At 40.8% G+C, this 61,978-nt stretch overlaps 3 protein-coding genes across 5 annotated transcripts; all 3 read left to right on the forward strand.

Annotated features, from left to right (window-relative positions):
- The first annotated feature begins 10,542 nt into the window (after window positions 1-10,542).
- Window positions 10,543-25,494, forward strand: LOC106583311 (purine nucleoside phosphorylase). The gene is made up of 6 exons (XM_014167357.2): window positions 10,543-10,698; window positions 11,658-11,821; window positions 17,532-17,635; window positions 23,541-23,716; window positions 23,941-24,131; window positions 24,424-25,494. The coding sequence occupies exons 1-6, from the start codon at window positions 10,676-10,678 to the stop codon at window positions 24,639-24,641; spliced, it is 876 nt and encodes a 291-aa protein (XP_014022832.1). The 5' UTR covers window positions 10,543-10,675; the 3' UTR covers window positions 24,642-25,494.
- A 233-nt stretch (window positions 25,495-25,727) lies between these two features.
- Window positions 25,728-32,264, forward strand: cssa22h20orf96 (chromosome ssa22 C20orf96 homolog). 3 transcript variants are annotated; one of them, XM_045705014.1, is made up of 11 exons: window positions 25,728-25,972; window positions 26,200-26,380; window positions 26,557-26,693; window positions 27,127-27,285; window positions 28,895-28,994; window positions 29,343-29,500; window positions 29,592-29,693; window positions 30,045-30,131; window positions 30,334-30,452; window positions 31,400-31,482; window positions 31,975-32,264. In XM_045705014.1, the coding sequence occupies exons 1-11, from the start codon at window positions 25,916-25,918 to the stop codon at window positions 31,995-31,997; spliced, it is 1,206 nt and encodes a 401-aa protein (XP_045560970.1). In that variant the 5' UTR covers window positions 25,728-25,915; the 3' UTR covers window positions 31,998-32,264.
- A 2,955-nt stretch (window positions 32,265-35,219) lies between these two features.
- Window positions 35,220-46,926, forward strand: LOC100194737 (GTP-binding protein GEM; the record flags this gene model as incomplete). The annotated part of the gene is given in 5 exon segments (NM_001139766.1): window positions 35,220-35,339; window positions 36,153-36,511; window positions 43,180-43,262; window positions 44,696-44,903; window positions 45,678-46,926. Coding segments are annotated over 4 exon segments (903 nt in total). The 3' UTR covers window positions 45,956-46,926.
- Between the last annotated feature and the right edge of the window lie 15,052 nt (window positions 46,927-61,978).

Below are 61,978 nucleotides of genomic sequence, written 5' to 3' on the forward strand. Positions count from 1 at the left end.
GCCCAACAGGAGCTGCCGAAGGAGAAACTACTCAAACAGCAGGAGGAGAAACTTCCCAAAGGAGAGAAGAGGGAGACGTTCCAAGGGCCGAAGGGCAAGGGACTTTTCCCACAATTGGCTTCTCGACACTCACCCGGTCCCCTTGATGAACAATTTGAATAGGGAAAAAAAGAAAGGAACCTGCCAAACAACCGGGTAGGACAAACAAGGTTAGCATTCCAGTCCCACCTCAGATCATAACGGAAACAGGAGAACAAAGATCGGTCGCAATATACAGGGTAAAACCCCTACCTGATGTCGCATACTGTGGATGGACTCATCATCAGACAAAGGGAGAAGTGATTTGGGATCCGAAAGGATGTGACTTAACAATAACCAAAGAAGAAAATGAATGGGTGCTCAGCATAAATAACATTGAACCCGTTGAAGGAGAAGAATTTATAGTTGAACTGGCATGTACAGGACTGACTGAAGGGAGCAGTTCAACCACCATGAAAATCGAATTCACACCGGCACCCAATCTAGAGGTGCTTACAACGACTAGAACCACGACGACTGTGGCAGCTGCTGTAAGCACCACAGTGGTCACCACCAGAGTACCAACTACTACTCTGGGTGAGAAATCCACTATACCTGCAACGAAACCAAAAGCATCAGAAACAGGAGGGTTCTTTACTGACATTTGGAACTTGTTGACAAAACCCAACAGTCCACCTCAAGAGGACGACGCGGCTGAAACAGCAAGTATGTTAGAACCAGAACCGCTCAAGGACAAAACATTGGAAGAAGCGGTAAAGAATGATTGGTATAAATGGGCTAGGTATACGGCGGACAGACATAGAATGGACAATTGTATCTTGTGCAGCAAATCACCTTTGTCTGAAGTGTTAATAGTACCTGAACCTGCATCATTTGACAGTTGTGCTAATTGGAAAAATGCTAATTGCAATCCGGGACAGTACCATATTCCTTTGTGTGACATTGAATGCAGAATGGCCTTGGGTAGTACTAGGGTTAAAACTATGTTAAATGAGACTGTACTGGCTAATAAGGAATGTGCTGCATACAACATTAAAACTGATTTAACCTGTTAGGGCTAGGGGGCAGTATTTGCACGGCTGGATAAAAAAATGTACCCGATTTAATCTGGTTACTAATCCTACCCAGTAACTAGAATATGCATATACTTATTATATATTGATAGAAAACACCCTAAAGTTTCTAAAACTGTTTGAATGGTGTCTGTGAGTATAACAGAACTCATTTGGCAGGCAAAACCCTGAGACAGATTCTGACAGGAAGTGGATACCTGATGTGTTGTATTTTAAACCTATGCCATTGAAAAACACAGGGGCTGAGGAATATTTTGGCACTTCCTATTGCTTCCACTAGATGTCACCAGCCTTTACAAAGTGTTTTGAGTCTTTTACTGTGAGATCTGACCGAACAAGAGCCATGGAACGATGATGGCCCATTAGACACCTGGCGCGCTAGGTCATGCTGGGTACCCTCGTTCCAATACGTTTTAAAAGATTTTGCATTCGTCCGCCTTGAATTTTATTCATGTTCTGGTTAAAAAAGGCCCTAATGATTTATGCTATACAACGTTTGACATGTTTGAACGAACGTAAATATATTTTTTCCCCTCGTTCATGAAGTGAAGTCCGGCGGGCTTAGATCATGTGCTAACAAGACGGAGATTTTTGGACATAAATGATGAGCTTTTTTGAACAAAACTACATTCGTTATGGACCTGTGATACCTGGAAGTGACATCTGATGAAGAGAATCAAAGGTAATGGATTATTTACATAGTATTTTCGATTTTAGATCTCCCCAACATGGCGGCTAGTCTGTATCGCAACGCGTATTTTTCTAGGCGCAGTGCTCAGATTATTGCAAAGTGTGATTTCCCAGTAAGGTTATTTTTAAATCTGGCAAGTTGATTGCGTTCAAGAGATGTAAATCTATAATTCTTTAAATGACAATATAATATTTTACCAATGTTTTCTAATTTTAATTATTTAATTTGTGGTGCTGACTTGAATGCCGGTTATTGGAGGGAAACGATTTCCTGAACATCAACGCCACAGTAAAACGCTGTTTTTGGATATAAATATGAACTTGATAGAACTAAAAATGCATGCATTGTCTAACATAATGTCCTAGGAGTGTCATCTGTTGGAGATTGTAAAAGGTTAGTGCATAATTTTAGCTGATTTTATGGTTTTGGTGACGCCTGTCTTTGAATTGGCACAACATTACACACAACTCTTGTAAATGTACTGTCCTAACATACTCTAAATTTATGCTTTCGCCGTAAAACCTTTTTGAAATCGGAAAACGTGGTTAGATTAAGGAGATGTTTATCTTTCAAAGGGTGTAAAATAGTTGTATGTTTGAAAAATTTGAATTTTGACATTTATTTGGATTCAAATTTGCCGCTCTTGAAATGCACCTGCTGTTGATGGAGCGCACCACGGGTGGGACGCTTGCGTCCCACCTAGCCCATAGAGGTTAACTAGACCTCAGATAGACAAAAGTACTGTGGTTAAGGGAAAATATGAATGTTTCTATAACTATGGTATTGGTGGGATTAACGTAGGAAACACAACTGTTAAATGTGACACTATCTGGGTGTTAGAGATTGCGGGGATTCGCAAATTTGATGAGAAAGGATTAATTACCAATAGGAGGGGTTCGTGTGGCCACATCACTCAGGTTGCACCATCTCTTACTATGTTAAAAACCCAAGATAGAGGTATTGCTGATAGCTTTTGGATGTGTGGGAAAAACAAACTTCTGAATGTTCTTCCTGAAGAATGGACTGGATTATGTGCTTTAGTCAGAGCAGTCCAACAGGTTACCATCATCAAAACACCACAGGAGGAGCATGTTAAAACTAGAACTAGGAGGGAGTATGAATCCGATCCTAGAGTGTACCTTGATTCAATTGGATAACCCAGGGGTGTGCCCAACGAGTTTAAGGCCAGAGATGAGATTAAATCTGGATTTGAATCTATATTTTTGTGGGTAACACCCAATAAGAACTTAGAGTGGATTAATTATATATACTATAACCAACAAAGATTTATTAATTATACTGACTCTGCCTTGACAGCCTTAGGAGAACAGGTAAAGGCCACAAGCCAGATGACATGGCAGAATAGGGAAGCTCTCAACTGGCTATTGGCAGAGAAGGGGGGAGTTTGTGTAATGTATGGAGATGCTTGTTGTACTTTTATTCCCAACAACACTGCACCTAATGGAACATTTTCCCTAGCTATGAATAAACTTAAAGGGTTAAGAGCAGAAGTAAAGGCGAATGCTGGGTTTGATTCTCATGCCTGGGATTGGTTGGACCTGGCTTTGGGAAAATGGGGTGCTATGTTTACTAGGCTGGCCATTATGATGGGTGGAGGTCTAGTGGCATTGGGCATTGTATTTTGCTGTGTGGTGCCTTTGGTTAAATCACTTGTGGTCAAAACCACTGTTAAACAGATGTCAGTACATGGAGCAGACCCTAGACATAAGAGGGGGTCAAGAAAGAAGTTTAAGGAACATATACTGGATCCACCTCTCATAATCAATCCTGTCCCTGGTAACCCTGGACATTATACGGACAAGTATGGAAAACCTTGCAATGCTGTTGGAGGACCCCTTGATTGCCCTTTTGGTAATCCTAACTGTCGTCATGGGGTAATGCTTGGGGGAGGTTATGAGTGCCATGATTGGCGTCCTGGTGGGTTTCCTGTGTATGCCAAAGACCCCGATTCGGATGAGATAGTGCTTGTCCATATACACAAAAAATGTCTGCAACCCAGGCGTTGCAAGTGGTGCTCCCAAGAGGACAATGATGGACATTACCATCATCCTGAACCCTTATTCTGTGCAATGTGCCAAAGAGAGGATTGCCCTATATGTGGAAATGAGGAATGTGCCCCTATGATGTAAATTCTGGTATGACTTTGAACAAACCTTAAGTGTATGTTGTATTTTATGTTTGTTTTATGGTTTTCATACATATATAAATACATTTATATATGCATTTTCTTTTAAATTCAAGCCAGTTTTGCCTTCCTAAAATGAGGATAATTTATTACAAGCTAGGTAACAGAAGGTATTCCGGTTACAAGTGTCTACGGACCATGCCCTTAATCTTCTAGCAGTAATGAGTGATACATGCTTAATTTCTGTTAGAGAGGGGTCCGCGAGGGAGAATCGTGTTAGAGTGTCTCAATTTGGAATGTTGTCTGTAACTTTTATTTTTGCTCACTTTTTGCTCCCCGGAAGTTTGCGGGGGGTATGCTAGTTCTGAACGTCACATGCTAATGTAAAAAGCTGTTTTTTGATATAAATATGAACTTGATTGAACAAAACATGCATGTATTGTATAACATAATGTCCTAGGTGTGTCATCTGATGAAGAGCATCAAAGGTTAGTGCTGCATTTAGCTGTCTTCTGGGTTTTTGTGACATTATATGCTAGCTTGAAAAATGGGTGTCTGATTATTTCTGGCTTGGTACTCTGCTGACATAATCTAATGTTTTGCTTTCGCTGTAAAGCCTTTTTGAAATCGGACAGTGTGGTTAGATAAAGGAGAGTCTTGTCTTTAAAATGCTGTGAAATAGTCATATGTTTGAAAAATTGAAGTTTTTCTATTTTTGAGGAATTTGTAATTCGCGCCACGCCTATCATTGGATATTGGAGCAGGTGTTCCGCTAGCGGAACGTCTAGATGTAAGAGGTTAAATGTACATTGAGAGCTAACATTAATAATATGAATGTTGATCTCTCCTGGCTCAAAGTAGAGGAAACACTGACTTAATCATTACTTGTATTTGTGAGAAGTATTGACATGTTGAATGCACCGAGCTGTCTGTTTATACTACTAGCGCACAGCTCATACACCGATGCATACTGCACAAGACATGCCACCAGAGGTCTATTCACAGTCCCCAAGTCCAGAACAGACTATGGGAGGTGCATGGTACTTTATAGAGCCATGACTACATGGAACTCTTTTTCACATCAAGTAACTCATGCAAGCAGTAAAAACAGATTGAAAAAAACTGATAAAAATACTCATTATGCAACAGTGGGGACTGTGAAGAGACACACACACAGGCACAGACACACGCATACACACATGATAACATACGCACTATACATACACGTACACATGGATTTTGTGTTGTAGATATGTGGTAGTAGAGTAGTGGCCTGAGTGTTGTGAAATGTAATGTAATGTTTTTTTATTCTATATAACTGCCTTAATTTTGCTGGACACCTTGGCAGCAGCTAATGAGGATCCATAATAAATACAAATACAAATATATCTGTGGAAGGGTATCAAGCTATTTCTAGAATGTTGAAAGTTTCCAAAAGCACAGTGGTCTCCATCACTGGGAAAGGTTAAAAAAAATTGAACTACCCAGACTCTGCCTAGAGCTGGCCGTCCGACCCAACTGAGCAACTAGGCAAGAAGTACCTTGACCAGGGAGGTGACCAAGAACTCAATGACCACTCTGACAGAACTACAGAGTTCCTTGGCTGAGATCGGAGAACCTGCAAGAAAAAAAACAGTCTCTACAGCACTTCACCAGACAAGTGTCATGACGTTGGCCTCTTGTGGTACAGGGAGGACAGTTGACCCCCTCCCTTTTGCACCACCACCCAACCTACCTTCCCCCCAATCCACCCTGTGTGTAAAGGGTTGTAAAAACTCTAAAATTCCAGGAGAGTCTCTGGCCACATGGCCCATAGAGAGACACAGGAAATTCTTCCAACTCATAGAATTGGAGAGCCAAGCGACATTTTGTGTTCTGGAGAAGGTATGGAAGATTGGTGAAGAATCCAGCTACGAACTGATCCGCTTGGTACAATTTCGTGATACTCAGAAGAGACAATATAGCCATATTACCATAAAACTGTTTATATGATAGACTCAGCTTGAGAATTGCATCATAATGGGTGTATGGAATGTATTAATAAGGATAAAGCTTTTATAATACATTGAGATGCGATGTACTGATGTAATGTGATAGAATTGTATTTCTGTAACCAAATCTAACTCAGTCATAGGCACGCCCCAGGGACACATACAGGACCAGGCGTCATTTGACAAACCTGTTCGATGGGCACTATAAAACACCCCCTGATTTACATTTCCACAGACCAGGCCTACACTCTATGGCCAATAGGTTTTACCATCCAATTCCTCTACTGAAAGTGAACCATACCACATGGTTAACTTTTAGACTATTGATACCGACAGAATAAGAACAAGTCTTTGATATTAATTATTAGTCTGCAGCTAAGTAAATTATATCATTGAACGTGAAGACCAACGAAACAACCATTCGATGACGACATTAATGAATGTCGCTTTGAAAGATCCATTCTAACCGAGAGAGAGACTCTCCATCAGAACTACTCTCCAACAAGAATCAGAACGACACACTGAGCGTAAATATATATTGATTGCAATTGTTCCCGAATGAGTGAGCCTTCAATTGTCAATTGTTAATATTGATGAACTCTGTGTGCCACAGCTGACCTTTTATGATCCATTGTTCAAAAGGCCGACCTGCCTGTTTAGCCCACAAGGGCACATTCCTCTACCAATCCTTTGTGACAATAATTACTGTTTGTATGTTTTCTGTTAATTACTTAGTGTAGTAAATAAATGATTTTAAGACAATTGATGTATGGATGATTTTAGTAAAGACTGGGTTCGTGCAGATACAACAATTTACGACGTTTGGAATGAGACTGGACTCGAGGTAAAATACACCATTTAAACCAGAAGATAATCGGCCTATACTATAATAGGATATAATATTATAGTACAGGAAAGTTATATTAGGAAAATTATAGCTTTGTAATCTGAATATTCTCCTTGGTGCCCCGATCTCCTAGTTAATTACAATTAAACGATTCATCAGTTTAATCGCGTGATAATAATTACAGGGAGCTACTTGATAAACATATCTTCAGTTTAATGGTACCCCCAAAGACACGACACAAGTGAACAGACAGAAGCCACTCCTGAGGAAAAGGCACACGACAGCACGCCTGGAGTTAGCAAAAAGGCATGTGAAAATCTCTGAGAGCATAAGGCAAATGATTCTGTGGTCTGATGAGACAAAAATGTTACTATTTGCACTGAACGCAAAGCTCTATGTCTGGAGTAAACCAAGCACAGCTCATCACCCGTCTAACACCATCCCTACCATGAAGCATGGTGGTGGCTGATGCATCATGCTATGGGGATGCTTTTCAGTGGCAGGGACTGGGAGACTGGTAAGGACAGAGGGAACAATGAATGGAGCCAAATGCAGGTAAATCCTTGATCAGAATCTGCTTCAGAGTGCAAATGAACTTAGACTGGGGCGAAGCCAAATCCCAGACTTCAATCCCATTGAAAATCTGTGGAAAGACTTAAAGATTGGTGTTCACTACCGCTCCCCATCTAACTTAACAGAGCTTGAGAAAATGCTGCCAAACATACCCTCATAAAACTGACTATCCTACCGATCCTTGACTTCGGCGATGTCATTTACAAAATAGCCTCCAACACTCTCCTCAGCAAACTGGATGTAGTCTATCACAGTGCCATCCGTTTTGTCACCAAAGCCCCATATACCACCCACCACTGCGACCTGTATGCTCTCGTTGGCTGGCCCTCACTACATATCAGTCGCCAAACCCACTGGCTCCAGGTCATCTATAAGTCTTTGCTAGGTAAAGCCCCGCCTTATCTCAGCTCACTGGTCACCATAGCAACACCCACCCATAGCATGCGCTCCAGTAGGTATATTTCACTGGTCATCCCCAAAGCCAACACTTCCTTTGGCTGCCTTTCTTTCCAGTTCTCTGCAGCCAATGACAGGAACGAATTGCAAAAAATAACTGAAGCTGGAGTCATATCTCCCTCTCTAACTTTAAGCATCAGCTGTCAGAGCAGTTTACCAATCACTGTACCTGTACACAGCCAATCTGTAAATAGCACACCCAACTACCTCATCCCCATATTGCTATTTATCCTCTTGCTCTTTTGCAACCCTGTATCTCTACTTGCACATCATCATCTGCAAATCTTTCCTCCAGTGTTAATGCTAAATTGTAATTATTTCGGCTCTATAGCCTATTTATTGCCTTACCTCCCTACTCTTCTACATTTGCACACACTGTACATAGATTTTTCTATTGTGTTATTGACTGTACGTTTGCTTATGTGTAACTCTGTGTTGTTGTTTTTGTCGCACTGCTTTGCTTTATCTTGGCCAGGTTGCAGTTGTAAATGAGAACTTGTTCTCAACTGGCCTCCCTGGTTAAATAAAGGTGAAAAAAATAAATAATAATAATAATAATAATTTAAACAGAACTGTAACGTTCGTTGTTATGGGTAGACCAAGGCGCAGCGTGAGTTGGGTTCATCATAATTTTATTTAAGGTGAACCAGAAAAAAACAATAAACAACACAACGAAGAAAAGTCTTGCAGGCTTCTAACAGCTATACAAAAACAAGATCCCACAAAACCCCAGTGGGAAAAGGCTGCCTAAATATGATCCCCAATCAGAGACAACCAAAAACAGCTGCCTCTGATTGGGAACCATATCAGGCCAACATAGAAATGGAACATAGTAATACAAAATCTAGAATGCCCACCCAAATCACACCCTGACCTAACCAAAATAGAGAAATAAAAGGGTCAGGGCATGACAAGAACGGGAGAAAATCCTAAAATCCAGATGTGCAAAGCTAATACAGACATACACAAGATGACTCAAAGCCGCCAAATGTGCTTCTACAAATGATTGACTCATTGGTGTGAATACTTATGTAAATTAGATATTTCTGTATTTCATTTTGAATCATTTGCAAAAATGTCCACAAAGATGTTTTCACTTTGTCATTATGGGGTATTGTGTGTAAATGGGTGAGAGAACAAAATCTGTTTAGTCAATTTTGAATTCAGGCTGTAACACAAAATATGTAATAAGTCAAGGGGTATAAATACTTTCTGGAGGCACTGTATCATACAGTGAGCTATACAACAGCTTCTTAACGTGGGTCTTCTGTACGCAGTTTTATGATGGTGGCGTAACTAACCGTGAACTAGGCTAATTGCTACAGAGCCGGCTGGTGGACCTTCAAAAATACTTCTATAGGTCTTTCTAACTTTGGCTGGTCCACTATAATATTGTCACGAGAATTTTCATCCCAATGTTATTAACTCAAAACTCACTACATGCTTTGACCAATTCCCTGGGGGTTGTAAGGCCCCGGTTAATAGAAGAATTCGACAAAGTCCCAGAAGTCTGCAAAAGGTTAGTTCTTTATTCAGAGAGCTCTGAATATCATACAATGTACACAGCCTTTTATACCTAACATTTGGTCATACCATATGTCATACTCCTTACAAATGCCCCTCCTCTTCTTTAACACTGTCAATGCTTATTTACAAGTCTTCTCCATCGCATACATTGCTTATCATATCCTGCCCCATGTTACATAATCTACTGTAAGCCCAATGGTTTCTCCCCTCCCTGGGTGGGGAGACCTCTTTCCTGTTATTAGTTTCACAGTGGTCACAAGTTGTCTGCTGTCTGTTAACAGTTTCCCTTTTCCTTGAATGTCTTACTTACATTGCTAAATCATTAAGCTTAAACTTTTCCTACACACACACTGTCACGTCCTGACCAGTAGAGGGAGTATCTGTTTTTGAATTTTGGTCAGGACGTGGCAGAGGGTATTTGTTTTTGTATGGTTTAGGTTGAGTGTGAATATTGTAGGGGTGTTTGATTTATTATTTCCGGGTTTTGGTTTATGTTCTGTTTTGTTTTTCTAGGTTCATTCTAGTTCTTTGTATTTCTATGTCTAGGTAATTGGGTGTTGGACTCTCAATTGGAGGCAGGTGTTTTTAGTTGCCTCTGATTGAGAGTCCTATATATAGGTATGTGTTTTGTTTGTAGTTTGTGGGTAGCTGTATTTCGCACTGCTGTGAGTATTAGCATGTGAAACTGGCGTTCTTTGTTTTCCTGTGTTCACATTTACTTAATAAAATAAAATGATGAACATGCAACCCGCTGCGCCTTGGTTCTCTCTACCCAACGACACCCGTTACACACACACATTAGTACATTCACCTTATAATCACTCGGTTATACATTTTCAGGGTGAAATCATTTAGTCAAACCTTTAATCATATAATTTCCATTACAAATATATGATTAGGAGGGGAACAGAAAACGTGCTCAGCATCACCATCATTACCCAACTTAACTCAGAATTACATTGGGCTTGACCAAAAACTGTGCCAAAGGGATTATACAGGAGGCGTAGCCAAACAAAGTAACTCAGTGTGGAGCTCCAATACAATTTGTTGCAAGCACACAAACCACTGACACACCTCTCTACTAGAGTCTTATTTATTAATGCTATTGGACGTGGAAGTGTTGTAACCAATCAGGGACCATATGACTACTCTGGAACCGGCAGAGTCTATTTAACTGGAGCCAGAGATACTGTCTTCATTCACACACCACTGTGTCCATAGGGTACTGTCTAGATCTACAGTACAACTACATCATAACAGATACAACATCAACCTCAGGCTTTATTTTTGCTATTTCAAGACCTACTGTATATCAACCACATAACCTTCAAAATGCACAGAAAAGATCAGATCTGGTAAGTCATTGCATTTTCCTTTACTGGTTTTTGGGTGAGTTTTCCGATGTGTATATTTTTTATAGGATTCAACCTGGACACCAGTGAAGTGCCAGCTGTTTTTGTGTGAAATCAAGTTGCCCTCATTACTTGAATGTTAGTAGAAGATTATCTGTCTTTAATGGATTTGTTTTGTTAGTAATTTGATTTACTTTTTTGTACAGAGTAATAATATTCATGTTGTTTCATGCTGTCTTTAGTCTTCTAGTTTTATGCTTTTGCCACATTTTATTGACAACTTTCAGTTATTAGACATACAGTACTGAGGATGTAAAGAGAGACACAGTCTTTTGTATGGATTTTGTTTCTCGTTCTGCTTAGACAGATGAATACCTTTTTATGGCAATGAGTTGGATTGCGTGATTCAAGATTCCTGTAAGGCAACCCTCATGGTCTGGCAGACAGACCATGACAACAGGACATCTCACTTATACTGAAGGTGTATCTGAGTATATACTATACCATGGTTGGGTTCAATTTGAAATTAAGTCAGTCAATTCAGGAAGTACATTTAAATTCCAATTCAAAAACTGAAATTAAATTCTCAATAAATTGAAAAAGAGAAGCTATTTGTTCCAAAAGCTTTTCCATTTTTCAATTTCAATTGACCCTAACCCTGTGCTACACACCCATAATGTATGATAAGTAAAATCACATGTAGTCTGGGACGCAAGCTATTCCAGTTCATGCTAATTCACTATAGAACATACAAGACCTGTCTTAAAATATGTCAGATTCTGTGTGGGAACTAAATTGTTACTGAGGGGACCATGTTAATAATAATAATTATTATTATTTATGCCATTTAGCAGACCCTTTATCCAAGCGACTTACAGTATTGCCCATGACAGGATAGTTATTGTTCCCAGCTCCCACTCTATACAGTCTAAGTCAGTGTTATCCTCTTCTTGTTCCTTTAGTCATGATGACTACCAGAAGACAGCCAGCTGGCTCCTGTCCCAGACGCAGCACAGGCCCAAAGTGGCCATCATCTGTGGCTCCGGACTGGGCATGCTGGCTGATGCTCTCAAGTGCCAGGACTCCGTTCCTTACTCCGACATCCCTGGGTTCCCACAGAGCACAGGTGAGAAAAAAAATGTAATATGAAGAAAGAAAGAAAGAAAGAAAGAAAGAAAGAAAGAAAGAAAGAAAGAAAGAAAGAAAGAAAGAAAGAAAGAAAGAAAGAAAGAAAGAAAGAAAGAAAGAAAGAAAGAAAGAAAGAAAGAAAGAAAGAGAGAAAGAGAGAGATATGGGGAGTGGGAATGTTCACATGGCAGAAGTTTGTGTAACATACACTGGTTGTTACAATAAGATAGACAACAATGATCAACATAATATGCCTAACACACCACAATGGCCATTGTCATGAAGTTGGCCTGTGGGTAAGGTTTATGACCCCCCCATAAATACCTTTCTCCCTTCCCTCTCTCTCTGACTCTACTAAAGGAATCTTGAATAGCCTTTGTTAAACATAGAGAGTCTGGGAACATTAACCTCCCTGGGCAAAGTGGGACGCTTAGTCAACAGCCAGTGGAATCGCGTGGCGCGAAATACAAAAACCTCATAAATGCTATAACTTCAATTTCTCAAACATATGACTATTTTACACCATTTTAAAGACAAGACTCTCGTTAATCAAAAAGGCTTTACAGAGAAAGCAAAACATTAGATTATGTCAGGAGAGTACCCTGCCAAAAATAATCACACAGCCATTTTCAAAGCATGCAAATATGTCACAAAAACCAAAACCACAGCTAAATGCAGCACTAACCTTTGATGATCTTCATCAGATGACACTCCTAGGACATTATGTTATACAATACATGCATGTTTTGTTCAATCAAGTTCATATTTATATCAAAAACCAGCTTTTTACATTAGCATGTGTCGTGTCTTTGGCTATGCCGGATTAAGTGATATGACATGCTAACTTATAAAATGATTTCTCTGTAATTAATATTACCTGATTAAGCTAATCATGTAAATGTAATTAACTAGAAAGTCGGGGCACCACGGAAGAACGTTTATAGAGCTGTTATCTTCCGAATAAACTTTTAAAATACTTTGTAATATTTTACATCGATAGCAGTCAATATTAACCCTTGTCTTATTTTCAGTCTCATAATGAAAGTTGTAAATTCTTGGCTATCTTCACGAACCCTGGCTAACAAGTTGAATCAGCAATACAAAATTGGGTTTAATTATTTATTTACTAAATACCTAACTAATCACACAGAATTACAAATACACAGAATACAATGATGTCATACAGAAAACGTCCCGGTAGACGGAACAGATATGATGGCTGGTTACACAAAGGAAAGGGGGTTGGGCTTGAATGAAAGAGCGGGAAGATTTAGGAACAGAGAAACAGCAGCTATGCTATCGTAAATACATTATCTTATGCATTCTAAATTACCGCCCATTTGGAAAAGGAAAATGCAATAAATATTTACTCTGAGCTGCGCTTCGGTAGATTGGTCGTAGATGCTGGCCGGGTTGGCCAACAGACCTTCCTGTCCTCGCAAGAATGTCTCTGGTGGTAAATTGGATACGTGGTGGTATCTTCGTCCGTCTGTTAGACTGGATCCGTCGTCCGTCCTTTCCTAGCCCACGTTACAGCGGCCGCTGCTAACTCAACGGCTAGGAAGTAGCACTTCTGTAGTGAATAAGCTCAAAGTTCATACCAGTTCATACCAGAGCTCACGCCGAGGTTGGCTTAGTTCTGTCCTTGACATGTGTGTCCTTCTAACGTAGAGGCTGCAGACCTCCCGTACTGGAACCACTGGTTATCTTTTCGTCAAAGGCTTATATAGTGGAGAGGGGGAGGGAGGTGTTTCATCGTTTATAACCCCTGTCTCTTCACAGGGTTGGGCCACTGATCGAGCAGGGCACTTTCCTTATGAAAACCCAAATCTCTCATTCGGAAGCTAAAATTACATTTAATCTCCTAACAAACATTTTCAATATCAAACATTTCAATTGCATAACAATTCCATGTGACTCTGATAACTAGAGGGCATATACTTTCTCAGGTACAGTTTATGTCGTCATCAGTCATAATGTCTCAGATGACAACCGAACTGACATACATACTCATTACGTTCCCAAGCATATTTCCAACTGGTTTTATTAACCTGTTTAGGATAGGGGGCAGTATTGACACGGCTGGATAAAAAACATACCCGATTTAATCTGGTTACCACTCCTACCCAGTAACTAGAATATGCATATACTTATTACATATGGATAGAAAACACCCTAAATTTTCTAAAACTGTTTGAATGGTGTCTGTGAGTATAACAGAACTCAAATGGCAGGTCAAAACCTGAGAGATTCCTTTACAGGAAGTGGCCTGTCTGACCATTTCTTGAACTTGTTTTCCATCTCTATCATTTACTAAGGATCTCTGCTCTAACGTGACACTTCCCACGTCGTCCATAGGCGCTCAGAGCCCGGGAAAAAACAGAATGTCGTCATTCCAGCCCCAGGCTGAAACACATTATCGCCTTTCTCAAGTGGCCGATCAAGGGACACTGGCTTATGCGCGTGACCCCGACCGCCCCCGCCTTTGGGATTTTTTTCCTCTGTTTGCCGAAAAGGAGATTCCCTGTCGGAATATTATCGCTTTTCTACGAGAAAAATGTCGTAAAAATTGATTTTAAACAGCGGTTGACATGCTTCGAAGTACGGTAATGGAATACTTAGAATTTTATTGTCACGAATTGCGCCATGCGCACGACACTTCTTTACTATTTCGGATAGTGTCTGGAACGCATCGAACAAAACGCCGCTATTCGGATATAACGATGGATTATTTTGGACCAAACCAACATTTGTTATTGAAGTAGCAGTCCTGGGTGTGTATTCTGACGAAGACAACAAAAGGTAATCAAACTTTTATAATAGTAAATATGATTATGGTGAGTGCTAAACTTGCCGGGTGTCTAAATAAGCGAGCCCGTGATGCCTGGGCTATGTACTTAGAATATTGCAAAATGTGCTTTCACCAAAAAGCTATTTTAAAATCGGACATATCGAGTGCATAGAGGAGGTCTGTATCTATAATTCTTAAAATAATTGTTATGCTTTTTGTGAACGTTTATCGTGAGTAATTTAGTAAAATGTTAGCGAATTCCCCGGAAGTTTGCGGGGGGTATGCTAGTTCTGAACGTCACATGCTAATGTAAAAAGCTGGTTTTTGATATAAATATGAACTTGATTGAACAAAACATGCATGTATTGTATAACATAATGTCCTAGGGTTGTCATCTGATGAAGATCATCAAAGGTGAGTGCTGCATTTAGCTGTCTTCTGGGTTTTGGTGACATTATATGCTGGCTTGAAAAATGGGTGTCTGATTATTTCTGGCTTGGTACTCTGCTGACATAATCTAATGTTTTGCTTTCATTGTAAAGCCTTTTTGAAATCGGACAGTGTGGTTATATTAACGAGAGTCTTGTCTTTAAATGGCTGTATAATAGTCATATGTTTGAGAAATTGAAGTAATAGGATTTTTAAGGTTTTGAAAATCGCGCCACAGGATAGCAGTGGCTGTTACGTAGGTGGGACGAATTCGTCCCGCCTAGCCTAGAGAGGTTAACAAAATATGTGGTACCTTTCCCCATTTGTTTGATGTTCCCAGACTCTCTATATTTAACACAGGCTATTCAAGTCCTTCAGTAGATTCAGAGAGGGGAAGGGAGAAAGGTATTTATGGGGGGGGGTCATAAACCTTACCCACAGGCCAACGTCATGACACATGTGATGTTCAGAACTAGTATACCCACCACAAACTTCCGGTGAATTTACTTAATTACTCACGATTAACGTTCACAAAATACATAACAATTATTTTAAGAATTATAAATACAGAATTCCTTTATGCAATCGCGGTGTCCGATTTTAAAATAGCTTTTCGGCGAAAGCACATTTTGCAATATTCTGAGTAGATAGCCCGGCCATCACGGCTAGCTAATTTGACACCCACCAAGTTTGGCCCTCACCAAACTCAGATTTACTATAAGAAAAATTGGATTACCTTTGCTGTCAGAATGCACTCCCAGGACTTCTACTTCAACAACAAATGTTGTTTTGGTTTGAAATAATCCATAGTTATATCCAAATACCTCCGTTTTGTTTGTGCGTTCAGGAAACTATTCGAAAGGTGACGCGCGAGCGCATTTCGTGACAAAAAATGTCAAAATATTCCATTACTGTACTTCGAAGCATGTTGTGCAAATTAAATGTTTGAATATGAAACTATTTGTGATAAGATTAAATGTAATTTTAGCTTCCAAATGAGAGAATTGGGTTTCATAAGGTTAGAGCCCTGCTCAATCAGTGGCCCGCCCCTGTGAAGAGACATTGGTTATAAACTATGAAACGCACCCTTCTCTCCCTCCACTATATAAGCCCTTGACGAAAATGTAACCTCCTGTTCCGAGGACGATAGGACGACGGGCCATACGTTAAAAGGGACTAACTTGTCAACTACAGAACTAAGCCAACCTCAGCGTGAGCGTTGGTTGTGAATGGTATGAACTTTGAACTCTTATTCACTAAAGAAGTGAGACCTCCTAGCCGTTGAGTTAGCAACAGCAGCTGTAAACGTGGGCTAGGAAAGGACGGACGACGTATCCAGTCTAACACACAACAAAGATACTACAACGTATCCAATTTACCACCAGAGACATTTTTCCGAGGACAGGAAGATCTCTGTTGGCCAGCATCTACGACCAACCCATCGAAGCGCAGCTCAGAGTAAATATTTATTGCATTTTCCTCATTCTGTGTATATGTAATTCTGTGTGATTAGTTAGGTATTTAGTAAATAAATAATTAAACCCAATGTTGTATTGCTGATTCAACTTGTTAGCCAGGGTTCATGAAGACAAGCAAGAATGTACAACTTTCAGATGAGACTGAAATAAGGTGACGATTAATATTGACTGCTATTGATGTAAAATATTACTAGGTCTTTCAGAGTTTATTCGGAAGATAACAGCTCTATAAACACTCTTTTGTGGTGCCCCGACTTTCTAGTTAATTACATTTACATGATTAGCTCAATCAGTGTCACGTCCTGACCATAGTAAGTGGTTATTTTCTATGGTAGAGTAGGTCAGGGCGTGACAGGGGGTGTTTGTCTATGTTTTGTATTTCTATGTTCAGTTTCTAGTTTTGTATTTCTATGTTGGTTTTGTTTGGTATGATCTCCAATTAGAGGCAGCTCGTCATCATATCTCTAATTGGAGGTCATATTTAAGCTGATGTTTGTCCCACCTGTTTTTGTGGGTGATTATTTGTGAGTAGTGTTTGTTTCTCCTCTGCGTCATGGTTTGTTGTTTTGTAAATTTCAGTTATTTGATGTATTGCACAGTTTCACGGATTAAATAAATATGTGGAACGAAACACACGCTGCACTTTGGTCCGCACCTTTTGACAGCCGTGACAATCAGGTAATATTAATTACAGAGAAAGGATTTTATAGAATAGCATGTCATATCACTTAATCCGGCATAGCCAAAGACACGACACCATGATGACATTAACTTGGAATCTTTGTTATGAAAATAGAACAGTCAGCTTTAAACATAGTGAACAAGTTTAACGGCGATGTTAAATATGTGATTTTGGACTGTTGTTGATGTGTGTGTGTGTGTGTGTGTGTGTGTGTGTGTGTGTGTGTGTGTGTGTGTGTGTGTGTGTGTGTGTGTGTGTGTGTGTGTGTGTGTGTGTGTGTGTGTGTGCGCATGCGTGTGCATGTGTGTGTGTGTGTGTGGCTTCACAGTGCAAGGACATGCTGGCAGACTGGTGTTTGGGGAACTAAAAGGAAAGACGTGTGTTTGCATGCAGGGCCGTTTCCATATGTATGAGGGACACTCACTCTGTAAGGTCAGTACCATATCACAGCGATCAGTATCGAGAAACAATGAGTGTTAACGCACATCCCAATTGGCACAAATAGCTGAAAAATAACAGCTGTTACTGTCCACTCAGGGAGCAAATATTACTACCAAGACACACACCATATTTGGAACTTCCTCATTCCTCATCAACCCTCACCCTTCCCCTGGTCATCTCTCAATCATGCACTAATCAAGCGTTGCCCCTCCTCCTCAGTGTGTGTATGTGTATATACACTGCTCAAAAAAATAAAGGGAACACTAAAATAACACATCCTAGACCTGAAAGAATGAAATAATCTTATTAAATACGTTTTTTCTTTACATAGTTGAATGTGCTGACAACAAAATCACACAAAAATAATCAATGGAAATCCAATTTATCAACCCATGGAGGTCTGGATTTGGAGTCACATTCAAAATTAAAGTGGAAAACCACACTACAGGCTGATCCAACTTTGATGTAATGTCCTTAAAACAAGTCAAAATGAGGCTCAGTAGTGTGTGTGGCCTCCACGTGCCTGTATGACCTCCCTACAACGCCTGGGCATGCTCCTGATGAGGTGGCGGATGGTCTCCTGAGGGATCTCCTCCCAGACCTGGACTAAAGCATCCGCCAACTCCTGGACAGTCTGTGGTGCAACGTGGTGTTGGTGGATGGAGCGAGACATGATGTCCCAGATGTGCTCAATTGGATTCAGGTCTGGGGAACGGGCGGGCCAGTCCATAGCATCAATGCCTTCCTCTTGCAGGAACTGCTGACACACTCCAGCCACATGAGGTCTAGCATTGTCTTGCATTAGGAGGAACCCAGGGCCAACCGCACCAGCATATGGTCTCACAAGGGGTCTGAGGATCTCATCTCTGTACCTAATGGTAGTCCGGCTACCTCTGGCGAGCACATGGAGGGCTGTGCAGCCCCCCAAAGAAATGCCACCCCACACCATGACTGACCCACCGCCAAACCGGTCATGCTGGAGGATGTTGCAGGTAGCAGAACGTTCTCCACGGCGTCTCCAGATTCTGTCACGTCTGTCACATGTGCTCAGTGTGAACCTGCTTTCATCTGTGAAGAGCACAGGGCGCCAGTGGCGAATTTGCCAATCTTGGTGTTCTCTTGCAAATGCCAAACGTCCTGCACGGTGTTGGGCTGTAAGCACAACCCCCACCTGTGGACGTCAGGCCCTCATACCACCCTCATGGAGTCTGTTTCTGACCGTTTGAGCAGACACATGCACATTTGTGGTCTGCTGGAGGTCATTTTGCAGGGATCTGGCAGTGCTCCTCCTGCTCCTCCTTGCACAAAGGCGGAGGTAGCGGTCCTGCTGCTGGGTTGTTGCCTTCCTACGGCCTCCTCCACGTCTCCTGATGTACTGGCCTGTCTCCTGGTAGCGCCTCCATGCTCTGGACACTACGCTGACAGACACAGCAAACCTTCTTGCCACAGCTCGCATTGATGTGCCATCCTGGATGAGCTGCACTACGTGAGCCACTTGTGTGGGTTGTAGACTCCGTCTCATGCTACCACTAGAGTGAAAGCACCGCCAGCATTCAAAAGTGACCAAAACATCAGCCAGGAAAGCATAGGAACTGAGAAGTGGTCTGTGGTCTTCACCTGCAGAACCACTCCTTTATTGGGGGTGTCTTGCTTATTGCCTATAATTTCCACCTGTTGTCTATTCCATTTGCACAACAGCATGTGAAATGTATTGTCAATCAGTGTTGCTTCCTAAGTGGACAGTTTGATTTCACAGAAGTGTGATTGACTTGGAGTTACATTGTGTTGTTTAAGTGTTCCCTTTATTTTTTTGAGCAGTGTGTATATGTATATATATATATATATATATATATATATATATATATATATATATATATATACACTTTTCTACATTGTAGATTAATAGTGAAGACTTCAAATCTATGAAATAACATGTATGGAATCATGTAGTAACCAAAAAAGTGCTAAACAAATGAAAATATATTTTATATTTGAGATTCTTCAAAGTAGCCATCCTTGCCTTGATGACAACTTTGCACACTCTTGGCATTCTCTCAACTAGCTTCACCTGGAATGCTTTTCCAACAGTTTTGAAGGATTCCCCAAATATGCTGAGCACTTGTTGGCTGCTCTTCCTTCAGTAAAAATAAAGAAAACCCTTGAATGAATAGGTGTGTTCAAACTTTTGACTGGTACTGAACAAAAATATAAACGCAACATACAACAATTTCAAAGATTTGACTGAGTTACAGTTCATATAAGGAAATCAGTCAATTGAATTAAATTCATTAGGCCTTAATCTATGGATTTCATCTGACTGAGAATACAGATATGCATCTGTTGGTCACAGATACCTTAAAAAAAAGTAGGGGCATGGATCAGAAAACCAGTCAGTATCTGATGTGACCACCATTTGCCTGATACAGCGTGACACATCTCCTTCACAAAGAGTTGATCAGGCTATTGATTGTGGCCTGTGGAATGTTGTCCCACTCCTTTTCAATGGGTGTGCGCAGTTGCTGGATATTGTCGGGAACTGGAACACGCTGTCGTACACGTCCATCCAGAACATCCCAAACATGCTCAATGGGTGACATGTCTGGTGAGGATGCAGGCCATGGAAGAACTGGGACATTTTCATCTTCCAATAATTGTGTACAGATCCTTGCGACATGGGGCTGTGCATTATCATGCTGAAACATGAAGTGATGGCGATGGATGAATGGCACGACAATCGGCCTCAGGATCTCGTTACGGTATGTCTGCGCATTCAAATTGCAATCGATAAAATGCAATTGTGCTCATTGTCCGTAGCTTATGCCTGCCCATACCATAACACTACCACCACCATGGGGCACTCTGTTCACAACGGTAACATCAGCAAACTGCTCACCAACACGACGCCATTGAAACCGGGATTCATCCATAAAGAGCACACATAAGCCATCGAAGGTGAGTATTTGCCGACAGAAGTCGGTTACGATTCCAAACTGCAGTCAGATCAAGACCCTGGCGAGGACTACAAGCATGCAGATGAGCTTCCCTGAGATGGCCTTTGACAGTTTGTACCAAAAAATGTTGGTTGTGCAAACCCAGTTTCATCAGCTGTCCAGCTGTTCCCAGATGAACCCCGCAGGTTGAAGAAGCCAAATATGGTGGTCCTGGGCTGGAGTGGTTACATGTGATCTGCGGTTGTGAGGCCAAATTCTTTAAAACGATGTTGGAGGCGGCTTATGGTAAAGAAAATGAACATTAAATCATCTGGCAGCAGCTCTGGTGGTCATTCCTGCACCAATTGCACACTCCCTCAAAACTTGAGACATCTGTGGCATTGTATTGTGTGACAAAACAGAACATTTTAGAGTGGCTTTTTATTCTCCCCAGCACAAGGTCCACCTGTGTCATGATCATGCTGTTCAATCAGCTTCTTGATATGCCACACCTGTCAGGTGGATGGATTATCTTGTCAAAGGAGAAATGCTCACTAACAGGGATGTAAACAAATTTGTGTGTCTGGAAAATTTCAGAGGTATTTTATTTCAGCTCATGAAATAACACTTTACATATTGCATTTATATTTTTGTTCAGTAGATGTTATATAGATAATGGTGTGTATAGACAGTATGGACAATATATGAACAGAAAAGGTGTGTACAACAGTAGTTATATAGGGTAAGCCATGACTAGAATACAGTACATACAGATAAAGTGGGTAAAACAGTATGTAAACATTCAAGTGACCAGTGTTCAAGGACTCTGTGTATATAGGGCAGCAATCTCTACGGTGCAGGGTAGAGTACCGGGTGGTAACCGGCTAGTAACAGTGACTAAGGTTCAGGGCAGGGTACTGGATGGAGGCCGGCTAGTGATGACTGTTTAACAGTCTGATGGCCTGAAGAATCTGTCAGTCTCTCGGTCTCAGCTGTCTCCACCTTCTAGATGGTAGCAGGCTGAACAGGCCGTGGCTCAGGTCCTTGATGATCTTCTTGGCCTTCCTGTGACACTGGGGACTGTAGATGTCCTGGAGGGCAGGCACTGTGCCCCCGGTGATGTGTTGGGCTGACCTCACCACCCTCTGGAGAGCCCTGCGGTTGCGGGCGGTGCAATTGCCGTACTAGGCGGTGATACAGCCCAACAGAATGCTTTCGATGGTGAGGGTCTTAGGTGCCAAGCCAAATTTCTTCAGCCTCCTGAGGTTGAAGAGGCGCTGTTGCGTGTGGAAGGACCATTTCAGGTCCTCAGTGATGTGCACGCAGAGGAACTTGAATCTTTTTTCCCTCTCCACTGCATCCATGTCGATGTGGATGAGGGTATACTCTCTCTGCTGTCTCCTGTAGTCCACAATCACCTCCTCGTTGACAACCAAGGGAGAGGTTATTTTACTTGCACCATTCACCTCAGCCCTGTAGGCTGTCTCGTCGTTGTTGGTAATCAGGCCTACCACTGTCGTGTCGTCAGCAAACTTGATGATTGAGTTGGAGACGTGCTATGCAGTCATGGATGAACAGAGAGTACAAGAGGGAGCTGAGCACGCACCCTGTGGGTCCACCGTGTTGAGGATCAGCGTGGCAGAGCAGTGGTTGTTGACTACCTTCATCAACCTGGGGTTGGCCCGTCAGTTGCACAGGGCGGGTTCAGATCTAGGGCACTGAGCTTGGAGGGCACTATGTGCAACTGGGTTTTTGACAGGACTTTACATGCTTATTCGATGCTAGCTACATGCTTTGTTATTGTGGACATCATGCATTTAGCTAGCTTGCTAATGTCGAGTAACAGTAGATCTGATGCCCCTGCCAATGTGAAAAATCATTGTAATGTAGCCTACAGCTGAATGAGCCAAAAACTTAGTCAAGTGCAGTTTTGACCATACTATACAGGCTTGTTAACATGCCTGTTAGTATTTTATGGGTTTTCAGTCTCAAATTGGTAGATTTAGTTTATTCACTTCTTGATCAGAGTCTTGATTGAAAAGCCATGAGCAAAGTCGTCTCACGGAAGCTCTACCATTGTTTCAATATGGCTGCGACCACATCTCTCTCAACTTGTGTGAGGCGCTCGAAAAACGTATAATATTCTAAAAGCATTTTCATAACATCACGTTCAACAAGGTAACCTAACATTGACATGTAGAACAATGTTGTTGGTTGATTTGAGTGTTTCAGTTCCACTTAAAATTCCACCCCTTTTTTTTTTCTTGAGGAGGAATGTTAGTGGAGGATTGACATAGTTCCTAATATGTATGCTCTATTGCTGGCCTTTAAATGGTATGATTCTAGAGCATTATTATAGAAAAAAACGAATACAGGGGGAAATACACTCACTCACAATTTAATATTAATATTTTAAGATTATAAGCATGACGTTTCATCCCACCAGGCCTTTATCAGGACCTTGAAAGGCTATGAGAAACAGTAGAACTTCACACTTTTCCACAGCCACAGTTCTGCATTTGTTCATTAGATGAACAAACCTGCATGATGTTGACATGCTCTGCTCTCATGCATGTCAACATAATGTATTACTACTGTAGAGCATTGCTAGGCTATTCCTGACTCTGTTCAGATTGAGATTGTAGATAAGCAATTCCTCCTTTAGGATAGTTAACTGAGTCCATGGTTATGTCCTAAATTGCACCCTATTCCCTACATAGTGTACTACTTTGGCCAGCGCCCATAGAGTGGTGCACTATAAGTAGTGCACTATTTGGGAATAGGGTACCATTTGAGATGCACCTGTGGTGGCAGAATTTGGGGTGAGCTGTTGTAACATCTCAAGGGATATGTTCTGTGTTGTGTTGCAACTTGTTTTGGGTTAACCCTATAATTTTCTCTCTCTCCTTGTCTCTTTCTTTCTCTCTTGCTCTTGCTCTCTTTCTTTCGCTCTTTCTCTCTCTCAGACTACCTTTCCTGTGCGGGTATTTAAGCTCTTGGGGGTGGAGACCCTGATTGTGACCAATGCAGCAGGCTCACTGGCAGACAGCTACCAGGTTGGGGACATCATGATCATCAAAGATCACATCAACTTCCCCGGCCTGGCTGGGCTCAATCCCCTCAGTGGACCCAATGATGACAAGTGAGTGAGATCTTCTAGTCTAGGTCAGTGGTTCCCACTTTATAATGGGTCCTACTAACTAATTACCACAAACAACCTCAAAATACCAGGAACGACATCTAAGAGCCTTTGGTGCTGTGTAACCCTTTAGTGCTGTGGTTCAGTAGCCTACATGCTTCATTAGCCACAATTCTCTTGTTTGAACATATTTGAACAACACATTCATATTGTTTTGTGTTGACCAGGTTTGGTCCCCGGTTCCCTCCCATGTCTGGTGTGTATGACAAGAACCTGCGGAAAATAGCCTTTGACCTCTGTAAGAGCATGGACGTCTCTCAATTTGTCCAGGAGGGGGTTTACTGTATGGTGGGAGGGCCCAACTTCGAGACCATCGCAGAGGCCAGACTTCTTCACAGACTAGGGGTGGACGCTGTGGGTAAGAGAACTAGTACTTGTTCACTTCCAGATAGATTAAAGATTCTAGCATGGTCCCAGATCTGTTTTTGTTCTCTTGCTAACAGTGCCTGCTAGATAGATTTGTCTATTGAAGTGGTTGGTGATTGTTGCCATGATAAGATATAATTTTAGGGCAACATTTTATAAGACATCTGAGATATGCTTTGTGCATTAGACTTATATTACTTCATAAACATGTATGTCCCCACTCTAATGCATTCTAGTATGTAGGAGTAGCAGTAGGTGTTTTATCTTCTCTCTTCTCCTCATAGGAATGAGCACAGCACCAGAGGTGGTGGTAGCCACACAATGTGGCATGAGGGTGTTTGGCCTCTCTCTCATCACAAACAAGGTGGTCAAGAGCTATGACGACACTGAGTCAGTCAACCACGAAGCTGTTCTGGAGGTCAGCAAACTGCGCTCGCAAATGCTGCAGACGCTGGTCACCGAGCTGGTCAGCCGGATGTACATCAACAACAACGCGGTCTGAACTGAAGAGACCAAGACGAGATGAGACATTCAAACCTGTCAACTTGTCAAGATGAAAACATTCAACATTCCACAGCGACCCGACCAATGTTACATCTGAAATGGCACAGTATTCCCAATTCAGTGCACTACTTTTGACCAGAGCCCATGGCACCCTATTTCCTATAAGTAGTACACTATAGGGTGCCATTTCAGATGCACAACAAGAATCTCAAGAGGATTTGACAAAATCACTCAAAATCTTGCAGCTACTGGCCTATTATGCAAACATGGTGCCCAGGTCAATGTCTTGAATATTGTTTGGGTTAAATCAACAATAATCTCATCTGTTCAGTCTGTAAATATTGTACAAAATTGTGTAACTTTATACTGTCATTTGTATTTTGTGATATCACAACTGATGTTTATCTGTTGTATATTTTTTATTTGTTCTGTAAACAGGTTCTCTCAAATGGACAACTTTTTACAACCTGTTATTTTTCAGCTGTATTAACTCATCTTTCTATCCACAATTATGTGCTAATACTTGTTCACAGATAATAAGATAAACATATAAAAGTGAAAGATTATAATGCAGCTCTATGTATGATGAAACATGACGTATTACAAATCAATGTCACATATTCAGATAATTTTATAGATTAATATAATTGTGCACATTTATATTTAAGATATTGCAGAATGGTGCTTTTAATTCATGTAAAATACAATCTGTATTTTAATTGTATTGTTACTCAACTTTTGTCGGATATTGAGTACGGATTGCACCGTCAATCTGCGATGCTTTATCACATTAAACACAATTCTTCCATAATAGGTTTTTATCTCATTTCAGAGAAATGCAAATCTCTGTGTCACACCAACTTGCTAAATTTGTATTTACTATTTTTGTTTCCAAATAAATGGTTGAACTTGAATGTAGACTAAATGCAAGCTACAAATGAATACAGGCAAAATATTGCCTGCTACGTATGTTTATCTCTCGGACCCGCGCTCAGTGTAGCCTTTTTGGTTACCCAAATTCGAATCCAGAATGTTTCGTCCATAGCTTCGTCCATGTTCCAGTAGGTGGCGGTCTTTTTCGCCGTCGATGTGGTTGCTATGACGAAGAGAAGCATTACAGAACATTCCGGAGTAACTTTTATGTTATGCAGCTAGGCTACAGATACATTTGCAAGGTTGCAAGTCGTATTTATATTGCAAAACTTAGAATGACTTATGCTGCAAGTTCAGCTTTGGAATCAATTTATTACGACGTATTGATGTAAAAACATAATGAATGTACTGCCAAACCATCTTGTCAAGTCACTGAAGGAAGATTTCAAGAAATTGGTAAGTCCATTGTCATGATGATGAGCACACACGCACACACTATATATATATATATATATATATATATATATATATATATATATATATATATATATATATATATATATATATATACACATACATACATATATAGAAGATAGAGACAGAACCATAGACAGACAGAGGAAAACAGACATGACACACACACACACACACACACACAATACATAGTAGTAATATCTGTTTAGGATTACAGCAAGTGGGAGAGATGCAACAGGAGCAAGACAGAGCCCCCTCCCTGGGTGATTTTGCCCCCACTGCCCAACAAGACTACTGGCTCACCAAGCGAGCGTTATCCAGCCACAGGGAGAGAGGAGAGTGGGACCTCCTCTGCCACCCATAACTTTTTTCCAACAACCGACAAGCCAGGTAAGCTATCAACTCACCTTTGAATGTAAAATATGTTAAATTGAGGAGATTAGGTTGACACATGCTGTAAGGAAAAGATTCACTGAATGAAAATCCAGCTTCATATGATTCAGAAAGCATAAATTGTCAATGGGAAATTAATTAAAATGGTTGACTTCCTGTTTTGCCTTTGACAGGGAAGTCTCGCCCCAACACTGGCCATGAAGAGTCCACTGCATCATCTATGGGTCGACTCTCTCGACGGAGGAGGAACAAAAGAGTGAAGCTGGACCCCATCACTTTGAAGAAACAAGAAAATATCAAAACACTGAAGGTATTTATAGCCTATATCACAAGACATTAAATAAGTGATCAGTAAAATCCTCAGCTATTGAATAGTAGAGATGTTCCTGTCATCATGTTCAGTCGATAGCCACAGTCAACCACTAGAGGGAGTAATACGCCATAAGAAATAATCCATGGCAGTAATAGATTTAGACCAGCGGTGTCAACATTATTACATGGATGGCATAGTTTCTGATAGTTTTTATTATTTCCTTTTAATTTGTGTCCAATTAAGACAACCAGGTGAGGGGAGTTCCTAACTAATCAGTGACCTTAATTGATCAATCAAGTACAAGGGAGGTGTGATTTAGAGACAAGTTATAAAGTGTGCACCAGACCACAAGATCTACACTTAAAACACAATACTGCATAAATAGGTATTTCATTTTACCTGTAAATAAACGAATAACAACCACTTTCAGTTGCTGATTATGTCGAGGAAGAAGACCCTAGTGGAGCTGGAGAAGCACTGTGCATTGCTGCAGGAGAGCAACGTCCGTACGGCCGGGGAGATAGACAGCACAGACAGACAGTCAGTGTCCAGTGCCAGGGAATTCCTCATCCGGCATGACAAATTAGGGGTGAGAACATAGAATCTATGCCATTCTATTCCTCTATATCTGCTCCATTGAGGACAGGACACACTTGTGTCCTAGTACCTAGTACTCATTCAAATAGATTGGGCAAGCACCTCACTGTCTATTCTACTGCACTCGTATGTAACTGTATTCTCTAGATATGATAGAACTACAGAAGTACCAAGTATACTGTAGATATGATAGAAGTACAGAGTATCAACACATAGATCACCATCAGCTGTAACAGTCAGTTAAGCCAGCGTTTCCCAAACTCCAAGGGGTGCACATTTTGTTTTTTGTCCTAGCACTACACAGCTGATTCAAATAACCAACTCATCATCAAGCTTTGATTATTTGAAACAGCTGTGTAGTCCAAGGGGAAAAAACAAAATGTGCACACTTTGGGGTCCCCAGGGCTGAGTTTTGGAAATGCTTAGTTAGGCTATAGATCACCATCAGCTGTAACAGTCAGTTAGGCTGTAGATCACCATCAGTTATAACAGTCAGTTAGACTATAGATCACCATCAGTTGTAACAGTCAGTTAGACTATAGATCACCATCAGTTATAACAGTCAGTTAGACTATAGATCACCATCAGTTGTAACAGTCAGTTAGACTATAGATCACCATCAGCTGTAACAGTCAGTTAGGCTATAGATCACCATCAGTTATAACAGTCAGTTAGACTATAGATCACCATCAGTTGTAACAGTCAGTTAGGCTATAGATCACCATCAGTTGTAACGGTCAGTTAGGCTATAGGGCACCATCAGTTGTAACAGTCAGTTAGACTATAGATCACCATCAGTTGTAACGGTCAGTTAGACTATAGATCACCATCAGTTGTAACAGTCAGACTATAGATCACCATCAGTTGTAACGGTCAGTTAGACTATAGATCACCATCAGTTGTAACAGTCAGTTAGGCTATAGATCACCATCAGTTGTAACAGTCAGTTAGACTATAGATCACCATCAGTTGTAACAGTCAGTTAGACTATAGATCACCATCAGTTGTAACAGTCAGTTAGGCTATAGATCACCATCAGTTGTAACAGTCAGTTAGACTATAGATCACCATCAGTTGTAACGGTCAGTTAGACTATAGATCACCATCAGTTGTAACAGTCAGTTAGGCTATAGATCACCATCAGTTGTAACAGTCAGTTAGACTATAGATCACCATCAGTTGTAACAGTCAGTTAGGCTATAGATCACCATCAGTTGTAACAGTCAGTTAGACTATAGATCACCATCAGTTGTAACAGTCAGTTAGACTATAGATCACCATCAGTTGTAACAGTCAGTTAGACTATAGATCACCATCAGTTGTAACAGTCAGTTAGACTATAGATCACCATCAGTTGTAACAGTCAGTTAGACTATAGATCACCATCAGTTGTAACAGTCAGTTAGGCTATAGGGCACCATCAGCTGTAACAGTGTGAGCACCTTTCTTTATGTTATCTCAGAACCTGATATTCTCCTTGAGAAGTTCAGACGTACTAAGACTCTTGTAATGTAGTAAACCAATACCACCGTGTGTACCATTATGTAGAAGCATATTATTGGTACCCTGAATAAATAAAGTCTACCCTATTTCTCTGTAAGAGTTCTATAGCTGCGTTCAACAGCTGGAGCCACAGTCAGATGGAGCAGGCCAAGACAGAGCTCCAGAAGGCTGAGACTGCTGCAAAGAATAGACTTTGGGGTAAGTAGTGATATTATAAATAATGTAAAATGCAGAGGCAACAAAAAGTTCAGTTTTTATTCATTGAGATGCCTTTGGCAGAGTGAGAATTATAGATCATAAGCAAATATAGTAGTACAGTAAGTCAAGTGTGCTTGTAAATTATGAATACTCTTGTTTTACAGTAAATGTGCCTGTGAATGTCGATATTAAATATTATTGTTGTGTGTGTGCATGTGTGACAGTGCAAGGAAAATCTGGTCGATTGGTGTTTGGGAACTCAAAAGGGAAGACGTGTTTGCATGCAGGGACGTTCCCTCATTTATGATTGAAGTGTCTGGGTAAGCCCTTGATGTGTTACCTTGCCAGGTCTCCATGAGCAGCTGAGGGAGGTGAAGGCAGAGCTGGTGAACGCCCAGGCGGAGCTCCACACCCTGAAGACCTACAAGGATAAAGAGTACCCCGTCAAGGCCCTGCGCATTGCCGAGATAAAGAGAGAGATTGAGAAACTCAAAGAGACACAGCAGGTCAACAGGTCTCTCAATGGCAACTTCCTCCAATAGAACGCAATAGGCTGTAGTCTCATATGTTGTGTGCTGTTCATTCCTGTGGTTCCAGGATGAGAATGAGGACGTGAACTTGCTGTGCCAGACAGAGATGGTGTACCTGGAGAGACGATCCCAACACGAAGAGCAGGAAGTCCTCTCTGTCATAGCAAAGGTAGGATAGGATTTACTTCATTGTTCCTCAGGGGAAATTGTCTTGGACACACAGCACTGCTGTATACAAAAATAAAAATAACCATTTATTTTAACACACTCGACTCAAACATAATACATAGGATACAAAGCTCTATAGTTCTTTTTGGATGAATGATTCTCACTTATCGCTAAAATGTTTTATACAAACATTCAGTAAGTATCAGCATAGGTCTATTTCTGAAGCGTATCTGGATTATAAGTGAAAATAACAGTGGAGGTTTTTTTGTAATGAGCTAAAGTCAGACTTTATTGGCAGGGGTAGATGTTGACACCATTTGTCATGGCTTTACTCCTTTCTCTCTGTTTTCAGCAAAATGTTTCATATATTCCCTCTGTCGTCAAACTGATGGCCGCACATAATCAGACGATAAAGAAAGAAATTGGAATCCACAAAAAGGTTTGGTTAATAATTACGAAAATTTCTAGCAATTTGATACTTCAACTAGTCATAATGGACTCAGACTCACTCTAACTCCATACAGGTCATCATCAACATGTGAAAATAACCCCATTTTTTATTTTTTACCATGGCATTATCGGAAAATGACTGTAATTGACTTCCTTTTCTGTGTCACTCACTCATGCTTTCAACATTTCAGGAAATTGCGGAGCTGGAAGATAAGAACAGAGAGCTGATTCAGAGTGTCCAGGAACTGCAAATATCACGGACCAACATCAGGAAAGACATCTTCCAAGACGTTTTCCCCAAATCAGATAAGTATGTCAAGGTAATGGAAGGCACTTTACTGTACACTGCTGCTCTTAATAGGTTGTGTGATATCACTAATCCATGCCATGAGGGTGGGCACTTTAGACAATCTGGCTTTGGAAAAGGTTCTTGAGGGGGGCTTTAAAACACCCATCAATAACCTTTCCTGAAGACACATTGTCTAAAGTGCATCTCTAAAACTAAAACAATTACTAATGATAATTTACTTGCCTTCTTTTCTTTAAGAAACTATTACCAAAGAGTAGTACATTGAGAACTCTAGGCAAAGAGTATGACAATGTTATAATACCAACCATATACTGTCGATACCCACTGCACTGTTGGCTTGTTTATCTATCTGACATCTTATCAGTGTCACAAAACCATCTAGTTAGAACTAATAGACATGTGACAGGAATTTAACCTCTTCCTTGTTCCATCAAAATCGATGTCTCGGAAAGAGTAATGGGGTATCACCATCTAATATTACCCAGGGTTGAAAACAGACTTGTAGCGCCATCTTAAATTTAAATGAAGAAGCACAGCAGAGCCCTGTGCTCACAGAATCCCAGTCTGCCATTAAAGGTTAATAAGGTGCTCAAATTTCCCCCCAGCCTGCTCCAAAGCAAGATGACACTCCACGCTGTAGACCATGAAAATCTCTCATACATACAACTCATCAAATATTCAACTATAAAATGTTCCCCTCTGGGGAATACATTCATTTCACGTGACATTTTATATAAGGGAGATTTAATGTTGAATTAGGGTATGGCGAAATTACAATGTTTTTGGTCAACATCCTGAATCTCACTTAGCAATGACAACTTTTTAGCACTGACGTGTTTTAAGCCTAAGATAGGTAACTATAAATATGAAGTTGAACTGTAAGTGCAGATGTTCTATATGGAATTAGCTGTATTGACTCCGACTGATTCAAACTCATCATTTTCCAGGCTGGTAAATAGCGAGTCCACACAGATACAACTGATTTCTCTCACTCTAGTCACTTTTGGGGAGAAAGTATGTTTATTTAAAGGTACATGTTTTTTTTCCTTCTTCCGTGATATGATATAGTCTTCCATAGGGAAATGGCCACCAGCTTGTTTATTCTGTATTTCAGAATTACTTATGGCAATGGGAGATGTTACTTTCTATTAATTTGTTCTCACTCAGATAGGCCATTTTTAGGATGGAACATGTAGGTCTTAAACATCAGAATTGAAGTGGCCTACAGTAGATCTATCATAGGATGTCAATTGGGGAACACACTTGATGTGCATGTACTGTATCATTTTGTGTGCAATGTTTATTTGTTCATTAGGATTGTAGGTGTCCATCAAGAATAGCCAATACTTAATCATCATTTCATTTCTGAAGGGCACTTTGTAATGGCACCAAAATACTTTCATCCTTATGGCATTAAGCCTTCACAAGCAATTAACATTTCCAAATGTATACTAAGTATGTACATAAGGAAAAGGTGCTCAGTGTGCATTAAGGTTCTAAATGTGTGCTGTGTTCATTCCAGATGCACCCCGGATATGGAGGTGACCTTAAACATCCCTCGTGAGGAGTGGCTCCCCATTTAGATGTGTGACAGACTAGGAGAGACACGACTTGTGTGTCGCTCGGCTGCATTTAAACCTGCTGGGCTCTTCTTGGCACAACCCCAGAATTTCTGTTATACTGAGTGCCCATCTTCTCCTACTAAAGTGCCCAATCTTCTTAAACCAAGTTCTGCATTGTAATACCAGTCAACTGGGGCCAATAAACATTTGTGAACATTTCTAATAAATACCTCCATGGTTCAATTTCAAATCCTTTGCATATTCTTTCTTCTCTTTTTTTTGTGCAGTGGAATCATATGCAATTGTATCAAAACCTCTCCAATGAGCATATAATATGTTTATTGGTGTGGTTTCATTCAGCTATAATTGATAGTCTATAATTGCCAGTTGAATCTAATTTACTGCCCAATATCACATTCTTCAATGTGCCGGTCCACAGAAAATCCTGTTTAATATTTAGAATATGTTCTGTTGTTTGCTTTTCTCCACAGTAAGTGCCCCAGTGACAGTAACCACTTCAAACCCTCCCTTTCTTTACAAATCTCCTCAGACCCTGTAACTGTAGTTTTGGGAAGTCTCTGAATGTAATTTACTTAAGTGTGGGAAAGAAGCTGGCTTTCAGTGCAAGGCCTTCATCTGGCCATCGTACGGCCGACTGGTTTGATTACTTCTTTTTTTCAGTTGGAAAACATTCAGCCAAGCCTCAGAAAATACAACTTCCTGGGAAGGAGCTCTGGTCTGTGGCTAGGGGTGTGAACTCTGCCCACACAGTGTTAGGACAGAACTGATTTACAGATGTGTGTGTACTGCTTTTCTCAAACAAACTATGCAGCATACTGCTACAAGTGCTTTTAGTGGAGACTGGGCTCACTTTGAAGATATTTCTGTACTTTATAAAGAGTTCAACACTGGGGCTTGATTTGACAAATCTAAACAGAATACTGTACTAATAGACATGGAGGTAAGGATAAAACACATCCTGTCCCCATATTTAGGTGTGCTTGCTGAAGGCAAAGCACAACTCTAGATTTATTTCATACTCATATTATTTGATTTCTTTAGCCCGCTCTAGAGCTTAAAATAGTTAAGCTATTAACACGAAACCAACTTCCAAATGTCCAGACTGCCCAAACTCAGATTGCTTGAGAAAATAATATTGATAGTATTTCTACTTTTTGAACTGTAACAATATTAAATGAGCTCCCAATGCATTTCAATGGCAAAAAAAGGCCCATAGACTTGAATGGTAAACCTCCCCAAAATTATAGACCTATATCGTCCTACACCGTTTAAGTTATCAACACCAAACCAAAGTTGATATGTTCAGACTGGCCCAACTTAGATTGTTTGTCAATGTTACGGTTGTCGTCGGATAAAGCGGACCAAGACGCAGCGGGAAAATGTGCACTCATCTTCTTTATTATTATTATTATTATTATTATTATTATTATTATAAACGGACAAGAAGGAGAACCAAAGCAACCACTAATCACAGGCTGGTAAGGCACAAGGCTATACACAGAACAATCTCCCACAAAGTACTCAACAAACACATACCTATATATAGGATTCTCAATCAGAGGCAACTAGAAAACACCTGCCTCCAATTGAGAGTCACCCCAATTAACAAAACATAGAAATACAAAAGACTAGACAGAACATAGAAATAAACTAACATAGAACAGTGCCCAAAAACCACAGGAATACATAAATCAAATGCCCTACTAAACAAACCACCACCCCGAACCACATAAAACAAATACCCTCTGCCACGTCCTGACCAAACTACAATAACAAATAACCCCTATACTGGTCAGGACGTGACAGTCAAAGGATATTTGATACTATGTATACCTTTGGAACTATAACCATTTTTTGGAATGTGCATACATTAACATGTGTTTGAATGAGAACCATAGGAATACAGTGGTTGCTTTCAAAATGGTCCTGCTCCTTGGTCAATTAAACTAGAAGACCAACTATAAAACATTCAGGCTATCCAAATTTAAATTACTCTAAAACCTTTATGAACTATAAAAAAAATGTTTTTTTTTTTGCATGAAATAGAATGAAATAACTCACCAACGGTAACTCTTGGACCGTTCAAGCTAGAGTCACCAAACCAACTTCTGGCTATCCTATCCTATCGATCGATTCTTCACAAGCTAGCAAGCCCACCACATTTTCTTCAGGAAATGTGCTTTTATAATATTATTTTATTTCTTTAACCCACTCTAGCGCTTAAAACATATTTAAGTTATTAACATGAAACCAGTACCAAATGTCCAGACTGCCCCAACTCGGATTGCTTGCTAAAATATTTTTGACAGCATTTTACTTTTGGAACTATATCAATATTTAAATGAGCTCCCGATGCATTTCAATGGCAAAAAAGGCCCATAGACTTCAATGGTAAAACATTTTTTTTAAATGTTCAGGCTATCCTAACTTGATTTTTTGGTTTACGTTTATCAATTATAACTTTATACATTTGCATTAAATAACTCACCACCAGTAACTCTTGTACCGTTCAACCTAGAGACATTCACATATTCAGGCTATCCCAACTTCAAATTATTTAAAACATTTAGCAACTATAACTATATTACTGTAGATTTGCATAAAATAACTCATCAATAGTAACTCTTGAACCATTCAAGCTAGAGACCCCAAACCAACGTTCTCATATTCAGGCTATCCTAACTTCAAAACTATAACTTTAAACATTTTCATATATTAGCATAATTTAACCTACCAACAGTAACTTTTGAATTGCATAAGCTAGAGACACTAAACCATATTTTACATGTTCAGGCTATCCTGTCCAATAAATCAATACATTTTTACATCTACCTACTTTTCAACTATAACCAGTCACTACCATTACTACTGTAGTCACTACCACTACTATAACTTATTTCACAAGCATAAATACTTTCAAACAAGCTAGCAAGCACACCACATTTTCTTCAGGAAATGTAATTTTCTAGATTTGTATATAAACAGTGGTTGCCCTGTGTGGGCAATGTGCAAACATTAAAGGAACTTTTTAACTATGTCTGCACTGTGGAGGTCAACATTGTGGTAAGAGAGAACACTAACAGTTTAGAACAGGAAGTGACTTACTTCACGTCATGTAGTCGGGGTGTGTTCTTCAATGAGATTAAAGTGAACTCGCACACGGGAAAAGTTGCAGCAGCAATGAGGAAATCAAATGAGGGTTGATTCGAAGCACGCGCATCAACAAAGGACCCGCTCGGCTGAAAACACGCAGCGTGTTCAAGCGCGCATTGCCTACATGCGTTTAGCGGGATTTACAGCACGGGTGAGTATCTATCCATTGGTGGAAAAATAAATTAGCCCAATTAACATACGCCATATCCATGTAGCAAACAACTTGTTGGACAGGAAGTGCAATAGCTTTTCACGAAAACTTTGGTTCATGACAGCAAAAATATTATATTGAAATTATTAAACCGCCGGCCGTCCCTATTACATTATTTAGTTGTTGACTAACAAAGTTAGTGGTGCTTCGAGTTTTCCAAATATTTGAAGTAGGCTACGCTATGGCTACGTCTTAGTGTTATCACTGGAGGTGATCTGAAACATTGGCTCTGAATGCCTTTGAACGTGTGTGTGTGTGTGTGTGTGTGAGAGAGACGGAGAGGGAGACAGAGAGAGACAGAGAGAGGAAAGAGAGACAGAAAGATGCGAGTAGAAGAACAGAGAGAGCGACCCCTGATTCCACTCTTAAATTTTTAACAGGGTTGTGGAACTTTGCAGGCTGTTGCCATGACTCCAGTGTATACTGTTACAATGTCCCATCAGCTATTCTATACAAGTGTAACAAAACTGATTGAAACATTGGAAGCTTGTCTTCTTACAAGAACAGAATGACAGCTCGCACACGGCTCCCCGACGCGCGAAAACTTTACTAGCCTATGGTGTAGTCTGTGCTTTGCTCTGAAATGGAGAATACTGGACACAATTAGAAGATTCATGGCTACAGTTGTGAGTAAATGAAAGACAATATTATGTTTCAGTGCTATTTTCACTCCAGTAGGATATGTGCTATTTTTTTGTCCTAAAATAAATTATGACTTTATCATCTGATTATGCTGCATACATTCTTTTTAAGGGATGTTCTTTGCCTTTTCGCCAAGATGACACATACCCAGAGAGAGGGCAAAGAGACTTTGCGGAGAAGGGCAAGTACTCCTATCCCTGCCTCTCATCAGCCGGGGCCGAGAGGCAGAGACCCGCCAGCAGACCTCCATCACCCTCCGCTCTGCCAGTCTGCCTCATACCATCCCGGAGACAAGTCTCTCCACTGCCGCGCCAATTGGTCTTCTGATGACTCAGACAATGACTCGGATGGCTCGGGAGCAGAATGTTTATACCGCGTTGTTTTGCTAGGAGACCACGGTGTTGGAAAGTCGAGTCTTGCCAATATCTTTGCTGGCATACAGGAGAAGGATGCTCACGACCATACAGGAGGTGGGTTTTTTACTAAGCACAATTCCAATGATTATTACAATGCTATTTATGGTGTCTTTAGCCTACCTTCACAACTATTGGGTCGTTTTTTTTGTCAATCTCTTATCAGTAACCTAAAAGCAATTCCTTTTCTCCTAGTTAAAATCCATGGACACTAATGACTAATTGGTTATTAAATTAGTTAATTCATTTATGCATCTCTTCAACAATGACTTTCAGTAATTGTCTCTGACATTGCCCTAGCCCTGATAACCTTGGCTAACCTGTCACAACTACATTTATGGAACTCCTGTAACTGGCACATGTAGTAGTGAGGTGACCTCAAAGCATTGACTGGCAGCTTGTATTGACCCATACATTTGGGCATCCAGCTGTGATGTGGTTTGTGGAGGTTGTCCTTTTAAAATACAAATTTCTCTATAGTTCTCAATTTAATAATAGTGCTGAGAATATTTACAAAACAAATTAATCATGAAATGTTTTTGGTCATGCATGATAGGGTAGCCTAGACAGACAGTGACTTCATTCGTTTGTGAGAAGTTCATGTTGTTGTGACCTATGTGTGTCGAGTCATTGCTGATGGCTGTGGACGGGAGTGACTGGCTGAAGATACATCCCAAATGGCACCCTATTTTCCTTTAATAGTGCACTACTTTTTTGACCATAGGGCTCTGGTCAAAAGTAGTACACTATAAAGGGAATAGGGTTCCATTTGGGATGCAGACTAGCTGAATGTTATGAGTGGCCCTGTTGTTGTGGAGAGACCCATCAGCTGTCAGAAGGGCTGTGTGTCAGGGAGACCCTCTGGGACAGGACACCGTTTGACTGACACCACCACCCAGGACCCTGTTCTGTTTGGTCATTTCTCAAATGATGTATCCCAAATAGCATCCTATTCCCGACATAGTGCATAGTGTCCTACTTTTGACCAGATCCCTGGGCCCTGTTCAAAGTAGTGAACTAAATAGGGCAGGGTTCCCCAACTGCCAGCCCGCGGGTGATTTAATTTGCCCCCCCCCCCAAGTTGTTCAACATAAAAGACTGTAAAAACACCTGCACATCAGCACCAAGTGATTTTAATTTAGGAAATCTGTTCCAAGTATTCCCACACATAGTAGAGAGATATGTGATCGTATACAAATGTAAGCAAGTCTTGAAATTACTATGTTTTGTTAAAATGTTATATCTGTTTGGGCTTCTTGAGGTCGATTTGCAGTCTACAAATGATTTGTAATTATGTTCCGGCCCCCTGACCATCCGCTCCAGAAAAAATCTGCCTGTGGCTGAATCTAGTTGATGATCCCTGAAATAGGGAATAGCCTCAGTGGTTGTTTTCTATGAGCTACATTTAGAGAAGCTCTGATAAACTGGGAATGGAGTTCCCCCATCAAATGTAATATTACATGATCATTATAATGTGTGCAATTGGAATATGCACTGACTAGGCCCAGTGCATCTCTGTGGTTACTGATATGGTCACATTGGCTGCATTTACGCAGGCAGCCTAATTAAAATATTTTTTTCCACTAATTGGTCTTTTGACCAATCACCTCAGATCTTTTCACATCATATATTTTTCAGAGTTGATCTGATTGGTCAAAAGACCAATTTGTGAGAAAAAATATTTGAATTGGGCTGCCTGTGTAAACACAGCCTAAGATATTCTGATGTAAGGCTTATTTGACTGGAGAGAATTCCTGAGGTGACGTGGGGACATGTATTTTCATAACCTCATCATTTAGTTAGATATAGCCTGTGTTTTTCCAAAATATTAGAGGAAAACTTTTTCAAAATCTTTGTACTGTACATGTATTTTGCCAAATGCCAAAGCATGTGCAGACACAGCCAGACAGAAGATGGGAACTCCTACAGGAGAGAGGTATTGTAAGGAGATGGAATTCCTAAAGAGGCTATCCCAAACAGGACAGAGATGAATGATAAGAAGCAGAGAGGGGTTGCCCCTGTCTGTTCTAGTGAGCGAGAGAGGGGGTGGATGTGTGGGCTCAGCTCTCTTATCTTTTCTGGATGGTTAGGTTCAGGTTCTGCTGACATGGCAGTGTGTGTGTCCCAGCTCTTCAGAAAGATAAGGGCTCCCTTATGACACCTCCCCACCCCCACCCTCTCTGACATCTGTTTTCAGCCTGTCACTGACTGGTGGTGTTATTGTTATTTTTAGTGTCTTGTCACTTAGGTTGTCACACTGACAGCAACTGAGCTGTTCTTCAAGTGGACTGCTTGGTTAGTTTAGAGCTGGTGTGATGAATGGCAAGTGTTTTATGAGGACAGAACAGCATTACGAGGCGATTACAACTCGTGCCAATGTAGGTATATTACTAGACATATTACTTGATTGCTTGTTTATAGGTTTTGACCTATATTGTAACTTCAACTCAATGACCTCAACTTCTAAAAGCTTTGCCGGACCATTTGTCATTGTTTCGTGCGGGCGGCTTTTACAATAAGGTTAGAGCTGAAAGTGGAAAATGTAACAAGCTCTTTCACTCTTGGCCAAAGTGTGTTTTAGTCTCCCTGTCACGATGGCTAGGAGGATCTCATCAGACTAAACAAGACATGGCTCAATGCTTTTTTCCACATGGAAAATTCCATAGTCATGAACATGGTAGTGGAAGTGTAATAACTCCATAGTCATGACATGGTAGTGGAATTGTAATAACTCCATAATCATGACATGGTAGTGGAAGTGTAATAACTCCATAGGCATGAGATGGTAGTGGAAGTGTAATAACTCCATAGTCATGAACATGGTAGTGGAAGTGTAATAACTCCATAGTCATTATATAGTAGTGGAAGTGTAATAACTCCATAGCACCTTTTATAGGTAGTAGGGATAAACACATCAGTAGAGTTCTTGGATGTCAAATATATTTTACCAACTTTGCAAAACACCTTCATATTTTAGTTACTAAAGACAAATAAGCTTAAAATGGCCTAAATTATTCATCATAAGAAAACATCTGATTCAGCTCACTGATATACATGTGTATGCTCCCATGTGGTTTATTGACAGCAGTCTACAAGGTTTCAAGCCTTAGGTCTCTATCAGGTTTCCATTCATAAAGAACAAGCCCATATATATATATATATATATATATGTATGTATGTATGTATGTATGTATGTATGTATGTATGTATGTATGTATGTATGTATGTATGTATGTATGTATGTATGTATGTATGTATGTATGTATGTATGTATGTATGTATGTATGTATGTACATTTACATTTACATTTAAGTCATTTAGCAGACGCTCTTATCCAGTGCGACTTACAAATTGTATGTATGTATATATATATATGTGTGTGTTTGTGTCTCATATATAGAGAGATATTTCCAAATGACTCCACACCTGTTGACTGCCATCAATTGTAGACATATAGTAGAAGGAGGTGACATAAATTATACTAAATCCTTTCTGTACCTACAACAAGATGTAGGGTGGTTTCCCGGACACAGACTAAGCCTAGCCCTGGACTAAAAAGCATGTTTAACTGAAAATGTACATTGAAAGTGATGTTTAGTCTAGTTAGTTTTAGTTTAGTTAGTCTTAGGCTTAATCCATGTCTGGGTAACCGTCCCTAAGAGTTGTATTTGAATGTTTAGCAAAAGTAGCAGGCCAACTAGGTTACAATTTTTACACTACAGTGGCAAGAAAAAGTATGTGAACCCTTTGGAATTATCTGGATTTCTGCATAAATTGGTTCTAAAATTAGTCACAAGTCACAACGACAGACAAACACAGTCTGCTTAAACTAATAACACACAAATTATAGTATTTTTCTCATCTATATTGAATACATAATTTAAACATTCACAGTGTAAGTTGGAAAAAGTATGTGAACCCATAGGCTAATGACTTCTCCAAAAGCTAATTGGAGTCAGGAGTCAGCGAACCGGGAGTACAATCATTAAGACGAGATTGGAGATGTTGGTTAGAGCTGCCCTGCCCTATAAAAAACATTCAAAACATTTTTGTTTGCTATTCAAATAAGCATTGCCTGATGTGAACCATGCCTTGAACAAAAGAGATCTCAGAAGACCCAAGATTAAGAATTGTTGACTTGCATAAAGCTGGAAAGGGTTACAAAAGTATGTCTAAAAGCCTTGATGTTCATCAGTCCACGGTAAGACAAATTGTCTATAAATGGAGAAAGTTCAGCACTGTTGCTACTAGAGGTCGACCGATTAATCGGAATGGGCGATTAATTAGGGCCAATTTCAAGTTTTTATAACAATCGGAAATCGGTATTTTTGGTTACCGATTTGGGCATTTTTTGGGGGGGGGGTTTTGTATATATATATATTTTTTTTTATTTAACTAGGCAAGTCAGTTAAGAACACATTCTTATTTTCAATGACGGCCTAGGAACGGTGGGTTAACTGCCTTGTTCAGGGGCAGAACTACAGATTTTTACCTTGTCAGCTCAGGGATTCAATCTTGCAACCTTAAGGTCCAACGCTCTAACCACCTGCTTTACATTGCACTCCACGAGGTTACGCGAATGCAGTAAGAAGCTAAGGTAAGTTGCTAGCTAGCATTAAACTTATCTTATAAAAAACAATCAATCAATCATAATCACTAGTTAACTACACATGGTTGATGATATTACTAGTTTATCTAGCCTGTCCTGCGTTGCATATAATCGCTTAGGTACACGTTGTTCCAACCATAAACATCAATGCCTTTCTTAAAATCAATACACAAGTATATATTTTTAAACCTGCATATTTAGCTAAAAGAAATCCAGGTTAGCAGGCAATATTAACCAGGTGAAATTGTGTCATTTTGCGTTCATTGCACGCAGAGTCAGTGTATATGCAACAGTTTGGGTCGCCTGGCTCGTTGCGAACTAATTTGCCAGAATTTTACGTAATTATGACATAATATTGCAGATTGTGCAATGTAACAGGAATAACGTTTTGTTTTCGAGATGATAGTTTCCGGATTCGACCATATTAATTACCTAAGGCTCGTATTTCTATTAGCGCGTGCGCGCTAATAGCGTTTCAAACGTCACTCGCTCTGAGACTTGGAGTAGTTGTTTCCCCTTCCTCTACGTGGGTAACCCTGCTTTGAGGGTGGCTGTTGTCGATGTGTTCCTGGTTCGAGCCCAGGTAGGAGCGAGGAGAGGGACGGAAGCTATACTGTTACACTGGCAAGACTAAAGTGCCTATAAGAACATCCAATAGTCAAAGGTATATGAAATACAAATTGTATAGAGAGAAATAGTCCTATAATTCCTATAATATCAACAACCTAAAACATCTTACCTGGGAATATTGAAGACTCATGTTAAAAGGAACCACCAGCTTTCATATGTTCTCATGTTCTGAGCAAGGAACTTAAACGTTAGCTTTTTTACATGGCACATATTGCACTTTTACTTTCTTCTCCAACACTTTGTTTTTGCATTATTTAAACCAAATTGAACATGTTTCATTATTTATTTGAGGCTACATTGATTTTATTGATGTATTATATTAAGTTAAAATAAGTGTTCATTCAGTATTGTTGTAATTGTCATTATTACAAATAAATAAATAAAACCGGCCGATTAATCGGCATCGGCTTTTTTGTCCCTCCAATAATCGGTTTCGGTATCGGCGTGAAAAAAACCCAACATAATCGGTCGCCCTCTAGTTGCTACTCTCCCTAGGAGTTGCCGTCCTGCAAAGATGACTGCAAGATTACAGTGCAGAATGCTTAATGAGGTTGAGAAGAATCTTAGAGTGTCAGCTAAAGACTTAATGAAATCTCTGGAAGATGCTAACATCTCTGTTTACGAGTCTACGATACGTAAAACACTAAACAAGAATGGTGTTCATGGGAGGACACCACGGAAGAAGCCACTGCTGTCCAAAAAAAACATTGCTGCACGTCTGAAGTTCGCAAAAGAGCATCTGGATGTTCCACAGCGTTACTGGCAAAATATTCTGTGGAGAGATGAAAGTAAAGTTGAGTTGTTTGGAAGGAACACACAATACTGTGTGGAGAAAAAAAGTCGCAGCACACCAACATCAAAACCTCATCCCAACTGTAAAGTATGGTGAAGGGAGCATGATGGTTTGGAGCTGCTTTGCTGCCTCAGGGCCTGGACAGCTTGCTATCATCGACGGAATAATGAATTCCCAAGTTTATCAAGACATTTTGCAGAAGAAGCTCAACAGAAGTTGGGTGATGCAACAGGACAACGACCCAAAACACAGAAGTAAATCAACAACAGAATGGCTTCAACAGAAGAAAATACGCCTTCTGGAGTGGCCCAGTCAGTGTCCTGAACTCAACCCGATTTGAGATGCTGTGACATGACCTCAAGAGAGCGGTTCACATCAGACATCCCAAGAATATTTGTGAACTGAAACAGTTTTGTAAAGAGGAATGGTCCAAAATTCCTCCTGACCATTGTGCAGGTCTGATCCGCAACTACAGAAAACATTTGGTTGAGGTTATGGCTACCAAAGTAGGGTCAACCAGTTATTAAAACCAAGGGTTCACATACTTTTTCTTGCCTATCCACCATCTGATGTAACTATTTCAACTCCCTTTTCTGTCTTTCTTTTAGAATGCTTTCCAACGTTATTGAGGAACGTACAGTATGAAATAACGTATTTTCTAATCTCTTTCCTGGTTATTGTTTGTTGGTTTAGAGGACACCTATGAGAAAACCATGACTGTGGATGGGGAGGAGACCATCCTCATCGTCATGGACACCTGGGAGAACGAGAAACAGGTACGACAATAACCATGAACCTGGTTTTGTCACCAAAAAATTGATTGCACAGTAGTGGTGAATATGATATCTTCTTGCAACAAGACTCTTTTCAAAGTAAAAAAGGTGGAAAAAAATACTAATTTTAACAAGAAAAACAGGAAAAACCAAGTTCTATAACTTCATCTATTTAGTTTGTTTACCTCCAAAATACATGGTGTATGGGGCCTCCCGAGTGGCGCAGTGGTCGAAGGCACTCCATCGCAGTGCTAGAGGCGTCACTACAGACCCAGGTTTGTTCCTAGGCTGTGTCACAACCGGCTGTGATCGGGAGTCCCATAGGGCAGCGCAAAATTGGCCCAGCGTCGTCCGGGCTAGGAGAGGGTTTGGCCGAGGGGGCTTTACTTGGCTCATCGCGCTCTAGCGACTCCTTGTGGCGGGCCGGGCGCCTGCAGGCTGACCTCGGTCATCAGTTGAACAGTGTTTCCTCCGACGCATTGGTGCAGTTGGCTTCTGGGTTAAGCGGGTGCTTGTTAAGAAGCGTGTTTTGGTGGGTTTCGGAGGACGCGTGACTCGACCTTCGCCTCCCAAGCCCATTGAGGAGTTGCAGCGATAAGACAAGATCGAAATTGGGGTAAAATAAAAGATACATGGTGTACTTGATGGCATTCGAGAGAACACAAACACTGAGGTAGAGAAAATAAAAAATCCTCTTGTGCCTGAAACAACCCATTGAACCATAAGCCTACATTCTATTTTCTTCAAAACAACTATGATACCTAAAGGGCAACCCGTCATTGTGGAAAAATATATATGTGCTCACTCTGTGCCTGTAGCAAAATCCCATTGACTCACCCCCCCAAAGTGGGTTGAATCCTGGTTGTGCTGGAGTCAGTGAGTGGTGCATGGCTCCAGTGGTATGGGGCAAGCGTCTGTATGGGACACTGATGGCTGTGGGGCCTAATTACTCCAGTATTGATTACAGCTGGGGAGTGAAGCGTGCAGGCCAGGCTGCGTGTTGACTTGTCTGTACCGGGTAAGAGGAGATATAAGGACATAATGATGTCTATAAGGACAGTGGTTTGACTGTGTTTAAGGTCACCAAGTGTTTTTTAGAGGCAGAAAGTCAGATAGATGTACTGCATGTTTGACCAATGACCATCCCTGGAAACCAGAGTTCTGTATTCACAAATACATAGAAATCCGCCTGCGTCCATCTCACAATTTGCATATACCCTTTTCGAATAAGGAAGTTAAAACTTCATGTTGACCATCACTGATCTTTTAAATGGACAAGGTCATATTTGACATCAAGGTTGGCTTCAATGATAACATCAAAGAACACATGCCATATCAAAGTCCCGATCCTGGCGAGCCCCCAAATATGGCTGTTGTTGGTGAATGTTGAACTTTATTTCTGTTGGATAACAGAAATGTTCATTTGTTTCTCTCAGGAGGAGGATGAGAAGTGGGTCCAGGACTACTGTATGCAGGTGGGCAATGCCTACGTCATAGTTTACTCCATCACGGATCGCACCAGCTTCGAGAGTGCCTCCGAGTTACGCATCCAGCTGCGGCGCATACGGCAGGCCGAGAACATTCCTATCATCCTCGTGGGCAACAAAAGTGACCTGGTCCGCTCCAGGGAAGTGGCTGTAGACGGTAACGTTGATTCCAATGATAATGATGTTATCATTAAAGCATCTCTCCACATCTTCTTCTGAACAGTGATTGGATGACAGCCATTTAAAGCAATATGAGCAGCGCTCTGTTTATAAGAGAGAGTAAAATAGTTTGGCTTACAACAGTTTGTGTTGCATTTTCTGTGGACTTCATAGTCAAAACTACAGAACATAGAAATCACATATCAAATGTTGCAGTCCACACGACATACTATGAACTGTTCATTTAACATTCCAAGAGTTGGATTTACAGCACACATCTCATACACTAACACTGTATTTAACAATGTCACTGTAATTCTTGATGATTTGGTCAATGTTTTAATATTTAACCTGTTCTGCAGGTGAGAATAAGCTTGTTCTAATTCTGGAGCAATGGATCAAATGAATTTATGTTAGAAGTTTCACCTGATCCAGTGATTTGTTTTTTGTATATTTCTAAATATGTGGACATTGTGTATGATTGAATGTATGGCACAGAGTGCCCATGTCACTTGTTTTCCCCTGCAGCCACTTGCCTACCAATAGAGGACCAATGGAATGGAAACAAGTCTTTGGAAACAAGTCTTTTATTTTTGGTGTATATAATCCTCTGCAATTTTGGTACATGTATTGGTTGCCTTGTGTGGCTTCTTTATTTATTTTAAATTGTCAGACCAAGTTGTCAGACCCAGACATTAATCTAATGTCGACCTCTCACACTTAAACACCTCTCGTTTGACCCTTTCTTCCTCTGTGCTCTGCTCTCTCCTAGAGGGCCGTGCGTGCGCTGTGGTGTTCGACTGCAAATTCATAGAGACATCCGCTTCGCTCCACCACAACGTTCACGAGCTCTTCGAGGGCATCGTCAGGCAGATTCGCCTGCGGCGAGACAGCAAGGAGACCAACGAGCGCCGGCGCTCCGTCTACAAGCGTAAGGAGAGCCTCACCAAGAAGGCCCGCCGCTTTCTAGACCGCCTGGTGGCCAAGAACAACAAGAAGATGGCGCTGAAAGTTCGTGCCAAGTCTTGCCACGACCTGGCCGTGCTGTAATGGCTGCTGTGTGGCGTGCAACAAGTGGTTCACGCCGTCAGTGGTTGCAGACTCCAACGCTCCTCTTTGCCCTAACAATCCCCTTGTGGTAAAGGGGAAGAACATTGTTTGTTATTTTCTATTTATTTCACCCATTAGAAGCAATTGAGTTGAGGAAATGTGAGGCAATTGAGACTTTTTGTTGCTATATCCCAGATTTGCTGAGAATGAGTTTGCTAAACATACACCTTATCAACTGTTTGCCTTATCTAATTAAATAGATTCCTAGACCAGTGTATCCAGACACAGATCTGACATTTAAACTCCTTTTTCTGTCTCATTTTGAGAAGGTTTTCTAAGATTATTGAGGTATGAAATAATAATTTGAATGCACTGTATGATGTATTTTTGCCATGAGGAAAGCAATGTCCACAGAGGTACTTTACACAGATGTCACTGACTACTTGATTTCAAGGTTTTGCACTATGGGAGACAGTGATGTATTAGGAGGAATCAGTGGAGCTTCTTCTACAGCAATGATGTTTCTCTCTACCAAGAGAGCTCAAGTCTGGTTTGAGACTGTTCTGTCTGTGAGCCCATCAGTTCACAGCTAAATTACATGTGAATGCCGATGTTGTTTGGGAATCGACACCATCATAAACTTTCCAAAAGGATTATCCCGTCCTCATCTTCCTTTACAAGCACCTCCTACACTGGAAGGACCAGTAGGGTGTTACAGTGAAACTGTCATGGACGCTTTTGAAAAGGCTTGGTCTGATTGACCACTGTCAAGAAACACCTTTGTATGAGGACATGGTCCTGAAGAGACCAAAGAAGTGTTGAGTTCTTCAATGTCCGTGTTTGTGTCCACGTTGGGCTTGAGAGAGGTATAATAATCACTTTTTTACAAAATTATGTTTTGAGTTTGTAAATACAATATGTCAAGGATTTTTATGCGGAAATAAAGGAATAGGAAATGTATTACCACTTTACCATTGTCTGCACTGGAATTTAAGGTCACATTTCATTACATTTCTGTAAGCAATGCCTTCAGAGTATTATTAAAGGATCAAAATGAGCTATTTTTAGAAGCTTTTATAAAATATTTGAAAGAAATGAAAGAGATCGTTGCTAACCTGTGTGCTCCGTTTCTGCTTTCTCCTTATATTAGCTGAAGCAAAACCAGACTCTGAGTGATGTGAGCATAGACTCTTCAAAGGCTTTAAAAGTACATGAGTGATTCTGGTGTAGCTTTCCATAAACCTGCTAAAGGAAAGGGGCGACTAGAGAACATATTGTTACAATGGCTTCTTCACAAATGGCACCCTATTCTCTATAAAGAGCACTACTTTTGACCAGGGCCAACAATAGTACACTATAAAGTTGGGCACTATTTAGGGAATATGGTGCCATTTGGGACGCAGTCAACATCTGCTGTGTGTGTTCCATATGGAGTTGTATGTCTGCCTTGTAGTGTTGACAAAGTACAGATAATAAGGAGCAGCATTGATTAATGACAATGCCCATGTCGTGGTTTAAACTCCTGGATGGGTAGAAACTGCTGTTAGCATCAAATTAATGTCCAGACACAGACATGTTTGGAAAAATAAAGTTACAGAGGGTCAAAGATCATACGTACCCCCAAGACATGCTAACCTCTCACTATTACCAATAACACGGGAGGTTAGCTTGTCTTGGGGGTATGATCATTGACCCTCTAACTTTCTTGCTTCATTCACGATTCTTGCTTCATTCACGATTATCCGTCATCATGGTATCATCCACATGAAGGTAGAAGTGTTTAGAAACATATTCTATTCTTATTTACAATTAAAGTGACTCCAAAATGACACAATACATAATTTACCTTTCATTTCTACTGGGCACAAAATAATCTGAAACACAACCAAAACGAACAGTAAATGCATCCAACAAGTTTGTAGAGACACATGCTTGATGTAGTCATTGCATGTTAGGAATATGGGACCAAACACTAAACATTTTGACTACTTTATTTATAAGAATCTTTAGGGGTGTTCATAAGTTTGACCTCTACTTTTATGAAACAAAAATAAATACTTGTTAGTATAAAATTATATAATTTCACACTTTTTTGGAGCATACAATATAGCTCAGTATTTTAGTTATTTATTTTATACAGTAATTATTGCTTGTCTTTATGAAGGGTGTCAATACACTACATTACCAAAAGTATGTGGACACCTGCTCGTTAAACATCTCAATCCAAAATCATGGGCATTAATATCAATGGCGGTTTTAGCATGTAAATCTTGGTGGGGCAAACACAATATATATATGTTTTGATGCATCCAGCAAAGCCACTACACAACACTAAACAATTCATTAATTGCACTATAGTGGTGACAAACGGTGCCCACAAACTGTTAGGGCCTACATAAAGCTGTCCCAACAGCAGAGCTTTCTTTTCAGCACCATGGAGTGAATCCTTACCACCGCTACACCTGGCTGTCAGCGGAGCCTTGACTCGCAGCGAAAAAAAAAAAAACATAGCTGATATGGCTGACTTTCTTAAACAAATGTGGTTTCAACTGACAATTGAAATGTACAAACTATGGTATAAGGGAACAAGGAGCAGATAAGAGGCAATCCGTAATTTCGATGAAGACATTAATGAGCGAGCTAAGACGGACGTAGTCAATATAACTATTGTTCAGTACTTTTGAAATGTACAGCAACAGAATTCAGAACATGTGCCATTCTTACAGTATTCTCCCTGTACACCAAGTCAGAACTGTAGGTTAAATGAAGGAGGCATATAAGCAGACAATGAAAGCTCTTACAATATTCGATGATGACATTTCTCTAAAACAGGCTATAGGCTACATGTGCACCACCAAGTCAGAACAGTAGGCTAAGTTATGAGGGGGAAAGGGATGAAATTATTAGGGTGAGGCACATGGGCTACTAACAGCTTACTTCACAACATAAACTTAGTATTACTTTCTTAGCTACAGTATGCATATCTCCCTGGCATCATTTATGCAGCAGCATACAAGGTATTTTTGGACTCATCTTGTTGTGCTGTGCTCACTTGAACAGGAAGGTGGCACGGTGGTCCTTCTTTTGGCAAAATGTCATAAAATTTTGTCATTAACGTCTGGCATTCGCTGTATGGTGCTTTCAAGACAACTAGGAACTCAGAAAAAAAACTATGTTGAATCATGACATCAGTGATTTCTGCCAGTAGATTGTCGTTATGATTAATGTTGATGACTGCTTGTCTAGATTGCTAGTATGATGCTGACATGATCAATCCAATCAAAGCTACGGTAGATATAACGTGATTTGACGTCATTTTATCTGTGGCCAATGACCTTGAGCCTTCTTGGATGGGCACTTCTAATGTAAATATATGGCAGCACCCAAGGGTTTGAATTTTCTAGCTCTCCCTGTAGATTTTGCTGTGACGTAGTGTTCCCATAAGTGACAGAACACTGAGACAATCACGGCACAACTAAAGAATACCAACCTCTGTGCTCTGTTTTTTCGACTGGCTGCCCCACCAGTACAGAAAGCACTGAGCTAGGCTGAAACACCTGCATTTTGGAGCTGCCTTACTCAAGAAAACAAAAAAGTGTTTGTATGTGGCTTTATTTACTCAATTAATATATTTTTTTTTACATTGTATGCAAACTGATATGTGACACTTATTAATGCCAAAATAGCATGCAAAACAGGTATTTAATATATATATGTTTATATATACAGTTCCAGTCAAAAGTTTGGACAGAGATATATGTCTCTTCATTCAAGGGTTTTTCTTTATTTTTACTATTTTTCTACATTGTAGAATAATAGTGAATACATAACAACTATGAAATAACTGTTAAAAAACAAATGATAGTCCCACTAAGCGCAAACCAGATGGGATGGCGTATCGCTGCAGAATGCTGTGGAACCAAAAATCTCAAATTTGGACTCAACAGACCAAAGGACAGATTTCCACCAGTCTAATGTCCATTGCTTGTGTTTCTTGGCCCAAGCAAGTCTCTTCTTCTTATTGGTGTCCTTTAGTAGTGGTTTCTTGCAGCAATTCGACCATAAAGGCCTGATTCATGTAGTCTCCACTGAACAGCTGATGTTGAGATGTGTCTGTTATTTGAACTCTGTGAAGCCGTTGTTTGGGCTGCAATCCGATGGTGCAGTTAACTCTCATGAACTTATCCTCTGCAGCAGAGGTAACTCTTGGTCTTCCTTTCCTGTGGCGGTCCTCAAGAGAGCCAGTTTCATGATAATGCTTGATGGTTTTTGCGACTGTACTTGAAGAAACTTTAAACATTCTTGAAATTTTCTGGATTGACTGACCTTCATGTCTTAAAGTAATGATGGACTGTCATTTCTCTTTGCTTATTTGAGCTGTTCTTGCCACAATATGGACTTGGTCTTTTACCAAATAGGACTATCTTCTGTACACTACCCTTACCTTGTCTCAACACAACTGATTGGCTCAAATGCATTAACAAGGCACACCCGTTAATTGAAGTGCATTCCAGCTGACTACCTCGTGAAGCTGGTTGAGAGAATGACAAGAGTGTGCAAAGCTATCATCAAAGCAAAGGGTGACCATTTTGAAGAATCTCAAATATAAAATATATTTTGATTTGTTTAACACTTTTTTGGATACTATCTGATTACATAGTTTTGATGTCTTCACTATTATTCTACAATGTATAAAATAGTTGTAAAAAATCAGAAAAATCCTTCAATGAGTAGGTGTGTCCAAACTTTTGACTGGTACCGTATAGAAATGTTTTAGCTAAACAGGTGGCTCTACCCCACCTGCCCTGAATGACGGGTCGCCACTGATTAATGGTCCCCCCCTTTGCTGCTATAACAGCCTCCACTCTTCTGGGAAGGCTTTCCACTAGCTGTTGGAACTTTGCTGCGGGGACTTGCTTCCATTCCGCCACAAGAGCATTAGTGAGGTCGGGCACGGATGTTAGGACATTAGGCCTGGCTCGCAGTCGGCGTTCCAATTCATCCCAAAAGTGTTCGATGGGGTTGAGGTCAGGGCACTGTGCAGCCAAGTCAAATTCTTCCACACCAATCTCAACAAACCATTTCTGTATGGACCTCGCTTTGTCCACAGGGCATTGTCATAATGAAACAGAAAAGGGCCTTCCCCAAATTGTTGCAAGCACAGAATCATCTAGAAAGTTATTGTATGCTGTAGCGTTAAGATTTTCCCCTTAGTTCCTCACTGGAACTAAGGGGTCTAACCCGAACCATGAAAAACAGCTCCAGACAATTATTCCTCCTCCACCAAACTTTACAGTTGGCATTATGCATTTTGGCAGGTACCGTTCTCCTGGCATCTGCTAAACCCAGATTCGTCCATCGGATTTCCAGATGGTGAAGCGTGATTCATCACTCCAGAGAACGTGTTCTCCACTGCTCCAGAGTCTAATGGCAGTGAGCTTTACACCACTCCAGCCACTCCAGGAACAACATGCTAAAAGAGGGTTCTGATTCTAGTAATAGCAATGGTCTCATGTTATGGCAGCATTGATTGTTAGTGTTGTGCCATTCCACAAAATTGGATCAACATATAAACTGATTTATAGAGGGTTTGTTGAGATTAATTGCTATCTAGATTGGGTGGCTCACTATACCTATAGATATAAAGTAAAATCAGCATTACTGTATTGTTAAAAATGAGGCGATATGGTGACCACCCACTGTAGCAGCACTGAAAGTAACATTTTGAAAGCGCAAATTTTAGATGTCAAATCCCCCAAAAGCATTGATACAAGTTATTTCATCACTCAAATGCAAATGGTTATAGGCCTACATGTCTCACGTCCTGTTACCCAAGGGTCATTGAACTATTTTGACTAGCTTCTTCTAACTCAGTTTTCTATTCAGAAGAATGCCTCACTTGTTTTACCTCAGTGATTGTCACGTCTCCGCCCACTAGGTCACCAGGCTGCTCGTTATGGCGCACACCTGTCACCAGCGTTACACACATGACACTCACCTGGACTCTATCACCTCCTTGATTACCTGCCCTTTATATGTCCCTCCCTTTGGTTTCTTCCCCAGTCGTCATTGTTGCTGTTTCTGTTCCAGTGTCATGTCTGTGCGTTGTTTGTGTTTCTTGTTTTGTATTTAGTTGTGTTTTTTTATTAAAACACTCACTCCCTGAACTTGCTTCCCGACTCTCGGCACTCATCGTTACAGTGATATACAAATGTACACTTTCTAAATTCCTCTTTACACTGTTGACAAACCTCAGCAATTTTAAATACATTTTCACATAAGGTGCCAAAATCAACACATTTCACAGCAATGATAACAAACAGTAGAACTTGAAATAGTCTGTGTGTGCATGCATGTCTGTGTGAGTGTGCCCACGTTATTGGAGACTGGGTCGCATGTGCTGAAACAGCCACTGTGTGTGTGTGGCGCTCCATGAGCAGCAGGCCAGGCAGGGGGCCAGGGCTGCATCAGGGACTGCCCTGACAGGGTTGGGTCAGCTCTTTCCACTCTTCCCCCACTGTCACAGAACAGCACAGCCAGAGAGGGAGAAGGAGGGGATGGAGCAATGTGCTTATTGGCTTTGAGCTCAGTGCATTGATTTGGTTTGGGTAATGGAAGGAATGCATTGCTCTGCAGTGCACAACCCCTGACGAACACACACATGCACATACACAAGCATACACACACAGAATCATGTAATTTCATTAATTTGGGTAATTAACAAAAAAATCTGCCATATGTTTTTACTGTACTGTCTGTACTGTACTGTTCTGTTTTGCAATCATCATGTAGAGTTTATTAGATTCAACCTCTTAATATAATTTTTAATGGATGAGTGACAGTGAGAAAGGTCAGTCATCTGATAATCAACTGGAGAGTTTGGGGGACTCAGTCAGAGTCAGTTGACTAACATGCTGCCTGTGGAGAACAGACAACAAAACAACAGCAAGCAGAGCAGAATGGAAAAAGTGAACGAGGGAGAGGAGAGGGGAGGTCCCGGGGGATACAGGAAGATGAACACTCTTGTGCCAGTCGCGAGGCTGCTTCTTATAACGTGTCAAGAATCTGCCGTCCTCCAGATGTGTCATATGTATACTGTCCAAATCCCCCAGAGAGATTTACATTTGCCGGCCCTGCTTTCTGGTGAACAGTTAGCAGAGAGGGAGAGTGGGAATGGGAGAGGGAAGAGGGAGTGTGGGAGAAAGAGAGAAAGTGAGAGAGCAAGAGAGAAAGAGGGAGAAAGAGACAGGGAGTGACAGAGAAGAGAGCAAGAAAGACAGCAGAGTGTGAGAGAGCAGGACAGAGAGGAGAGAGAGGGAGTTCATTACGGAAAGTTGGCAGCCAGCAGAGGAGTGAGCAGCCAGCTGTGGCAGGATACAACGGAAAGAATGAGATTAAACCCAGAAAAATGCAGGGTAATAACATTATTTTTTTTCAAGACAAAAAAGATGAGTAATGATCATGCTCCTCAGCCTCTGAAAACGTAACTTCCTCCCCTATCATTTTGGCAAGTTTGTCCAGAAGAGCAGACTGGTTGTAACATGGATACATCTTATCCAGTGTCCTGTGTAAATTTAAGTATTCTCTCTCTCTCTCAATTCAATTCAATTCAATTCACTTTATTGGCATGACGTAACAATGTATATACTGCCAAAACTTATATTGGATATTTGCAATATATATAAAAAATAATATAAAAAAAATGAGAATCAAAATTGTCAACGGGACAACAGTAACAACAAAATAACCATACATTCAACAATAACAATAAGCATACAGTAGAGTACATGTGCAGGTTGATTGGTCTGTCAGACACTGTCCCTCAACTTATGGCAGGCAGCAATGTAGTGCGCTGCCAACCCACAGCTCTCTGCGTCCTCCCCCAACAGGACGGGTAGCCTATCCTTATCAGAGGTCTTTGAAACCTTGAATAAGGGTTTCAAATTTGGGAAAATGTGGTGGTCGGCCTGTTCCTTGTGCCAACGCACGGCCCTCTGGAGACAAGTGTGAGCAGCATTCCAGGTCTCCTCAGCGCGAAGGTGCCAGGGCCGGCTGATACCCCAACACGCACTGGAAAGGAGTGAGGTTAGTGGAGGAGTTGCGGAGGGAGTTCTGCGCGTGCCCTAACCCTGTGTGAATTTAAGTATTCTCTCTCTCTCTCTCCTGACCTGTTGCACCCTCTACAACCACTGTGATTATTATTTGACCTTGCTGGTCATCTTTGAACATCTTGGCCATGTTCTGTTATAATCTTCACCCAGCACAGCCAGAAAAGGACTGGCCACCCCTCATAGCCTGGTTCCTCTCTAGGTTTCTTCCGAGGTTCCGGCCTTTCTAGGGAGTTTTTCCTAGCCACCGTGCTTCTACACTTGCATTGCTTGCTGTTTGGAGTTTTAGGCTGGGTTTCTGTACAGCACTTTGTGACATTAGCTGATGTGAGAAGGGCTTTATAAATACATTTGATTGATACAGAGCAGACTGTTGTAACATGGATAAAGAGCATACTGGTTGTAACATGGATACAGAGTATACTAGTTGTAACATGGATACAGAGCAGACTGGTTGTAACAGGGAAAAAGGAGGGAAGTTGTACTTTGGGGCTCTTGTTTCAGGGCTATTTATTTAGTTGTTCTTTCATTTTGTTTTTCTGTTTATTTATTTTTATGTGAGACATGTTTTTGAGCAAATATTATAATCAATACATATATTTAGTCATTTATCAGTGACATTGATAGACTACGGGGAGAGTTTTACGGCCAACTATTTGTTATATTTCCTCTCTCTCGGTCTCTCTCCCACACTTCCTGTGTGGACTGATGCCATGGATATCACGATAATTCACAATCATTGAACCACAAAACACAAAAACATGGATATCCTGCCAACATAAAGCCATATAAAACATTTCTTGTCACTTAAAGAAAAGCTTAGAACCTCAACCTCTTGTTGTTCCCTGTCTGAATCTCAAATAATGTATTTTGTGGAATATTACTCTGAAACTACACTGTGTTTGATAGCAATATTGCCTGACCTTGACTCAGACATAACCTCAATGGAATTAAATGAGGAATATGTGCAGTTTCAATAGTGAAAAAAATATCACTGTTAGAAGAGAGAACATGCACCTCGGTTTTAATGTTCTTCTACGTATCAATCAATACAAATTCCATGACTTCTCATATTGTACTCCAAGCCATTGTCATGTGAGGTTCAGACTTAACCAATGCTAGATACAGCCTTTTCCACGTATCATCAAAAACATCATTTGAAAAAAATTGATTTAGGAAGATCATGTACTAGTATTTGGACACTGTGTCTGCTAGTTTATTTACTTAACATTAGGTTGGTAACTGATCTGAGCTTAAGAGACCAGGTATATAAACATATCTTGCTGACTTCAGATATGCACTGCTACACGGATTTTCCAAGAGAAGGCCTAGGTTGAAACGTAAGGGGACAAGGTAGTGTAAAAATAACTGATTTATATTTAGTCTTTGGCTCCTTCTGGTGGATATACTAAATACCAGCATACAGTCTACTGTTCTTACAAGTCAGTGGTTCGTTTGTATACTGTTTACAGCATCACCTGATGCCAACTTTGGTTCCACGTCATAGCAATGATTTATGAAGGTTCCACTCCTACTACTTCAGTATTTCAGTCTCATCCACCATATGTTTTTGTTCTAGAGCCTCAAACGCTGACATGCAAAACCTCTTGTGTGAAAGATTGGAAACGATTTTATCATAGACACAACTTCCATGAGTCCTTAAATGATAGAACAAATAGGTTACTGAAGTCAAAGACAATTTCAAAAACAATAAACAAAATATGTAAAATAATAATAATTGACAAAAATGAATTGCCCAAAATCCTCAGCGTGATTAAAATGTACTGATTTGTCAGAATTCGTATAACCTCAGGGTGCCAAACTAAAATCTAATTTTGTTGCAGAAAGTCCAGAACTGCACTGAACAAAACTATAAATGCAACATGCAACAATTTCAAATATTTTACTGAGCTACAGTTCATATAAGGAAATCAGTCAATGGAAATAAATTAATTAGGCCCTAATATATGGATTTCACATGACTGGGAATACAGATATGCATATGTTGGTCACAGATACGTTTAAAAAAAAAGTTGCATCATGGGGCTGTGCATTATCATGAAACATGAGGTGATGGCGGCGGATGAATGGCATGACAACGGGCCTCAGGATCTTGTCACGGTATCTCTGTGCAATTCAAATTGCCATTGATAAAATGTAATTGTGTTCAAAACTGTCAGAAAACCATTCCAGGTGAAGCTGGTTGAGAGAATGCCAAGAGTGTGCAAAGCTGTCATCAAGGCAAAGGGTGGCTACTTTGAAGAATCTCAAATATATTTTGATTTGTTTAACACTTTTCTTGTTACTACATGATTCCATATGTGGTATTTCATAGTTCTGATGTCTGCATTATTATTCTACAATGTAGAAAATAGTAAAAATAAAGAAAAACCCTGGAATGAGTAGGTGTGTGCAAAGTTTTGACTGGTACTGTACCTTTTGATGTATGTTGACATTTAACAGCTCCTTCTGTCTAGACTAGTTTGCACATGAAGACGAGTGGGTTCCAGACACTTTTGAACACATTATGCCCTTTTTATAAACCCTACAGAATCCATCCAACCCCCATTCATTCCCAGCAAATAGCCTAGTTAATGTTAGCTAATCAACATGGGCACACACTGCATTCGGAAAGTATTCAGACCCCTTAACTTCTAACACTTTTTTTTATGTTACAACCTTTTACGCTACACATATTTTTTCCCCCTCATCAATCTACACACAATACAAATCAAATCAAATGTTATTGGTCACAAACACATGGTTAGCAGATGTTATTGCGAGTGTAGCAGCAAAATGCTTGTGCTTCTAGTTCCGACAGTGCAGTAATATCTAACGAGTAATCTAACAATTCCACAACAACTACCTAATACACACAAATCTAAGTAAAGGGATGGAATAAGAATATATACATATAAATATATATATAAGCGATGACCGAGCGGCATAGGCAAGATGCAATAGATGGTATAAAATGCAGTATACACATGATATGAGAAATGCAAGATATGTAAACATTATTAAAGTGGTATTATTAAAGTGACTAGTGAGCCATTTATTAAAGTGGCCAATGATTTCAAGTCTGTATGTAGTCAGCAGCCTCTCTCTGTTAGTGATGGCTGTTGGCCTTGAGATAGAAGCTGTTTTTCAGTCTCTCGGTCCCAGCTTTGATGCACCTGTACTGACCTCACCTTCTGGATGGTAGCGGGGTGAACAAGCAGTGGCTCGGGTGGTTGTTGTCCTTGATGATCTTTTTGGCCTTCCTGTGACATCGGGTGCTGTAGGTGGAATACGTAATATGTTTTTTTTATTACTCCACCCAAAAATACAGCATGTCATGAAAAAGGCACGGGGACAAAGCCCAAAACAACAGGTATATAAAATACACAGGGATGTAACCCAAACAAAAGTGCGAGGTTTAACCTCTAATAATTACGCAGGATGCAACCCGTAATAACACTACACGGGAAGAGACCCGAAATAAGAAGTGCACAATACACGTAGCACGAAAGCCGAAACAACAAAGCACAGGCACTCAAAAGACTAACGGACATGGGAACAATAACCGACTAAGGACAATGGGGAACAGAGGGCACATATATAGCATACTAATCAGGAGGAATGGGAACCAGGTGTGCATAGCGAGACAAGACAGTCCGGGGTTGGTGGTAATGAATCCAGTTCAGTGAAGCCTAGAAAGCAGGTGATGTAGACCTCCGGAGCTGGTGAATGGAATGAGCAGCAGTACCGGGGGGGGGGATCTGTGACAGTACCCCCCTCCCCCAACCACCTGATGCGCTGCACTAGCAGCGGGATGACACCGGCTTCGGGGACAACCACAGGGACCCGGTGCAAGTCGGTTAGGGCGACGATGGTGAAAATCTCTGGTTACCTCTTCGGACATATAGAGGAGCTGCTCTTCCTCCGTTGTCGCATACACAGGAATGATGGTAGACTGCAGCAGCGCTTCGCTCTCACTCACCATGAAGCTCTGTATAGAAGCAAAGGGTTAATGTTATATTGGCGTAATGTGCTACACATCCAGAATAACTTGTCAGGTACCGGGTAGAGAAACAGACGATGGCATAAACCCGCAGATTGTCGTATACTCCCAAGTGATGGATATTAAAACAGAACGGACCCCAAACCCTGATATAAGGTCTAACCTACCTGTATGATATCCTGGGGGATGGTGGCCATGTTTTTTGGGGAGCAGGAGGAGTACAGTGGCAGCGCTCTGCCTCAGCACCCCCAGCTTTTGCGTCATGGTGAAGTCCGGCAGCTTCGTAACGACACAGCGTCGTGCTAACACCGGTTCGTCTGCTGAGAGGGCCTCCGCCTGCACTGTGGCACCGCGACAACCTCCACAGCCCAACACAGAGGTCACAGGTCAAAACACAGGCCTAAACTTAACTGTGGAGCTGCACTAGAATTGTTTGAAATAATAAAATAACGGGTGTAAACTTTACACTGGTGGAGATACTAAATAAGTCTGGCCAAGTGACCCTACCATGTTCTTCCTGCTGTACGTTGTACTGCTACATCCTATAGGCAGTGAACTCATAGGAGGATACAGCAGGCAACGTGTAGGCATGCAGTAGCTGAACACACAGCAGGAGTAGTGCAGCCGCTCTGGACAACATTCTCATTAACATGGCTCTACGTCCTGACGATATCCCCTTTACTGTCCTGTCACAGGAGCCGCTGTCCATCATCTGTCCCTGGGGATAAAGTCAGGCTATCACCCCCCTCTTCCCTCCCCCCACCCTTCTGACCTGGCCCATAGTCACTGTCACACCCCCTTTCACTGGTGTAGGTAATTACTGTACACACCCTTGGTCATTGGGCAATTGCTTACAATTTCCTCTCAACATTTTTTTTTAATCAGAAACTCTCACCAGGTGCAAAGTTTACATCTGTTTTTTTCAAAGATGGAATTATTTTTGGACAGAGCAAAAGACAACATGCATTACAGAGTTGCTGACATTGTTTTATTTTATTTAGTTTACTTTTTTCCAGCTAGCACCTGACCATTGAATGTGCATATTTTTCCTGGAACTTGCATCACATCTTTTAATTCAGACCTCTGATATTTATTAGTAGACATGATACACTACACAGAACAATAACATTGTTACATACTGAAATTGTTCACATCTTCTTTACAATCCTAATAAGCGTCTGAATAAAAATAGACTATGGACAACCTTTAACATCCACAAAACGTCACTAAACTTAAAATATTGTGAGTACTGTAATATTCCGGTGCAGTTTCACAGATGTAAAAGTGTTGCCCTCTGTGTCCATGTTAAAATGCATACCCATTTTTTCAAATAAATTAAAACATACCACTGGCAATAAATATCTTCCACTATAATGCATTACTTAAGGCATACTCTACTTTAGTTAACTCAGGGGTGAGATGGAGTGTGAACTCAGTTCAATGACCGGGGAAACTAACGCTTAGGGCTCAGCCAAAGCAGGTATACATTCCCATTGCATTTGCCATTAGGATGATGTTATCTTGAATGATGTAGACAAAGCGTTTTTCCAATTCGTGCCTACTGAACTCAGTGTTCCCCGTTTTGCACCATCACAAAACCGCAGGTATTTTCATTGTTTTGGATTGACCTGTTTGCACTTGAATTGTCCATCATTTGAGTGGATTCACACTGGAGTCAACCCTTCCTCATATCATTCATCGCACTACAGTGGAATGCATTGGATAACCAAGCATCCAAAGCAGTACAGTAAAGAACATCCTTACATCTTCCATCCCTTTCTTTACATACAGTATGCTATACACAGTCTTGGATTGTTAAGACATTCCCTTTCAACAAGTTGCAATTCTTAATGTGAAACATTTTACAGTGCACGCTGTGTTTGTGTACCGTGTGTACTGTGCATGTGTGGTTGCACAGACTCCTATGAATGGCTCCTGACTGTGTCGGTGGCAGTGAGAGAAGCACAAGGTGGCACTACAGCCTACTTCTGGAAGCACTATAGCCTGGAGAACATGGGCTGCTGTGTGTAAAGGTGGACATGTTGCCCAACCACTATCATTAGTATAAGTTTGCTGGTATCATCCCTGCTCCAGAAGTCAGAAGGAAGGACACATTCTCCATTTCAACTGGTAAATTGATATAATAATTTAACACCATCTCTTGTTAACTTTCATGGGCATAACAGCCATAATGGATGGCTTCATTAAGAATGATTTATTTTACCCCATCATACCAGGAAAGGAATGTGCCTTTGGCACAGTTAACCTACAGTACCCACACCCACTGGGTGTCAGGACTAGTAAATGGTATTACAGTATGGCAGGTACAGTACTCGTTTGCACAGTTAAACTACAGTACCCACACCCACTGGGTGTCAGGACTAGTAAATGGTATTACAGTATGGCAGGTACAGTACTCGTTAGCACAGTTAAACTACAGTACCCACACCCACTGGGTGTCAGGACTAGTAAATGGTATTACAGTATGGCAGGTACAGTACTCGTTAGCACATGGTTGTGTTAGCACGTTAATCCTATTGAGCACATTGGAAAATTAGCTTTTCTTACCTATGTGTAATAATAATAATCATCATTTTCATACAACTGTTCAAAGCAATTTACACACACAAAAAAAGGAAAATATCCCAAGATCAGAAGTACAATAGTAGACAAGTGAAGACAGCATAAACTGAAATTAACAATGAGTACAAGTATAAGCAGGAAGACCTAATACACAATGATTTTGAGGGGTAACTGAAACCTTTTAAGAGTTATAGAAATATCCACTAAATAACATGAAATCATTTTCATGTGGACATTAGTAGAATGGCACTAAATACACACTGGCTTCACTAGCGTGGTCCCAGATAAATTTGTGCCGTCTTGCCAACTCCTATGGTCATTGTCATGTCAAACAATGTGCTAGACAGCACAAACAGATCTGAAACCAGGCTATATGTGACCTATGCACTTTCAACTCTCACACTTTTCTCCAAGTTAAGTACGAATGGGCACTAGAGAGTAAGGATGCAGTAGCCTGGTCTAATATCAGTTTGTGCCGTCTTTCCCTGACCATACTGGAGTTTGTCAAGACAGCACAAACAGATCTGGGACCAGGCGATGGTTGCAGTGGGTCTAGTTAAGAGAGCCTAACCCCACAGTTACTGTATTGGTGAGGGTGCTCATCTAACTGGCACAGTAAGGAAAATGCTAAGCTGTTTTCGAGTCATATACCAAAGTCGTAGATAAGAATAGTTATTCTGATGTCTCTGTATGTGACACACCTCACCTTCACGTAAAACAGAGATTTTGATGGGGATGTATTATGTTAATTAGATTTCCGCAGGGGTGCGGACATCAACTCTATGGGGTTAAACACGTATCACACCAACAGGGAAAGAATGAAAGAGGATAGAAGACAACTGCAAATCCCCTCAAATCAAAACTTGCTTTGCATTTCAACTAGTGAGATCCTTGGAATTGGAAACCTAAAATATATACACTACATGGCTAAAAGTATGTGGACACCCACTCGTCGAACATCTCATTCCAAAATCATGGCCATTAATATGGAGTTGGTCCCCTCTTTGCTGCTATAACAGCCTCCACTCTCCTGGGAAGGCTTTCCACTAGCAGTTGGAACATTGCTGCAGGGTCTTGCGTCAATTCAGCCACAAGAGCATTAGTGAGGTCGGGCACTGATGTAGGGTGATTAGGCCTGGCTTGCAGTCGGCGTTCCAATTCATCCCAAAGGTGTTCGATGGGGTTGAGGTCAGGGCTCTGTGCAGGCAAGTCAATTTCTTCCACACCAATCTCGACAAACCATTTCTGTATGGACCTTTCTTTGTGCACTGAGCCCTGGAAAGGGCCTTCCCCAAACTGTTACCACAAAGTTGGAAGCACAGAATCGTT

This window comes from Salmo salar, chromosome ssa22 (assembly GCF_905237065.1).
Source record: "Salmo salar chromosome ssa22, Ssal_v3.1, whole genome shotgun sequence".
Classification (NCBI taxonomy): domain Eukaryota; kingdom Metazoa; phylum Chordata; class Actinopteri; order Salmoniformes; family Salmonidae; genus Salmo; species Salmo salar.

Bases quoted from the DNA above. Each gene is read 5' to 3' on its own strand.
- LOC106583311 (XM_014167357.2), top strand. From the start codon at position 10,676: ATGCACAGAAAAGATCAGATCTG. The intron at 17,636-23,540 runs GTCAGTACCATA...TCTCTCTCTCAG, and splicing joins AGGGACACTCACTCTGTAAG to ACTACCTTTCCTGTGCGGGT. The intron at 24,132-24,423 runs GTAAGAGAACTA...TTCTCCTCATAG, and splicing joins ACTAGGGGTGGACGCTGTGG to GAATGAGCACAGCACCAGAG.
- cssa22h20orf96 (XM_045705014.1), top strand. From the start codon at position 25,916: ATGAATGTACTGCCAAACCATCTTGTCAAGTCACTGAAGGAAGATTTC. The intron at 29,694-30,044 runs GTAGGATAGGAT...CTCTGTTTTCAG, and splicing joins TCCTCTCTGTCATAGCAAAG to CAAAATGTTTCATATATTCC. The intron at 30,132-30,333 runs GTTTGGTTAATA...TCAACATTTCAG, and splicing joins AAATTGGAATCCACAAAAAG to GAAATTGCGGAGCTGGAAGA.